At 38.2% G+C, this 72,089-nt stretch overlaps 1 protein-coding gene across 4 annotated transcripts; it reads left to right on the top strand.

Moving 5' to 3' along the window:
• Positions 1-16,681: 16,681 nt before the first annotated feature.
• On the top strand, positions 16,682-54,181 carry TANK (TRAF family member associated NFKB activator). Of its 4 annotated transcripts, none has more exons than XM_070956982.1 (10): positions 16,682-17,115; positions 29,153-29,311; positions 32,557-32,656; positions 36,699-36,829; positions 37,820-37,885; positions 41,913-42,092; positions 43,331-43,404; positions 44,768-44,886; positions 47,429-47,736; positions 53,814-54,181. In XM_070956982.1, the coding sequence occupies exons 2-10, from the start codon at positions 29,213-29,215 to the stop codon at positions 53,988-53,990; spliced, it is 1,254 nt and encodes a 417-aa protein (XP_070813083.1). In that variant the 5' UTR covers positions 16,682-17,115; positions 29,153-29,212; the 3' UTR covers positions 53,991-54,181. The 4 variants fall into 4 exon arrangements, with proteins under 4 accessions (XP_070813083.1, XP_070813081.1, XP_070813084.1 ...); XM_070956980.1 differs by having other exon boundaries at positions 16,682-17,126; XM_070956981.1 differs by lacking the exon at positions 16,682-17,115 and adding an exon at positions 23,167-23,251.
• The last annotated feature ends 17,908 nt before the right edge of the window (positions 54,182-72,089 follow it).

Raw genomic sequence — 72,089 nt, 5'->3', positions numbered from 1 at the left:
ATATATGGTCAAACTCTTTTGTGTTTTAGAATAAACAGGCTTATTTTTCAGGAACATTCTTGATTCTGGATGTACCTCCATCTCACGATCCTGGAGACTCAATGACTATTGTGCTGGGAATCCTAATTCTGCATAGTTCTGGAATCCACTAAACTAAAAGAAGCTATATATGAATGCAAAAAATAGTAGCCCATCAAAGTTTGAGAAGCAACCTGAAACAATGGCTAATTCTTTAGAACCTAAAGTGACCTCTTTAGTTTGGGCTTAGTGCAACATACAAACCCAACTATTGTGGTCTCTGAGCTATGGTTTGTGGCTTAGCATGAAGCGTAAACTGGTCAATTGTGATTTATTCAAGAAATCAAAGTTAAAGAAAGGGGTTTTGGATAGGGATGAATGGATATTGTAGAGGCTACCTATCATCTCTAGACATGCATTGACCTATTGGAAGGATGAGTTGCCATTTTCTTGCCAAAAACACTGGCCAATTCTGAATTAGTGCTAAATGAAACTAATGGCCAGGTTTACATATTATGAGATAATGCAGTTTGTGAAGCAAGTGAATAGCTTAATGTGATGTAGAAATCCTGCCACTTAAGCAAAACATGTTGTAGGGCAATGTGTTAACCTAGTCAGCATCGATCTATTAATATGCAGTTGCTATAGGCCTTCCCGACTGCAAACAAAGACCACAATGTTTCAAAAAACGATAACCTGTATATGCAACAGTGCAAAAGGAAGTAGGATCAAAAGAAAGAAGACTCTCTTGGGTGAATAGATCTTCAATCAGGGCATCCTGTAAAAAGCTAGATTCCCAGTGCTGCCATCACTATTGTGCTGAATGCCTCTAGATCCTGGGTGGGCCTAGAAACATTTTGTAACAAATAGAGTACAGCTCATATCCTGCCAGCTGCTTGTATTACAGTTCAATTACAAATCATTCGTCTTTTAGCTTCTCCAATTTGCTCTTTTATGCAATGAGTACATTGCGAATGCTGCCCACCCCACTAGCAATTGGAGAAATGGACAACAATTACTCACAGCAGCCATTTGGGGACTCTTAACCATTAAAGCTCCCAAAAGATGCAAAAAGGTTGGAAACCTTAGAAACCCTTGTGTGTTATATTGCCTGAAGAAGAAATTTGGAAACGATAAAAGCTCGTTCACAGTTTAATCTCAATAGAGGTAGCTTTGATTTCCCCTCCCCCTTTATTATGGATGAAGATAGGTGAGTTTATTTTCAGATTTTAATTGCAAAGCATAAATTAACCCTCTAAGTTAAGGCCTAGTAAAGTTTATTCTGTGACGACTGGAAATGGCATTTTCTTTTCATTAATGATTTTCATACAATCCATAACAGGGGTCTCCAACCTTGGGAACTTTAAGCCTGGCGGATTTCAACTCCCAGAAATCCCCAGCCAGCAAAGCTGTAAGGTCAGCAAAGCTGGTTGGGGAATTCTGGGAGTTGAAGTCCATCAGGCTTAAAGTTGCCAAGGTTGGAGACCCCTGATCCATAACATGTCCTGCTATAAATCTCCTTCAAATCAAGCTTCACTGCTGATGAATTCATGGACATTTTGTTGGCAGCAGTAGAATGTTGTCACTCCTTTCGTTTTTTAATTTCTTATTTCCGAGTCAACTTCCAGCAGTAGGATTTCCTCCATTGAACTAAACCTGGCTTCACTTTTTGAGATCAGTAAGGTCAGCTGGTGGCTATCATTTAACTTTTATGGAAAGGTTACATAAAATTAACCATCCTTTCTTGTTAAGACAGGCCATGATAGGTAGCAGAAGACCCAATTCACTCCTTAAGCCTTATTTCCCATTTTTTTGCAAATTGTTTACAGAGCAATTGAATGGCCCCCATATGCCCCCATATGTTTGTAATGGTTCTTATCATTTTATTATAACATTAATAGGCTTTTTTTTAAAGAAAGGTTGTTTTGTTTTTCCAATATGCTGGGCTGTTTGACTGGCTGAAGTTTTATTTCTTCAGTTTATGAATAAATAAACTTCTCTCATCCAGTAATTTGAAAATGGTTGGCATTCTATTTGGTGTAATTGGTAGATGGAAGCAAAATAATTATGTTTTTGTAATATAACTGATACATTCAACATAAGGCTTATGATTTAATAGCCAACATGTTCTCTTTAAGTGGTTCCTTAAGGGAAGAAATTAATAAAGCAACAATAAGAGTAGCAACAATTATAATGATGATGATAATGAACCATAATAGCATCTTTCCTTTGTTATATAACTCACCTAGTATTTAAGTCTATTTCTTTGGAATTTACATGATTATGTCTACAGAAGACTAAAAACAGATAATGGTCTGATGGGGGCAGGGAATGAGAAGGAAGTTATTTTTGTTTACTGCATTTGTTGTAATTTGCAAATAAAGGTTAATTGAAATGGAGTTCAGGTAAGTATTTTATTATACTTTTAAATATTATATTTCAAGGACTGTGATAGTTGAGACTACTGTGAAATTATCCTTAATTAGTATTGCTGTCTCTTATTTTTGTGTTCTCTCTCTCTCTCTCTCTCTCTTTCTCTCTCTCTCTCTCTCTCTCTCTCTCTCTCTCTCTCTCTCTCTCTCTCTGAGAGAGAGAGAGAGAGAGAATATGATGTGTTTCAGTTTTAAAATGTACTGATATATGATGGAGGTGAAGAAGTGATCTGGTAACTGAATGACTTTCCTGGCAGAAGAGAATCTGACAGGATGGCATTTTACTAATTAAGAAGAGTGCTGGACTAACCAGATGGGAGAAATGCAGATTGGAACTTAAAAAAAAGATGGAAAGGAAAAACAAATAAATACATAAAATGAAAATATCAGAACAATGATTTCGTAGGCACTTGGGATATATTGGATGACGGTCAATACACCGCAAGCATAATTAAAAGCTCTCCTAAGAGCTAGACAGAGAAGACACAGAATTTGGAGGCTAGTAAGACGAGGAGAAGAGTTTACAACCTAACTGGATCATTAATCTGCAGAAAATTGCAAGTATTAGGTCCCAGAGCCACTTATAGGCTAAAATGCCACCTGCAGAAGGCTTTGCATAGGTAAAGCCTTTCATCCCTCCCTCCATCAAGCCACATGCCACAAAATATAATCCAGGTTAGTTCGGTCCCGTGACCTGACACATATTAAGGAAGTGACTCAATCCAACTCTTCCTAACCAATGTTATTGTAAATAAAGTCCCTCTTCTGAACGTTGATACTCTTCCCTTTCTCAAACATTATAAGGAACATCCCTTTTAACAGAGACAAAGAATTACAGCCCCATACCTCTATCCTCCCACATACTTTTCTTCTTGTATGCGGGAGTCCCTGGCTTCACAGCATTGTGATATCTCACACTTTGGGGTGGGTACCCTTTTCCCCAATTTTAGTGGCAAAATTCTAGGAAACTGAACACTGAGCGAATTGGGGATAAATATTGTGGCTACCAGAGAGCAGCTTCTCCTTTCTAACACAGATACAATCAGGTGCTTGTATCACCCTTAAGAAGTGGTGCTGCCAAATGGAGCTATACAAAGTTATACAAAGACAGGGTGGGTGGGTGTTTTTATGTCATCCTGCTGAAAATCATGCAAAAGAAAAAAAGAAAAGATGGTATTGTCTTGCCCCCTTTGCCACCTGAAGAGACAGCCAGGAGCAATACAAGCCGGCACCCCAGCAATGATGCCAGGCAGAACGGTCAAAACAACAGTTTTACCCTGAAGAAGGGCAATTATTCTTGGGTCCTGTCTGAGCAAATGGCCAATGAACATTGGATGAAATTATTTATTCAATTTCTATATATTTATAGTTATTACTGCTGGGTCACCCACTATTGGGGTTATAATATGAGTGACTTAAGGTATTTTTTTTAAATCTCATAAACCACCTTGAGGGCAAGAGCCATGATTAGGATGACTGGAAAAGGATGCAAAGAATTGTAAAGTGTACTGTATCTACTAAGATGTTTTGGATAGGAATTTGGTTTTCCTCCCGTTTCCATTCAAATCATTATTTTTAAGAAACACACATCCAAAGCACTCTCTACATGATTGTGTCTTCTCTCATTGTTTGGTGTTCCGTGTCATCTAACTCAGTCACTCACACTCTCTCTCCCCTCTCTCTCCACCCCCCCTCTCCCCTCTCCCTCCTTCTCCCTCCCTCCCTCCCTCCCTCCCTCTCTCTCTTTCTGTATACACGGAAGTATGTAAGTGGTGCTTTAACATGTGCTCTATGAGTGGCGATTCTATTACCCGTTGCCCTGCTTATGCTCTTAAAGGTTTTCTTTAAGAATATGTCTATAATTTCAACTGCCAATAGAATTTGTTTATGTAAGTCAGTATGAATAATGCTAAGTTTACTTTCATATAGAAGAGTGTCATCTGATTATCCCAGTTTTTATTTGGAAGTATGTCTTATGAGTGGAAAAAGTACTTACCTTCAGGTATATGCTTAAGATTACACCATCAGCAAAACAACTACCAATTGGGGGTGGGAGGGAACAGTTTTTCAATTCCTTAATTTACATTGCACCTTCAAGCAGGTATTCCCGAGAATTCTTATTTACTTTCAGATTGGGCCTGCAGACTAAACTGTACAAGCTAAAGTTATACCTTTCTTACTCCCCCCCCCCCCGCTGCATACCGCTCACAAATTTTCAACACAAAGCTCTTTTAAATGGTAACAAATTCAGAATTGTCAGACAATCCTCTTATAAAAATGATCTTGGATTTCTTATGAGCAGGCAGCCAACAGAAAATGGGTACAGTGTTAGAAGAACAGGTGTGTTTTCATTTGAAAGAAGCCGCAAGATATATGAAAATGACTTAGCAGCTGGTGAATAAAAGAAATTGAACTTGTGCCAAGCAAACTGGTGTGTGTGTGAGAAAGAGAGAGAGAGCGTGCACACACGTTTTTCATTTACTAAGGGCTTGTCCAGATGGCATCTTCCCCTATGGCTGGTTTAAACCGGAAATAGTAGTGGAAAAAGTATTGCAATTAATCCGTAGCAATTAGCCTCTTGATTTGGACCTCATTCACTCTTTGGGATTTTTTTTTCATCTGTACCAAACTTTAATCTCATCTATTATTTGGACTAGCAGAGATAAGGACAACACACTTTACAAGGAACAGGTGCAACAGCGGACTTATTCACCACCAAGAAATGAAAGGATAATTAATGCAAAAGTCAATCACACATCATCAAATTTTAATTAAAAATACTAGAAATACAAAATGATTGGGTCATCGGAAATTATGTAATAGAACAGTAATTCTTTTATGTAGGAATGGATACCTTTACCTGACCATAGGAATGTATCAAATTTCAAATGCATATGCAAATGCATTTATGTTAATATTGAACACACCTTTATATAAAGTATATTTTCACATACAGAAAGACTTTCTAAACATACTTCATCAAAATCTATATATCTCTAAATCAATTTTTTAATAAATTGTGGCTTTTAGGGGATATTTCTGTAAAATTCAGAAAAGAATGAAACCCAAAAGATCATACATTTCATTTTGCCCATTAGTCCAATAGCTATGAATTGAGTCAGGACAGGAAAATAATTGTAACCTTCCCACTTTCTTATTTCTATTTTTACTTATTTGATTTATATTCTGTGTGTCATTCAGAAGGTATCATAAATGAAACTCACTCTTATTTCCCCCTTCCCCCCCCCAACTTCCCTGTCAAATAATTTGGGCTGACCAAGATTGCCTGTTGCAAAGTCACACAGTGACTGAGGCTGAGAGCAGACTGAAACCTGGGTTTCCTTGCTCTTAGTCCAACAGTCCTCAACCTCTGCATCCCACTGGGTCTCATTTATGTCCCATGTTGGTTTTATTTGGGATTCTTGCACTCAGAAGCAACACTGCAGTAAAACTCCCCTTAACTTTTATAGCCCTGTTCCACACATTTTTTTTTATTTGATTTATATGCCGCCCTTCTCCGGAGACTCAGGGTGGCTTACAGTGCGTTAAGAAATAGCCTTCATACTTTTGTATATTTTATACAAAGTCAGCTTATTGCCCCCACAAACTGGGTCCTCAATTTACCTACCTTAGAAAGGATGGAAGGCTGAGTCAACCTTGAGCCTGGCAAGATTCGGACTTACTTTAATTGCAGACAGCTGGTGTTAAATTGCAGTGCTTAGTCTGCAGAGCTATCCAGGCTCCATTAAATGCCATCCAGGAAAAGACCTGTCCCCTGATTGCTATCATCATCACCTATACCAAGGGTGGACAACTATAGCGACTTTACAACTTGTGGACTTCAACTTCCAGAATTCCTGAACCAGCATTGCTGGCTCAGGAATTCTGGGAGTTGAAGTCCACAGGTCATAAAGCTGCCACAGCTCTTTATTCTGATCTATACGAAAGCTGAAGTTAATTAGCCTGCACTTTATTCCTATAATAAAGGTAAAGGTTCCCCTCGCACATATGTGCTAGTCATTCCTGACTCTAGGGGGCGGTGCTCATCTCCTTTTCAAAGCCGAAGAGCCAGCGCTGTCCGAACACGTCTCCGTGGTCATGTGGCCGACATGACTAAATGCCAAAGATGCACAGAACACTGTTACCTTCCCACCAAAGGTGGTCCCTATTTTTTCTATTTGCATTTTTTACGTGCTTTCGAACTGCTAGTTTGGCAGAAGCTGGGACAAGTAACGGGAGCTCACCCCGTTACGTGACACTAGGGATTCGAACCACTGAACTGCCAAACTTTCGATCAACAAGCTCAGCATCTTAGCCACTTCCTACAATACCTCTGTGCAACAGATTGGGCTAAGAGAGGGGGGTGGACCCAAAGCCACCCCACGAGTTTCTTGGTTGCCATGACAGACCTTTAAAGCACATCAACACCTTGAACTGTGCTCAGAAACCAGTAAATCTCTTTAAATACTGAACTGTCTCTCCACAGACCTCCAATAATCTGACTCTACTGTCCAGGTTGCCATGGCATAATTAGGATTCTGATGGGTGGGGCCAGTGAACAGCCAAGCAGCTGAATGGAGATGGAGTTTGCCAGTTTTGTTTTGATTTGGCTTGGCATATTTCAGGAATGGTAAAAGATGGCACATCCCCATCCCAATAAGCCACCTTTGCATAGCCTCCTCACAGTTGCAGTGACACAAATCATAACTGTTTTCCTAGTCTTGGCTCTGTAAAATTGCAGCTGGTATGATGGGGAATTTCAAAGCTGCAATGGCCCTGCTGTGCAGTGAACATAAGGTGGACATTCCCAACACCTGCTGTCCAGAATCACCTAATTCTAGAAAAGGCCCATTCTCTTTTTAGTTTATCTAAGAGTTAAATGTGCAAATTACATTATGTTTCTTCACAAAATTTAGCTGAAATGCTTCAGATATTTTTCTTTCTTTCCAACCGTTATAACAACAACTGAAAAAACCATGCACTAGTGACATTTCATTTGCAAAGAAATTCTTTTAAAGTTATTCTGTGGTTCAGCCTGACTACATCCCCTGCAAAGACACGTTCCAAATCAAAAGAGAAATTTGCTCGAGAAATACAAGTTGAGGCTTATACAATAAGCTGCTTCCATTGCAGCTCTTATGCAAATATGCTCAAAGCAATCATTCATGACAATATGAGGCTGTTGTTTGTGTTTTTCTGTGAGATCACAATGTGACTAAGAAAGCCAGAAGCCTTTATAATGGGTTTAAGTCTGTAAATTATGTTTTGATTGGTTTGTTTTCAATTTACCATAGATTTGGTGATGGCATTAGATGTTTGTTTGTGTGTTGTTAGCAATCTTGTAAATGTTTGGTATAGCTGTAAAGCAGATGTTTTAATAAACAATAATAAACATAATTGGGCTCTGCTTTCATTTTAGATTAGTTTCCTTCATGTTGCCATCCCTTCCACATATTCTAAAAATATTTCTCTCCACAATTGTGATATTAAAGGTGTCTGGTGTACTTGTCTATTGTGCCAAAGAGACTGTGAAAGGCGGCCATTTTGACATTTAGTATAGGCAGTCCTCGATTTACAACAGTTCACTTAGTAACCGTTCAAAGCTACAACGGCACCGAAAAAAGTGACTCATGACCATTTTACACCCTTGACTCTTGCAGCATCCCCATGGTCATGTGATTTACATTCGGATGCTTGACAACTGGTTCATATTTATAATGGTTGCAGTGTCCCAGGGTCATGTGACAATCAAAGTCAATGGGGAAGCCAGATTCACCTAAGAACCATGTTACTAATTTAACCACTGCAGTAATTCACTTAACAAATGTGGCAAGAAAAGTCGGAAAATGGGGCAAAACTTACTTAACTAATTTCTTACTTAGCAACATACATCCTGGGCTCAATTGTGGGCGTAAGTCAAGGACTACCTGTACACATTCTAGACAATGCAGATCTTATCTTGAGCTCCATCTCAAAGAAATGAAAACAATAATCTTCCTTTAAAAAGCTCTTAAAGAAGTACAGAAATACTTTGGATCAGCCTACTAAGTCACCTCTTGAAGGTGTTACCGTCAGCTTTTTCAGAGATGGAAGCCAGGTATGGGGAAGACAGTGTCCATCTCTAATGCCACTCTTCAGATGTGACCTTGGAAAGTATCACTGCTACTACATCTGATTGTGTAGATCATAAATCAGGATCTCTCTGTGGCCTAAACAGTTTTGCATCTGTAGCGCTCCTTTGAAAGTTTACATTCTTGTCATTGTTGCAAAAGCACATTCTCTTGCAGAATTATCAAAGGCAGGGGGGGGAAATGTCTTTATTCTGGAGACCTATCACTAAAGAGCCAAATATTGCTATTTTCTAGACCCTAAATCCTCACAAGAACTGCAACATTGGGCTGCCTGCCAACTTAAACAATTGCCAGTAAGCCCGATGATCCGGTTGCAATCAAATAGACAGAAAAAAGCAGTAACCACTCAAAAATTTTGAAGAAACAGATTTTTCATGTTTAAACAATTTCAAAAGAGGGCTTGTTCTACACCCATCAATATAAGGAGCAGGAGTAATGTATTACTTTGAAACATCACCAACAATGTTAAATAAATCCAAGAACTGTTATCTGATAGGAGTTGCTTTCAGGTGCTTTTGTAGAACAATGCTGATTTCTTCCCATTCCCTTTGGGTTTTATTTTTTATCAACAAAGGGACAGATAGAGAGAGGAAGACTGCCCTTTTAAAGCTTTAATTTAAAATTTATCACCCCCACCCATGCATGTTGAAAGAGATACCTCTTCCAGTGTGGTATGATGTTATATTCATAGTCTTCCCTTCTATGCCAAAACTCAAAGTATAGTAGTGAAAGAACCAGTATAAATCTAAATACACAACAGGGGTGAAATCCAGCAGGTTCTGACAGGTGCTGGAGAACTGGTAATGGAAATTTTGAGCAGTTCGGAGAACCGTAGCGGAAATTTTGAGTAGTTTGGAGAACCGGCAAATACCACCTCTGGCTGCCCCCAGAGTGGAGTGGGAATAGAGATTTTGCAATATCCTTCCCCCAGGAGTGGGGAGGGAATGGGATTTTGCAGTGTCCTTCCCCTGGAGTGGGGTGGGGATGGAGTTTTTGCAGTATACTTCCCTGCCACGCCCACCAAGCCACACCCACAGAACCGGTATTAAAAAAATTTCAATTTCACCACTGCCACACACAAAAAAAGCAGTGAATGAAAAAAAAGTCTGACTTCCTACTGGCTTCTCTATTGACTTTTCTTGTAGGAAGATGGCAGGGAACACTGGAAATAACAATCACACGACCGCTGCTGATTACGCTGAAGCGGCCACAACTCATCCAAATTACAGTTCCACGGGAGTCATGGGTTCCAGATTTTGACTGCATTGTGTAAGTTATCCCATTTGAGGTGCGTTGATTCAAAAACTGTTTAAATCCCACTATTTAAGGTGTTCCAGATATAAGTTGGTCTAATGCAGGGGTGTCAAACTTGATTTCATTGAGGGCCTCATCAGGATTGTGTTTGACCTCGGGGGGCCAGAGTGGGCGATGCTGGGGTGGCCAGCTTGATATCACTCATGTTGGGGGCATCTGCGGTGGCCCAAGCGCTCTACCAGAGAAAACGGGCTCCCAAGCTCCATTTTTGGCTATGACTGCCTCCTGCAACTGCCAGCAAAAATGGAGCTCGGGAGGGCCGCACACAAGCCTCCCGAGCTCTGTTTTCACTGGCAGAGGCACCATGGGCCAGTCCTTTACTGTTTCCAGAGCGGCTCCATGGGCCAGATCTAAGCACCCCTTGAGTTTGACACTCCTGGTCTAATGGTTGAGCTGGACGCAGAGGTGTCAAACTGGCGCCCCCAAGGGCCAGATGCGTCACACACAGGCAATGCCCACCCCAGCTCCATGAATGGGAAAAACATCGCGAAACGTCATGTGACGGCAACGTGACACAGTGAGTTTGACACCTATGAGCTAGAATGAGAAAGACTACAGCCATAGAAAGTATTTGAGTGATACTTTAGCCCTACTTAATGTTGTGAGCTAAAATGAAGGAAAATTCCCTTCTATGTTGCTCGCGTTCCTGAATAAAAGGTGGGAAACAAATCTGACATAGAAGTAAATATAAATCAATAAATTATGAACTGGCCTCAAGTACAAAGAAATCAAAAGATGTGCATTCATCCATGAATTTTACAATAAAGCCTAAACAAACATGCAAACCAAGAAATGTTGGAGTGGGGAATGTTTTGATTCAGTCCTTGCAAGGTAGCTTTTAACTATAAAATAAAATAATATAATTTATCCATTTCATTATATTCTCCCTATTATCAAAATGCTCAAAGCTTATTTTTCAGCCATAACAAAAGACACTGCTTTACCACAATGCCTGGAAGGAACAGGAGATTTGATTTGGGCTTGACATGCAGAAATCTCTTGCAGTGTTCATCCACTGAGATCAGTTCTAATTCGGCTGTAATGCCACAAGATTTAATTTCTCCACAAATTATTTGCAGGAAATTATTCATTGCATTTAAGTATTTAGTATTATGTTTTCTATGCAATATTCTGCTAATAACAATCCAGAAAGTCTGCAGAACAAAAAGTTTCATTAAGTAGGTTCAAAAACTCATGCACCAAAGTTAGGACTGATAGGACTACTATATACAGGTAGTCCTCAACTTACAACACTTCATTTAGTTAGTGACCGTTTAAAGTTACAACGGTACTGAAAAAAGTGAGCTATGACTGTTTTTCACAATTACAACTGTTGCAGCATCTCCGTGGTCATGTGACCAAAATTTAGATGCTTGGCAACTGGTTCACTTTAATGACCGTTGCTGTGTCCTGGGAGGGTCATGTTGTCCCCTTTTGCAACCTTCTGACAAGCAAAGTCAATGGGGAAGCCAGATTCACTTAACAACTGGGTTACTAACAGCAGTGACTAAATTAACAATTGTGGCAAGTAAGGTCATAAAATGGAGCAAAACTCACTTAACAAATCTCTCACTTAACAACAGAAATGTTGGGCTCAATTGTGGTTGTAAGTCGAGGATTACCTGTAATAGTTAAGCAATCTGATCCAATGTATGGTTCCATTAATTCATTCCACCAATATCTTCAAAAATCTTCTAGACTACAGAGGGCATTCCCCACCCCCAATTCCCCCAAGTCTGCTGTGGAGAGGCTGAAAATCAAATCCCTACAATTTTACATATATTTGCTATATGAACTTAAAACCTTATGTTTCCTGTTTGGTATAAAAACATGATAGTAATATTACAAATATAGCTGCCTATTCAACATTGTGCAAAAGGATTTCTGCTCACGCAATAGGATTTGTATTATCCTCCACACACTATATTCTTGCCCAAGTCCCCCAAATCATCAGTTAATTGGGAAAACAAAAAGAAGGATCTATTCCTATTTTACACTAGTAAATACCAAAGATCAAGGGTTTTTTTTTTTCACTCTCGGTGGCTTTTAAAATTGAAATTCTATTTCTGTGTCTCCTATATTTTTGTCTGGCACTCATCTTCAAGACTGTTTGACCAAACACTATCAGATCTGCTGATGACTTTAAATTTACTTTCTCTGAATGGTTCAACTTATAGACTGTATCATCGTTCCACATTTGGCTAAGTGTAGACAAACTTTTACAGCCATCTGTTTATGAATTATGTCTACCATGATGATGGATGATACAACTGATATAGTTGGTGCAGGCTGTGTATTTGTGGATCCCTGCCGTTAATAAACTTTCCCTGTAATCTTTAATTCTGTCCTTTGTTCTGGAAACTTGTACTAAGTTTCTTAAGTCATTCTAACTCATACAGGCGAAAAATCTTTTCCAGAAAATAACAGTTTTCTTATTGGCCAACATAATAAAAATACAAACAGTAGCGCCATTGTTTTAATTGCAGCTGCTCAAATTCACACAAAAAGCTATTCTTAAAATAGTTGTTGATTTGCTGGTTTGAGATTTTGCTTTAGGGTAATCTACTAGATTATCTGTTTATAATTTGATTTAACAGATATTTTAAATTTGTAACTGGATTTGTATTTTACATTCTAATGTTGTTCTGCAAAAGGGTACACATCAGTGTTATATATCGGCACTTTTACTCTGGAAAATTGCAAAGGCTTTTAACTAAACACTAACAACTATTCATTTGCTACCATACAACCAATTTAAAAGTTCATACAGAACTTTGCTACAGAAACTTCCAATTATCCAGAACATGCACCACCATTCAAATTTGCCACCTGATTTACAGCTACACAGTGGCTCAAATTCCACCACAAAAAGATGACTCAGAGTGTGCAACATCACTTTTTAAAATGCGAAAATGGCAACTCCTTTTCAGTGCAAAACTTTTATCAACAAAAATACACCTAACCTATATGTAGCCTCCCAAATCTGAACAAACTGTGCATCTTCCCCCAGAAAATATTTGTGATTATTTTTCATAATCTATTCGTCTGGTCAAAATAAGCCTTACAAAATACTCCTGAGTCTCTGCCAATTAAAAATCATTCAACACCTCCATCCTTTAATTCATATCCATACAGCAGAAGTTTTACTGTAGTACATGGCATTATTGACAGGATATTAAAGTTATATGGCTAGTTTATATTCTGTTTTCACTTTAAATTCTGATTTAGTGAGAGTACAAATTATAATGATCAGCTCTCTGTGGCTACATACAAGGAAGTATCATGTGGGGGATTTTTCAGTGGAAGTTCCCAGCTAACATCAGTCATTAGCTAAACAAGATAGTACTGTACTTCTAAGCTCCTGTTGAGAAAACTTTCTGATAGCAAAACAGGGATGGAAGCAGACTAAAAAGGTGTGTTGCCAGTGATTTGAATGTTCTGGAAAGCAAAGACTGCTGTTGCTAAGATAGAAGGTATGTACTCTGCATCAAATCCATGTATTAAAAAAGGGTGTGGATTTTATAATTCACTTTACATTTAGGGCCTACTTCCTCTACGTGCTTTGGTGTAAATAATTACAGTTGGGCTACCTGCGATTATTCTGTCCTTTCATAATTTTATAAGCAATAAAAATATTAACTCTGCAATTGGAATTACTGATAAAAACCTGGGACTGTTCTTTAATAATATCTCCCCCCCCAAATAAAAGCATCACGACTTGTTAAAACAAATCAGAATTCTAAAACGAATACGTTTTTTTAAACTGTATCTCTGTTCATGAGGATACCAATTCCTTCTCCTAGCTATCTTCCATCTGCAACAGAAATTTTCTCAACTTCTTCCTTTAAATCGAGGCAGCATTTACTAATCCAAAACACACTAATTAATTAATAGATTATTAATTTATGATTTGTCACAGAGTCAGCCAGATGTTCAAATTGGATTTGGCATTTTTGTCTACCTATTGAGTCCTTTCCAAGGACCTGGGATAGGCAAATGTGGATGTTTGATGGTGTTATAGATATCATTGCAGGATGTAAGCTGTTCCAAGGAAAGCTGCCTTGTTGTTGTTGTTGTTGTTGTTGTTGTTGTTGTTGTTCAGCTATTATCATGCTGGGCCCAACAAACTGTAAACATTTTATAATGGTGACTTAGTTTTATCTGTAAGGAAACTGTATTTCAATGTTGACAACATCAGTATAAATGCAGTAGTCTCAGCCCATTAGAAGTAGAAACATTTCTCATGCTACTCAAATTTGTTTCCTAGAAAACTTCCCAGTATTAAATTATACCCAAGTAAAGATTTAACTTAGTTGTCACCCCAAAAAAAACAACGTGTTTTGTTTTGCTACATGAAAAACAAGACAGAGTTAGAAAAAAATTAACCGGCATTCACCCCTAATCTTAACTTGGAAATTATGCTTCCCTGAACAGAGGAACCTACCTCTGAGTACCCCTAAAAACCTATGGTAACAAAAGTACCATTCACAAACAGGGAAGTTCTGTGAAAACAGGCAATCAACTTTTTAAAAATGTATTTTAAATATTGTTACCTTTTGTGCAATGATTCTTCTGGTACTGAAGAAAATCTTAAGAAACATGATTAAGCACATCAAAATAATGCAAGAATAATAAAACAATGGCTGTTAACTAGTTCAGCTATGCCATCATGAGCTCTCAAATGCTGGGGGTAAATAAACAGATTTTCATTTCACAGCAATTGCTATTCAACCATAGCAAAGTTGGCACGTGCTCAATTTCTAAAGCAGAGAGTGTTTCAAAGAAAGAATGATACAATAGAAAAGTTCTTTCATGCTGATACAAGTGAATGTCTAAAGCATGTGGAACAACCAGACTGGCTTTTAATTATTACTAGGGGAATAAGCAATATAACCATCTCTACAGAATGAGGTCTCCCACCCATTAATTTGAACAATATCACAAGATTCGCTAATACAATTTTGTGTTTAAGGGAGGGTAACGGTACAAGAAAAGGCTCATCTAGAAGTATCCGGTGTTGGTAAGGGATAAGAATAAATTCTGGCTTTGAAAGTTCTCTCTCTTCTCTAAGCCTAACAGTGTCTAAATTAAAAGTAGATATGCTATTCACATAATCTGCTGGTCGCTTTTTTCCAAAACGGACCTGTTACATAGAGTTCATACATTTTAAAAATTCTTTTTATTTTTCCAGGCTACACTTTAGTGCCTTTAACATTTGTACAATAGCTTGCAATAATATACATAATCATTATATCAATGCATAATTATGTATAATGTACCAGGCACCGCAGCTTTGTGATAACACACCAAAGTCTTTTCCTTTTTCCTTTTTTCTTTTTTTTTGCAAAATATACATCTACACAACTTTGATAGAGGATAAGAGTTTTTTCTGTGGTAAGATTCTCTTGTTAAAAATCTTTCCAAAATCTATATATGGTCTTGTTTGTTCTAATGGCATCAACTATAACCTCCTGTTTTCTTCAGTAAAACAGGAGTAATGGTTTTAGATCACAGAAGAGCAGAATTGTTCCACTTTAGGCCGCCATAAGATCTGCCAATCAAGACGGGCTTAATTTTCTCAGGATTCTGTTGCAGCAAGCAAGGTAGGCTGCAAACATATATGAAAGTTGAGCACAGTTTCCCTTATTTCCAACTAAATCTGTCTGTGATCCATCTGTTTCCCTCCTTCCTGCAAAGGCAGCATTACTAGCTTTTCTGGTTATCAGAGATACACTTATTTTTTTTTACATATCTGTTGCAGAAGCCAAATATTTAGCCATCAATATAATAAAATAAAGCTTTATACAAGGCAGTGTCCAAATGTTTAATCTTTATGTTGCAATTAAAGTATAACAAGTAAGTCACTATCAGCCACCAAACTAGTATTAATGGGAAATACTGAAAATGTCAATAGTCTTGACTGGTAAATGTTCGCCTATGATGTTCTACATCTGCAGAAATCACTAAATCATAGCCAGCTAAATCTTAACTCTAGTATGATGTACAACCCCTATCCCCGTAAGGTTCAGTATGTTTGATACCAATTTATAGTTCAATAGGAGGTCCAAACCCATAAAACTGAGACAAGGACAGTTGTGCTGGTTTCAAATATTCCAACAACTGTTCCAGGGTAGCAGAAATAACAGAAATCTCTAACCATGGCCTGCTATCTGGTGGTCATCCAGATTTTTGTAGGCCAGATATGATAGGTGGAACAAATAACTGTCAGGGTAAGCAACAACTTCTACATATGCAAGGTTCTAGATGTCCATTATGGTGGGCACTTCCCTGCAGCTTAATTTAGAAATTAGTAACTAGGGTACTGCTTGATTTGCACATTTGGATCACTGCCTCCTGCTATTCTCTGGATATGGAACAGGATTAAGCTGTGCTCTTCCCAACCACTCTATATTAGCTGGAAGATAAAAGTGGCCTCAGTTCAACTAAAATGCTGGACTTTTCTTGAATACAACAACCGATTGTATTGCACACAATAATGTCGTAATGCTGTGCTTTCTTACAGGGTGTTTTTCCGATTGTTTGATATTGCCTAGGGAAAGATTGGGAGGATTTCCGGGTGGTCCCCCGACCTTGTATTCCGAGAGGCCAAAGGGAGAATTACCCGTTTCTCTCACAGGGGAAACAGAGAAGGCAGCCGCAAGGAGGAGCGCAAGGCCGACGACCTTCCTGTTGTCGGCTTCAACCTCTCGCTAGGCGGTGGAGCGACCGGGGCGCAGCAGCAGTAGCAGCAACCCAATTCTCCCGGTGCGGGCGAGCAAGCGGGCAAACCACGGGCACAGGCTCTTCCTGCCACTTTTGTTTTTCCCTCGCTTCCCGCTTGGGAAACCAGCAGGCCCCCCGGCCGCCCCTTCCTCTCCCGGCGGGAAAAGTTCCCCCTGCACCGGGCTGCCCAGGCAGAGGCAAGAAGACGGGCGAGGGAAAGCTGCGAGAAAGAGCCCATTTTGCCCTCTTTCTCCGACTAGGACAGGCAGAGAAGAGCCCGTCGGGGAACCAAGGAAGCCCGCGGGGAGGGCGGCAAGGAAGGCCGAGATCCACGTCCCTGCCACCCCCGCCGAGCTAGCCCAGCTGCCGAGAGCTGGCAGGGCTTGTACGCGGCGGATCACATGGCGGCGGCTCAGCAGGAAGTTCGCTCTGTTCCTGGGTGGCGCGTCGGAGTTTCGGTCTTGCTCCGAGGCGCTCGGAGCGCGTAGCCGATCACGGTGGGGGCTTCGTAAGTTTCTTCTCGCCTTTTATAAGTCAGAGATCGCCCGCTTAAGCGGCCGAGCCCGCAACTTTTCGCCGACGCTTTTTTCACTGTATCGCTACGCTTTTTTTTCCTCCAAGCCACATTAACACCCAAGTTCTTTTCCTCTCGGTTCCCCCAAAGTTTCTTTCTCTTTTCCCCACCCCACTTCTTTATACTTCAGCTAGCAATTCTGCTTCCGTTTTTCTTTCCATTTTTAAGCCCTTCCCGGGACTTCTTAGCTTTTGATGGGCAATCTCTTCACACAGGAAAAAAAAACAACAAAAAAAACCCTTTACCTAGGTGCATTTCGAAAGCTGCCTTCGGACCTCTAACCGGGCGGTTGTAAACAAACAAGCTTTCTTTCTGGTCCGTCTCCCCTAATCCGGGTAGCGAGGAGCGCTCCCGATTTGGTGTGTTGGGCGAAGGAGATGCGGCTTAACCCGCGTCCTGTGTTTTCCTGCCCGGTTTTTGCCATTATTTGCCAGGGCCTTTTGGAGTCACAACACCAACAAGGGGTTGTGGATTTCCGCGCGTCCTGTCATTCATAAGATTTTTCTCACAAAGGCGGAAAAGTACCCGGAGGCTCAAGTGGGGGGGGGAGAGAGGCGGCTGGGGTGGCTGCTTTGTCTAAAACCAGTTATACCTGGAGCAAAGAAATCACCGGTTCGTTTCCTCTTATAAGTAACACACAAAACACATTTGGGTGTCTCGTAACCTCCGGGTGTTTACAACCCAATTGCGGAAGGGCCGAGGACCGGAGAAAACTTCCTGTTCCGGAAGCCTTGAACCCAGACCGTGGAAATTGTTTTTTGTTTTGGTTTTTAATTGGGAAACTACACCTCCGAGAAATTCCAAAGGGCGAGTATTTGGGAAACCAGTCTGCTCTTTCTCCCTAGAACTGGAATAGAAACCCTGAAGGCTGTGAAGTTCTTCCTTCCAGTTTCTCTTAATGAAAAGTTTCCATCTTTGTGGTGTCAAGAGAGGTGGAAATTACACTGCTGAAGTCTTTTCACGATCATCCAGTGAACACTTATTTCCTGAAAGTAACAGAACTAAGTCGAATTAATTGCTTGCTAAGAAGTTTAGTGTGGTGTGTGAATCCAGCCATACATTTTGTATCCTATTTATTATGTTCTCTGAGTGCAGTCAATTGTGAGTGGTTTTGGAGAAGCCACAGCTAAACAAACATCATGGTTCTGTTGAAATCAGTGGGAATTATTTTTTTTTTAAATCATATGCACCTTTATGAACCTTTAATCATAGGTTTTAACTAAAAGAGCTAGGTTCACATTTCTGTATTCATGTACATTAATTTAGAAGAAAACTCCTTTAAAGTGATGGGAATCCATTTTAGTTAGATTCATGCGAAGAACAGGGTAAAATATACTGATTGCTTTCTGAATATGATATGCAAGTGTAGCTTCCCCCCCACCCTTTGAATTCAAGAACATTAGTCTGCTCCTCAAGATGAAAATGCTATGCCTTTCCTTCTAAAATCTACAATCAACTGACTTTTTTTTTAATGTACGTATGGTGCCTTCCAGTCAGTAATGATTTCTAGCAACTGTCCTCTAGACAAATCCCCACAGTTTTCATGGCAAGATTTTGGAAGTGGTTTGCCCACCGCAATCAGATTGATCACATTTTGGGCGCTTGGCAACAGGCCCACATTTATGGCTGTTTGCAGCATCCCTTGGTCATGTGATCATGATTTATGACTTTTTTTTGCCAGAAGCAGGCATTTATTTGGTTTCCAACAAAAAAAAAAATCACAACAAACAATGGGTTTGCTTAAGGACCACCACATTCACTTAACAATCACTGCAAAAAAGGTAATGAAATCAAGTGCAGTTGTGTGGTGATCTAGTTAATGAGCAGCATGACCTACACCGATGTCCCTAATTCCAGGCTCAATTACAGTCGTAAATCAAGGATTACCTATAGAGCCTGACAACTTTAGAAGGTGGGTCTAAGAACAGAGCTGAGTCTGTACATACAAAAGCCACAGGTGGCAAGAAAAGATTGCAGCAGATTGTGTTGCAAACCACACCAGTTTATTCTACACATCATGATGTATATACTGACAAATCCTGAATTATGTTATTTGAAAAAAGTCCATTCCTCTCTCCAAATCTAGAATTAGAAAAAAGATAGGGCTGAAAGGTACTGACAGAACTCAACTATCATTCTCAGCCATAATCAAGGTTGCTTAGTTTCAGCTTAGTATATTATGTGCTTGTTCAGCCACCATTTTTAAGCAAACTAAGCTTTGGGTGATTTTGAACCCCGCCCAATTCAATATCTCGCCTCTGAAAAATGGTCATTGAAAGTATCTGTTTAAACCGTTAAATGACTTAAGCATTTGTCATAATAATGCAGATGCTGAAAACTCCGTAGAGGAGTTAAAAATTTCTGTGAGATTTTTATTCTATCACTTTAACTACTACACTGATGAGTAAAGCGTGTATGAGTGTAAAAACCTGCTTGTATTCTGATGCTAGGATTAAATTCTATCAAAACATGTCAGAATTACTTTCAGCAATGAACAAAAGAGAAGAGCTGTATCTCCTAATTATAATAATTAATTTTATGCAAAATTAAAGAATTTCAGTTAAGTATGATCATCTTAGATATTTTTAAAAGGAAAGTTATCATACACATATATGCATGGTAGAAAATAACATCTTTTTAAGCAAGGTTTCTATTTCATAATTCCTGCAAAGAAGATGGAATATAGTATATGGATGTAGAATAAGCTTCAAACTAATTAATACAATCATTGCTCCAATTTCCTTTGGGTACTAGGTAGCCTTTATGATTGTTCCCTTGTATCCCCACAACTGTCTTAGGAACGTCTTCTTCTGAACCTGGCTTTAAAATGGCAGACTTGGCAGTCACAATTGCAAAAAATGATAGATAGAATGAAGACTAACTCTGATTTCATTCTCATGCATTTCAATGTCCTTGTCATCCTCCAGTCTCTCAATTAACAATTTCATCCTTCAGTCATACAATTTGATAGTTGTTGAGGTTATGTGGCAGTTACATGTTAGGTTTTAGAGGTTTTAGAAGAATAACACAATTCAGGAGGTTTGAGCTCTCTGAGCTAAGAGATTCTGACTTGCTCAGAATCAACTGTGAATTTCATGACTAAATAGAGAATCGGAATCAAGCTCCATGTCCAACAGTTGTAGACTGCTTACATGTATATTGACTAGACTGTTCTTAACTGTGATGTTCAGTTTGTTTGCTTTTCCTACACTGCCATTCTTCTTTCCATACTTCTTTGCATTGGTGTAGGTTTTTTTTTTCTTCTGTCTGGTTTTGCATCTCAATGAGCTACTTGGATATTCAGGTATTATCTTTTCCTCTGGTTCAATGAGCTGGTGAATCCAGTGAAATATTTCTCTCTATTTTGTGTACTTCTCTTTGTTGGTGAGCTTTGGTATGGTACACATTCCTTATATTCTTTGTTATAAATAACAGTATTTGTATTTTTATGTTGTTGACTTGAACAAAAAAAAAAGCTACTCCTAAGTAGCTCGGGAGTAGAGATTCTGACAGGACAAATCTTCCATTTCTTTAAAGAAAGAGATAATTTTTTCTTTGCTGGCCAATGGGACAGGTTGTGGAGCTTTTCTTTAAAAGAATACTCATGTTTCAAGGGAAAAAAGGCTGACCCCAGAATGGCAACTCTGCATAGCACATTACAGAATATTCATTTCCTACCAAAAAAAAAAAAAAAAAGCTTCCAGAAACCCTAACAATTAAATTAAAAACATTTTCTAAACATTCTAAACATTTCTCAAGTGAGAATGCTGAAATTTCATTCAATTTCTTTTAGAGTTTTAGAAGTCTTGCTTAATAAAATCATGCAGCATTTAGTGAACTTGCAAGATTTGGGGCAATTTTCTGGGAATGAGATGATCTGTTGATGCTTACAGTCCAAACATGTTCGAAAGCTATGGCAGTATGGAAAAATCCTTCTCCATATTTCTTTTCCAGATGATTGACTCTCTAGTTTATGTTGACTTTGATTTTTGTTGCAAGCAATGTACCTTTCTTGGAATAGTGTATCTCAAAAACGATGATTTTTTAAAAAAGAGTATCCTTAAGGATGCTCATAAAACTGTCCTATGATATTAGACAATGTGCTAAAAATGAAATAATGAAAAGCATTATTTTGTAATGCACCCATTACTTTTCTGTATGGGTCTTATCTGTCCCTTATAACTGAGACTGGAGGGGTGGTAAGAATTGCTTCTTTTTATTTCTTCAAGACAACTTGCAATAATTTGCTAAGCAGTGCATAGGTATTTTTAAGATAATTATGAGGCAGCTTCAAAACAGCATTGCATGCATCAATGCACATTAAATAACATACTTTAAGTGGACAGATGTGACCCCAAATAATATTCATTTCATGGCATATGAAATATATGCCATATAAAAATCAGCCACTTTTGTTTCTGTTTAAATTACTATTCATACTTTTGAAAGGAATGGGGAAAATGAGGTTAAAAATGAGAAATGTTTCACCAGGATCTCACTAAGTCTAATTTGGATTATTATTTTGGAGAACTGTCTTCCACTTCTATTTCTGATGGTCTTACCTATTTAAAAAGCTGCATTGGCACAGTTGTCTAGCATTTTTTTAAAGGAAGCTCCGTGAAACAATAAATTTAGAAAAGAATCCAGTCTTTCAAGAAAGTTTTCCAATCATTCAAGTTAATGCAGTGTAGCTACAATATTTCTATTATTCCCATTATCTGAATACTGTATAGTAATAATTCTTCAGGGGTCAAACAATTACTGATTAAGAGAAGTGAGTTTTTGGATCTGGTACAGAAGGCAGCTTCCTTTTCAGTTTTTAATTGTGTTGGATAACTGTTTTGACTCTGCTTCTGATTTTCCTGCATAATGATTTAACTTTAGATGTCTGGAAGTTGAGCAACTGGACTTCTTTGCTTTGTTGCTTATTCGAGTAGCTTCTTCAGTCTTGGGTTAGATAAAACTTGAATAAACAGTGAATTGTTTCAAACCAAAAAGAAGTCCAATTGCCACGACTCAACTTCTAGACAACTCTACCTGGATGATTGAGAATCTTCATTGACTTAGTTTTAGATGGTTTTCAAAGCAACCTTTCTCAACTGGGTACCCTCCAGAGGGATGGGACTTTGATTTCTGCCATTTATAGCTAACATCATCTTTTGCTGATGCCAGATGAGAATTATGGAAATTGAACTCCAACACAACCAGAAATCCTGTTTCGAAAAACTGTTTTAAAGACTTCCACTGCCATCTCACATCTGTTTACTAATCTCTGAGGTCAATGGGGTTAAGTCCCAGATAACTTTTTCCCCATTTGATTCATTTGTATTGAATTGCAACTGATATGGCATCTAAACCCACCTCCAGCAAAGTTTTAATCCATTACATCATCTCTTGAATGAGAAAGAAACGTGTTCAGCGAAAAACAAAGGAAATCCAGTTGCCTCTTGAAAAAGCACTTTTGGGATGCTTTTACAACAGGGATTTTCAAACTTTTACAGGCTATGGAACCAGTTAGTTAAGAAAAAAGAATCGCTGATTAAGAGACAAAGCTCTAATGCCATAAAATTGAGAATAAAATTATGTTCACTATAACTTATTTATGCAACTTTATGTATTTCATGAAGTTGGATGCACCAATTACTGTCCCAGAAAGTCTATCCATTCTTAAGTCAATGTTCCTCAATCTTGGCAATTTTAAAATGAGTGACTTAAGCATGCTGGCTGGAGAATTCTGGGAGTTAAAGGCCACACATCTTAAAGTTGCCACGGTTGAGAAACTCTGTTATTTTAAATGGGAAATTAAAGATTTCAGCATACAAAAATTAAAACTAGAATTACACAATTCTAGTTACACAATAGGAGGCTGATGTTTCAACCAAGCAAATCAAAGTTCAGTGATTGGGATATGATTGTTATTCTTGAGAAATAACTTTTGGTTTGTCTTTAAACTCTCACAGAATCTCATCAAGTTCTTGCAGATTCCATGGAAAAGTTTCCAAACCCACTTGGGCATTCTGTGAGCAAGGCTTGGACATTATTTTCAAGGGGATAGGGAGGTGAGCAGATACAAGCCTGCACCTTCAGCTTCTTTTCATATAGTATAAATGTAACCCATCACACACATATTGCTTTGAGATTTGTATTTTCTAGACAGGTGTGTAGTTTATTTCCTATGCATATATAATTCATATTGGGGAGCTGCCTGTCCTATCAATAGTTCTTGGTCCTTGATCTCTGCGTTGGGATCAGTTATTTCCCTCAAAAGGATGGGAAGGCAACTTGGAAGCTATGGCCTCCTGTTGTGATCTTCAAGGCCCCCTAAATCCTCCCCCTCCTTTACCTCCAATGTTGATTCCTGGGACAAAATATAAGTTTGGATGCTTTCAAGAAGAAACAATGCCCACAGATTGTGTACAGGTAGTCCTCGACTTACAACCACAACTGAGCACAAAGTTTCTGTTGCTAAGCGAGACAGTTCTTAAATGAATTTTGCCCCATTATACGACCTTTCTTGCCTCAGTTGTTAAGTGAATCACTGCAGTTATTCAGTTAGTAACACAGTTGTTCAGTGAACCTGGCTTCCCCATTGACTTTGCTTGTCAGAAGGTCACAAAAGGGGATCACATGACCCCGGGACACTTGCCAAATGTCTGAATTTTGATCACGTGACCCTGGGGATGCTGTGATGGTTGTAAGTGTGCATAAAGGTTGTAAGTCACTTTTTTTTCAATGCCACTGTAACTTCGAACGATCACTAAATGGTCACTAAATAAACTGTTGCAAGTCAAGGATTACCTGTACTATATTTGCACATTCTTTTTTTAAAAAATCTATTTTTCTCCCAAGGAGTATATTTTATGCTTCCTTGTTTATTTCAAAATTTTTTTAAAAAGAAGTACTGATACCTAACATGGAAGCCCTGCGAAGCAACTGCCATAATCAAGGCCAAGCATCCATTTCTCTCCCTAGCTCTAGTCCTGCCTGGCTGAGTGACCTGATGCATTAATTATTAAGAAGATGCTCTCATTCCCATTTTGAAGACACAACATTTGGCAGAACAACGCAAATGTCTTTATAGTCGTCCCCCGTCCCCCCATTATGGTGTGAATGCCAATTTGTGACATTTATCAAACTCTGACACATTTGGCTACTGTTGGGTTGGAAAGCTCAGCAGTTGTAGAAATATAACACCATGGCAACAGTTGTCATAAATATAGAATTAATAGTTCCCTAGGGCTCTAATCCTGTACCTTTTTCTCAAGGGATTCAATGGGGTTCACTTTTGAATTAACATGAGCATTGCTGGACCATGAAAGAGTATAGAAACAGGAGACGTCGGCAGTAAGGTCAATATGTCTTCTCAGTCTTACAAGAGGGAAGAGTTCATTTTAGCCCAATCAAGTGAAGCACTTGATTAGTCCTCTGCAACAAAAATACTGAGTAATTTTTGGCCTTTCATTCAGATCTCACTCCTTCAGGATGGTTGCACAATGGATGGAGTCGACTGGAATTAACTCTTTGGCCTTTTGTGAGTTCTATCAAGCGATTCAAATAAGCGATTAAAAGCTGGAAACTCAAATCTCTTAAGCAACCACCTTGAGCCTACAAATTGCAGTAGATTCCTTAAGTTTGGTGACGCTTATGAGTTAACTGGCTTGGGAATGCACTATTAGAAATTTATAAACCATTATGTTTCAGCTAAAATGAATGCAAAGGATCTGAGCAGGAGTGAGTAAGGGCTCCTTAAAAAAATAGTTTTCCCTCAATGATAAATAGGGAAGCAAAAGAATGCTGGTGCCAAAGTTGACTCTGTTTAAATTAGAAATTTGTCACATTTAATTAATTATGTTCTGGAAGCTGTTCTTGTTTGTTTGGTATGAAATCTGAGGAAAGATAATTGGTTTTGGTTTTTCAACTAGCATTAAAAATGTGGTTAAAGAGAACAGTGCAACATTTTGATCTACACAGGGAATAAGGAATGTTCCAGTCCATAGTAACCTTCATTACTGGTATTGCATTAGATGGTCTAATATTTTAAAAGAATTATAGTGGCAACTTGAGTATTTTCCTTACATATTCACACTACATCTTGTATTTGTGTTGTCACATGGTAGCGTGCTGCAAACAGGCTTAGCTAATAGATAAATATCCTAAGTGCTTTGTCCACTGATCATTTAGGTTTAAAATAACACTTTTCGATTTTTAACAATTTTTATTCCAATATAAGTTTTACTGTAATAGGGTAATATTTAATGGGAAATTATATTTGACTGCTTTTAGTTAGCAAGTTAAATTGTCTCAAAATTCAGTAATTCAAAAGACAGCCCATTGTAATAGCAAAGGATTTTGTAAATTGCAAATTACAGATGGCTTCTTGGATAGCCCAGTTTCAATATTTATCAGTCTGTTTATAAGGTACCCTCATTGTAACTTTTAAGGCATATGTGACTTGGATTAAATTAACTTGAAACACTGCTTTTTCATCTCATGAATTTATCTAGATGTTTAAGGTTTTTTGAGAAAACATTTTTTTTCCTCCACTGACGTTTTAAAGTCACACTTAGTGGGAAAATTAAGAAAGGCCTTTTGAATGGTTTTTCCCAAGTCTTGAAATGTGTCTCCAAGATTGGTCTATTTCTTTCTCTGTTAATAGAGATGTTTCTATTAATTTAAGTGTTTATTGGATTGTTGAAGAGAGTTTTAATCAGGTCATTCTCTTTTTTATGATTTTTTAATACTCTTTTAATTTAATTAAACTGTATAATTACATTAGTCACTGAGTACCATTTTCAAAAGAAAAATAACTTTTTAATAAATAAACAATCTATATATAGATTGCTAGATCTAAACATTAAAGACTGTGGCAAAGGGTAGTGTGCCTATGACAATTTGATGTTGGGTTTTTCCTTTGTTTATAACTTTTCAAGTGTCAACTCTTACTAATCACCATTAGAAAACAAATTGCTGGGCTCGATGAACCTTTTGATTAAAGAAAAGGATCTTCCAACTGTTTCCTTTGGAATAAATTCTCTCCTTTTTACTTTTTCTTGCTCTCTTCCTATAAGCTTTCTAGCAGTAACTAATGCTTTTTTTCCTTATTACTTCAGCTTTTTAAAAGAAAGATACAGTGGTGTCTTAGGATCTGAATGCATATCAAGCTTTTTCATTTTTGTTTTCCAGAAAAGGGCAACATGTTGCAAATCATGCACATTCTGGATTCAAACTCTTGCAAATCTTGCATCTTTCTGACCTGGTTCATAAGCCAGGGTTTGCTTAATTATGATTTCTTAAATAAACCACAAATGGCTGTATTCACACAAGCTAATATGCCCAAACTACACACTTACCTTTATGGCTTAAACCAGCAATCCCCAGGCTGCAGACTGATACCAGTTCAAAACCTATTAGGAACCAGGCCACGCAAGCAGCAGGTGAATGAGCAAAGCTTCATCTGTGCATGCTCAGGATCTATGTTGCACGAGAAACCACCACTACCCTGGTCTGAGGAAAAATTGTTTACCATGAAACCGGTTCCTGGTGCCACAAAGTTGGGGACCACTGGCTTAAGCAATAAATCAGCCCTACTGATCTTCCAGAAAAATAGATGATGACTTCAGCCTTAAATATTTGTGGTGGTTCCCAAAATGTGGGCCATGGACTCCTTGGGGGGCTGTGGAGTTATTAAAGGGCATTCATTTATACATCGAACATGCAAAACAAAATGAAAAGCATTCACAAAGATCTTCTATAAATATTGCTTGGGGTGAAATAAGACAGAAATACTGGCTGGTCTAAGAGGGAGATTTGAGAGGAATAGCACTAGGCTATTTAGCCTGATCCTTCCTTCCTCCTCACTAGTGGCAGTATTTCTGTCCCTCCCAGGATACGCAATGTATGCATGGCTGCCCACCATGATAACATTCCTGGGATTATTTCTGGCTGCCATGCCTGTAAACTGCCCATGGATATTTCCGTCAGCTAACAACCTGTCCGGTCCTGTGAAGATGGCAAGCTCAGGAAAAAGAACCTGAAAATAACTTTATTTAGGAGCCTTGGTAGTACAGTGGTTTAATGCACCCTGTTATTAACACAGCTGCCTGCAATTTCTGCAGGTTCGAATCTTACCAGGCTCAAGGTTGACTCAGCCTTCCATCCTTTCTAAGGTAGGTTAAATGAGGACCCAGTTTGTGGGGACAATAAAGCTGACTTTGTATAAATATACAAAAGTATGAAGGCTATTGCTTAACACATTGTAAGCCACCCTGAGTCTCCGGAGAAGGGCGGCATATAAATCAAATTAAAAAAAAAAAATTGGTTGTAGGATAATGTAACAAAATCATAAAAGCCTGCCAAAGAAATTCTCCAACTCAGTTTATACTTAGCATAATTAAGATGGAGTCACCTTCTTTCTCATGCTATCCCCTCCGCTGGACTCAAGTAATCTCTTCGGTTATAGCCCATAATTCCCTCCCTCATGAACCTGCCCAAGCTCTTCACTCATTCCATTCCATGGCCCCATAATGAGTTTTCAATTGTGCAGTATTTTGCTGTTCTTAGCTACTCTACCAGAGCTTCCCACACATCCCTTCCATTCCAACCTCCTCTTACTTTTTCTTTCTCCCATCACCATGGGATGTCTCAGCTCTCAGCAATGTACTAGCAGCTTCTTCTAGCCCCCTTTCTCACTGGGGGATGAGAGGCCAAAGACATACGGCAAAAGCAGAGGAGTTGCCACAGCTCCACCCACCTGATCCCACACTACCAGGATCTCCCCTTCACCCATCTGGAAACTCCCATGATGCATGCAAGATGATGTTCACCTGAGTGGCCAGTCTCACCTGCATACACACATCCACCATTTCCTGCTAACTCCTAGCAGCAGAACAGGGAGACCACTATTGCTTCAGTGAGCATGCACAAAGAGCATCCTCACACAATAAAGAAATACAGGTTAACAAACAATATAGATGGCTTGTTTGTAGCTTTTTTATTTCTTTCTGGAGGAAGCAGGGATGATTGGACAAGGGGAGCCGTTACTGCCTTTTGGACTGTTTTAGTGGATTGCCAGAAAGCTTGCTTAGCAATAGAACTTACTTATATACCATTTCACAGTGCTTTACAGCCCTCTCTAAGCGGTTTAGAGAGTCAGCATATTTCCCCCAACAATCTGGGTCCTCATTTTACCGACCTCGAAAGGATGGAAGGCTGAGTCAACCTTGAGCCGCTCAGAATTGAACTCTTAGAGTGAGCTAGCTTGGATAAATACTTGCATCTACATGGAACATGCATCTATAATTTATGTAATCCAAATTCATTTAAAGCATTATCTGTGGTTACTGAATTCATAGTAGCTGTGTGTTTCTTTCATGCATTACAGGTAGACCTTGACTTAGTAACCGTTCAAAGTTCCAATGGCACTGAAAAAAGCAATTTATGACCCTTTTCCACACTTATGACCGTTTCAGCATCCCCACGGTCACGTGGTTTACATTCTGCTGCTTGACAACTGACTCACATTTATGACGGTTGCAGCATCCTGGGGTCATGTAATCCCCTTTTGCGACCTTCTGACAAGCAGTCAAAGGGGAAGCCAGATTCACTTAACAACCGTGTGGCTCACTTAACAACTGCAGTGATTCACTTAACAACTGTGGCAAGAAAGGTCGTAAAATGGAGCAAAATTCACTTAAAACTGTTTCACTTAGCAAAAGAAATTTTGGGCTCAATTGTGGTCGTAAGTCGAGGACTACTTGTACCTGGAATATCAATGTATCAATGTTAACAAGAGATCCTCAAATTAAAAGTGAAGGGGGGAGCAACCCCCCTAGGAAAAAAAAATCCAAATAGTGTCGAATGGGGTTTCACCACATTGCTCCATTAGTTGCTTTTTTCTTTGGACAAGCAGCAAAAATAATCTAGTACAATAACCAATATTTTTCCTTTTTTTTTTTCTAAAGTAATTTAACCAGATCTGCTGCATTCATAATCTCATCAGTGATGAAATATTGCTGGGAAGTATGGATAAAAATATTGCAGAGCAGCTTAATAAGGCATACGAAGCATTTCGACAGGCGTGTATGGAGAGAGATTTTGCTAGAAAAGAACTAAAGCAAAAGGTACGTTTATGTTTTTAGTATCTAACCTTACAAGTTAAGATTTCCTTTAGGATTGCTTCTGAAAAAAAGTGGCCTCTAGGATTGCCTTTGTCAAAGGATGCTGTGCTTGCAAGGAGACAGATAGTCAGGAGCTTGATAGTAGGAAAAGAAGTCTCCCACATTCGCATGAGGAAACAGCATGTGAAATGTTTTGGTTTTTTGGTTTTTTTTGCTGGTAGCTTTGTATTACAGAAGGTAAAGATGAAATGAACTATAAAGTAGTGTTAAATTTAAAAATATAGTCTAGTGCAGTGTTTCTCAACCTATTTCAATCCATGGCGCAATATTGAATATAGAGCAATAGTTCTGTGGCACACCACAAAATTATTAATCTTATATATGTATTTTTAAATAGTATGTAACACATGGTTTGAAGGAAAGTTATATAATTTTTAAAAAATATCTGCACTGTATTAAATATATGGAAGAGAGAGAGAGAGAAATAGAGATAGATAGATAGATAGATAGATAGATAGAGAGAGAGAGACAGACAGACAGACAGACAGACAGACAGACAGACAGACAGAGCACACCCATATGCTGTAGCACACTAGCTGAGAACCACTGGTCTAGGAACATTATAGGGAGATGAATTCTTAAGAGGGATGAGAGGAATATACTATAGCTCAGTGGTTTTGCATGTAAAAGGCTCCTTATTCAATCATTGGCATCTTTATATAAAAACCATCAAACAAAATCCAATAATAAGTCTTAGGAAAGCTAATACTAAACATTTAGGATTGGAATGATGGAATATAGGGAAAATATTTGAAATTATATTATATCGTGAAAAGGGAGTAATGGGAGAATATTTGAATAAGATAATTTAGAGTGGGGTTGATTTCAATTCAAAGGGTTTCAAATTCAAAAAAGTAAAGAGAGGAGTGGAAAAAGAAAAATTGATTAAGATTAGAGATCAGGGCGAATGGTAATATTGTTTATATATTGGAAGAAATAGAAGGAAAATAAAACAAAAAATTAGAGGGAAAGAATGTTATGGTGAAAAGTGAAATATATATATGGTGTTCGAGAAACTAAAAGTGGTACAAATTTTGACTCGGCCAATACTCTGTTCAGAAAAAATGTGTTTGTTTGTTTGTATGTGTGTTTGAAAAAAAATAAAAAAACTTTTATTAAAAAAAAAGAGTAAGTCCTGGAAAGCTGAAGTAAGATCATAAACACAGATGTAGTTTCACTTAGCAATGACTTCACTTAATGACTGAGTTGTCAGTCGCAATTTTATTTATTTATTTATAATTAAATTTATATTGTAGTCACTAAACAAGGATTATCTGTATACTGTCCTTTACTGGGTTGGCTGTAGATTAGTCTCATCTATAGTTCTGCAGCTATGCAGGAAGCCTTTGTGCTGTTGCTCATACCCTTCTGGATTTTCACTTTTCATTTCAATTCACCACAGAACTGGGGTTTGTCTTCCTTCTATTTGAGATCTTAGATCTCAAGCAGTATTCAAGCAGTGGTCTACCCATTGCTTATTAATGTCATTTGATAACTTTTAAATTTATTTCTGGCTGTTTTGATTATTTGTAAATGTTTTCCAGGGAAAGTTTTTGCCTAGAGAAGTTTGTTTACTGAACAGTCAAGTGGATCTTTTTCTTAGTATGAATGAAGGGCCTCTAAATCAGGGGTCTCCAACCTTGGCAACTTTAAGCCTGACGGACTTCAACTCCCAGAATTCCCCGGCCAGCTTTGCTTTGCAAAGCAAAGCTGGCCGGGGAATTCTGGGAGTTGAAGTCCGTCAGGCTTAAAGTTGCCAAGGTTGGAGACCCCTGCTTTAAATGGTACAATAAACAATTTAGCAGATCTCAGCTTAGTGGTCCCACCGATGCAGAGGACAAAATCTGTCCCTACGCTATATGCTTCTACGCCTCTGTGATACCCTGATTACCATTTAATACATTAACAAAATTAGTAGATTGTGTGTATCTGGGTGTCAAATGCCATTTGGATTCCCCCTTTCTTTAATTAGTTCATCAGTTTGAAGTTTTCTCTCCTTAAATTCCAAAGGGCAAAGTATAAAGCAGTTGCTTAAAGTTTGTCAACTTAGGAGTGTCTCCTATTTAACTTGGGGCGACTAAAAAGAAGAGGCTTTTGTTCCCGTGACCCTCTTCCTTTTTACTCTATGGTCTCAGGGATTGGTTGGAGCATCTGTCAGTTTATGGCTGATGGTGGATTCTGATTGGCCACTTGTTTTGCTAGACTCTGCAGATCAAAGCTGTGTCAAATGCATAGAAGCCGGAGTCATCACGGCCAGATGGTACTCAATACAGATGGATATTTGGTTGTCAAGTATATCTTGTAGTTACTAACTTGTTGCTGCCATCTGACTCTAAAAGAATCACTTGTGCACGCTGGCTGTCAAAAGCATCTTTTCTTCTGTCTGTTTTAGCTGTCATGAGTGTGCTCTGTACAGAAGTGTTGACAAGACATTGCTGTTGTACATTTTCAATTTGGGTCTTAATGACTTTTTCTTTTCCTTCTGCTTCCTGAGGTCATCCAGGCTGCTCAAATATATTGACCTCTTTGCCTTTTAATGGGCTTATGATGCAGCTATTGCTATATGCTGAGCTCTTACTGTGCTTTGAGATAGTTGCACCCTTTCCGTTGCCTGCTTGAAGCTAAGGTTTTCAGGAGTGGAAGAATGAAAAAAATGGAAATTGTGGCACTGCTATTGTTCAACTCATCTGTCTGTGCCAGAAAGCTAATTGTTTTCTTGCCCATAATTGTCTTGTTAAAAGTGGAAAAAATCCAGAACTTCTATTAAAATGGCAGTTCAGCACAGGATACTAGATAAACTTGAGTACAGCCATGGATATGATATTGGTACTTTTGACAAGTCACTGTTTTGCAGCCACACCTGCCTTTATCAGATTATTGTGAAATAAATTTGGTGTGTGTGTGTGTGTGTGTGTGTGTGTGTGTGTGTGTGTGTGTAAACAAAGCCTTATATTCCACCCTGGTTCCTCAGAACAACAAGCAAATGAGAATATAATAAATAAACAGAAGGGAAACAAGCTATGTAGGCATTTCTAGCTCCTTGAGTATAAAATCAAGCTAGGGTATTTAGAGTTTGAGGCAGAAAATCTAAGCACTAATGCCATGGCATAGCCATTCTTTGTGCCTGTCTGAGGTAAAACCTATTCATCAACATAAAATGATTGCTTCCAATTACACTATCGTTACAGACAGACAGCTATGAGAAGCAGATACATGAACAGCAGGAAAAAAATGAATTTCTAATGAGCATTGTTGCAAAACTCAAATCACAGTTGGCTGCCAACAGAGGTAGGTAGTTTTCAACCTGCTTTTTACTGACTATCTCCCTGTTTGTGTCTCTTGCCATCCTTAGTATCTGTGTTTGTGTGTCTGTCTTGTGTGTATGATGTTATTGGACTCTTCTTATTTTCACATGATCCTATTGGAAATATCCACATTAAAAACTTTTTAAAAAACCAGGCAGTCTCTTACAAACTGATTTGCCTCCATTCAGAATTGTATTACAGAAACAATTTCTAGTCACCATTTTATAGCATAAAAGGTTGATGTATGAATATTGAACAAGAAATTGGGATGGGTAAAAATCAAGGACTGATTTTAACTGGGCGAAATCGTCCGCCAAAGGGCAAAACTTTTTCAACCAAGATACTTCAAATATCACTTACAGAATATGTCCAAACTCCAGGACCCATAACTCCCATGGAATTAAAATTTGGCAAATTTTATAAAACATGACGTAAACATTTAGGACAACCATGACCTGGATGACTGAGAATCTCCATAGACATGGTGCGGGAGTATGAATAAATTTCCATAAGAATTATAGACTACATGAACCATTTGTGCTTCAGTTTGAGATGCAAACAACACAGACTCGTCCCCAATAGCCTGCACCTGTGTTCAACAGTGAAGGGACACAGGGCAGAAAACATCCTGTAGAAAGCGCAGCTCCACAACACAGTTCTTTCAGCAGTTCCAAGAAGGCACCACACCCATTTTCACTACTCAGGTCACCTTGAGGACACAGAAAAAAAACTCCCAGGTGGCCTCAAGGACTCTAAAAGAATGCAAATGACCATCTGTCTGAAAAGAATATAAATCCTTCCATTCCACATCATCCAGTCAGAGCTGAAGAAGCTTCTTGGATGAGAAGCAAAACGTCTTCAAAGAAAAACAAGAAACACCAGTTGCCTCTTGAAAAAGCACCTTTGGGATTTCCCGTGCTGGTGTTTGATTATGCTATACTATTCAGTGTCAGCTATTTTCAAGGCAGGTATGTCTCTGAATGTATTCCAAATCGTCCAGTGAAGTCAGCAAATTGTTGAAGGCATTGAGGAATCCGGTAAGGAAATAATATCTGAAAGGGTGACCCAAGGAGTCATGGGTTATCTAGTGAAATCCTAGAAGTGGAGAAGAAAACTGTGTGAGTGGATCAACAATATTTTTGGCAGTCCATTCTGGACTTTATTTCCACTTCCTCCACTTGGCACCTTCCATCCAGTCTTGAAAGTATTAGCTTTTCAGTCTGATCACTTGACCACTTTTTGGATCTTCTTGCTCTTTAAAATTGCTAATAATATGCTACTGAACATTGGGGGGAAAATTGAACTTACATTCTCTGTGTTATTTCATAACTAATGGAAAGCATTTTAAAAATTTTAAATAACTGTGGAAGCCACGGATAACAGCTAAAGCAATAGGATTCATATTTAAGTAGTCTGTAGGACGTGTCTGTCCCAGATTCACTAAGTCCTTAGGTGGTTTCTTTGATTTTTTTATTTTGACACAGAGTTGTGTAAGAGCTTATCCTTGTGTTTTAGTGTAATGTGGACATGGAGCCAATCCTGGTTGGCTATGACTTAATATGGGTTTTTTAAACATGTATATTTTACACTTGAGATAATCTGAATAGTATTTATGAAACAGAATTGACATCTGAATATCCTCATCCAATGTCTTTTTGACCACTTTCTTCTATAAAGCCAGATGTGTTACCTGGGATAGAGCTGTTGACATATTGGCAATAAATGCCTGTAGTTTGTCTGGGCCAGCTCTACCTTTAGCTAAAGGGGAGCCACCACTCAAGGTGGCAAACTGAGACAGTGGACAATAAGGTCATCCCTGATACTCCCCATGCCTGAAATGCTGATTTCATTGTGCTATACAAGGAGCAACATCTCCTGTCTCAAGTAGCTGGCCTTCTTGAACTGTCTTCTAACAATAGCACTTAGACTTATATACCACTCCATAACAATTTACAGCACACTCTGAGTGGTTTACGTATGTCAGCATATTGCTCCCAGTAATCTGGCCACTTATTTTACTGACCTCGGAAGGATGGAAGGCTGAGTCAACCTTGAGCCTGTCAGGACCAAACTCTTGGCTGTGGACAGAGTACTGCATTCTAACCACTGGGCCACCATGGCTCTTCTGGTGATGATAGATAGAACAGGTTTACTCCTTGAAATGCCATCCCTTTATATCTATAGTACTGTATTTGAGAACATGTTCTGAAAAATCCTATTGTTTGGTTCTCCTTGGAGATGCTACAAAGGGGTTGGGAGACAGAATGGGACACAGAGTGAAAGGGGAAGTGAAAAAGCCTAAAAAACAAAGCTTAGAAAAAATAAGGAAATAATTTGTTTTAATGAGAAAATCATGAGGAAAAATAAAATACTTTGGGTATTTTAATAGGGAAACAGAAAAGTGATTTCTCTTGCAAAAGAAGTAGGCTATTAATATTACCTGCAAGAAGGTGCAGACTCATGCTCTATTAAAAGGGAAGGCAGGCCAAGGATCAGTGAGCTGAAATTTTTTTAAAAAAAACATTATAAGGCAGGGGTATCAAACTGGCAGGCCACAGGCTGGATGCATCACATGCAGGCCATGCCCACCCCCGCTCCGTGAAGGGAAAAAACGTCGCGAAACATCATGTGACGGCAGTGTGCCACCATGAGTTTGACACCCGTGTTATAAAGAATGTCCTGACAGTAAGCCATGGAAGTATCTAGAACAGTATTTATTTATTTATTATTTATTTATTAGTTTGATTTCTATGCCACCCTTCTCCGGAGACTCAGGGCGGCTTACAATGCTTTTAAGCAATAGCCTTCATACTTTTGTATATACCTGCTTAGTAGGGCTTTTTGCCCCACCCCCAAGCGGTGTTCTATTTTATACAAAGTTAGCTTATTGCCCCCACAAACCAGGTCCTCATTTTACCTACCTCGGAAGGATGGAAGGGCTGAGTCAACCTTGAGCCTGGTGAGAATTGAACTTGCAGTAATTGCAGGCAGCTGGCAGTAAATACTACTTTAAGAGTAGTTTAGTCCACTGCGCCACCAGTAGTAGATTCTCAGTGGAGATTTTCAAATAGAGCAGGAGTAATAGATTTTCAAATAGAGCAGGCTTCTTGTAATGAACAGTGGGTTGAACTAGATGTTCGAGAAAGGCCTTCCAGTGCAATGCTCAGTCATATGGCATTGTTCTGTTCCTAGATTACCTCATTTAATTATGCAACAATCAAATGTCCTATTTAGAGGGAGCAGGTGAACATACACATGCATTTTGTGTGCATGTCTTGCTATGCACACTGAGATGGATTTAAAAAGATTATATGACAGTTAAAAAAATATAGATGTATGTGTTTTATGGTATAGAGATATAAGTTAGGTACAAGCATTCTGAGACATTCCAGTAGGTTGTAAACTTGACTTTAAGGGATGCTGTTTCCCAAATATTCACTCGAAAGAGCAGCTGAAATTTAGATAAGCCAGTATTTAAAGTAAGAACTCTGTCTGACACCTCCAGCATTTGTGAAGCAGCAAATGATTAAGGCAAAGTTTTGGGGGAAAGTTAGCAAGCTCTCTACTTATTCAGAAAGAACCCTTCAGTTTAGTCACTAACTCCTCTTTGTGAACCCCAATATTTAGGATTAAGTATATTCCTAAAGAAATAAGCCAGAAATGAGTAACTGTTTAAGTTGCATTGTATTACTTATTGTTTAGTGGAGTATCTGTTTTAACTGTTTTAAATAATTTGATTTAATTAACAGATTTTGTATTGTTTTGCAGTATCATTAAATAGCAATAAAACGCTATTTAAAAATTTATACAATCTTTTTATGGTTTTCTTTTGGATATCTATGAAAAAGGGTTTTATTTAGAACGTGTATATTATTTTATCTGGGTGATGGTGGAATAAGAAATTTTATGTATTGTATTTTTTAATTCAAATTGGGATTTATCTGTGAAACAAAACCCTATTGTATTCTACGGTTTTTTCACACCCACCTAAATATTTTAATTCAAAATAATACTTTCTTTTATAGTCAACACACAAAGTCAAGTTCCAGTCCATGAAGACAATGAAATGAGAAGAAATGGTACCTTGTTGAACTCAGATTTTGATCAGCTCCAAGAAAAGCTGAAATTGGCAATGCAAAGGGAAAAGCTTTTGAAGGTAGGACGCTTTCTTTAAGATATATAGTGGCTCTAAAAGTTTGAAAGAGAAAAAGATAACTTATAAGGGTATATTACTGTTAGGAAAAGCCCATTTAATGGGAATGAACTTGAAGACATCATCACTCCTACTGTCCCTCAGCGGAGATAATTCACCTGTTTTTGATCCATTGCAGTGTGTTGTTCCTTGTCAAAGTTGTCAAAATGTAGATAAGCTACACCGACAAGCCTGTTTGGAATCATTTGACACTCTTCAACTAGCCACAATTAAGAGTCACCATAATATAGGGTCCAATTAAAAATGGAAAGCTTTGATTCTCTCCTTTATGACCGTATTGGTCACAGTAAACTAGTGACAAGGAATTTTCTGGTGCTCCTGAATTATTATTCCCAGCAACCTTAGCCAGCATGTCAAATGACAATGGATGCTAAGAATTGTAGTTGAGCAGGTAGCTGGAGGCCTGCAGGTTGTCTCAAGTATTATTTACAGCTCTTTTGCTTTTTGTCTTCCTAGAGGTTATACATGATTATGAAGCATAGAAGGTCCCCCAAGTCTGTTTGTGTTAAGCAATAGATAGGATCTTACCTCAATGAAATAGTATGTGGTTTATATGTAGTGCTAGCTTGGGATTTTGGCCAGTTTCTACCATCCCTAGCTGACATAAGAGAATTAATAGGTAATGGGAAAAACTCAGTCTGGAATCTTGGAGAACTCAAAAAGATTAGTACTTAGCTAAATGAATCTTCTGATGTGGATTAAGGCAGCTTTTCTCAATTCCTAATATCAAACTCTTTTATGAAAGCTTATTTTTTTAGCTTGCAGATAATGAGCTAGGGACTTGTATTTCTGTCAACTAAGCATATTTTAATCATATGTGTTAATTTGTTAATAAAGAATACCTATTTTGTCAAATTAGTGACACTTGATAATTATGTTGGAGAAATCTAATTTCAGAATCTCTCATTCTCTCTTTTCTCCTTTCTCTTTAAGCAAGCTTTGCAATTTCTGCTTCAGAAATTTGGAATTGGAAGCAAAAAGAAAAATTACATTCCTCTGGTAACAACATAGTATCTATATTTACACACTGCAGATATGGATATAGCAATCATCATTGCCCCTACAAAAATATCCTCAGTATATTTGCTTATTTGTGTTTAAGCAGCGTTTGCATTGTGACAACATGCAGATGTCCAACTAATATTGTGTTTACAAAGTAACCTTAATCCAGCCTCCTTTCCTCTGCTTCAGTCCTCTACCTGTGGTAACACTAACCTAATTTAGAAGAGGGTCACACAAATTGGAAAAATAAAAGATGGCAAGCGCTTTGAAATTCAAATGTTATATGAAGAAGTACAAATATCATTGTTTTTAAAATGATGTACTATTATTTTCAGTATATAACAAAAGGAGAGGGGGTTTGTCATACTTGAAAGTCAGGAGGGAAGAAGTATTTCCTGTTTTATCTAAACACAAGTGAGAAGAAAAAGAATATCTCAGTAAAACAGGTAGCAACATGCTTATTAAAAAAATTGTACTAGGAGGACACTCCTTGGAGTGTTCAGGTCACCTCCAGATCAGAAAAAGAATAGATTTATTGGGAAACATAGAGGAAGAGCAGGATGGAAGTCAGAAAAAAATAGGGGTTTTCCCTAATACACACCTAAACCATAAATTGTGAAAGCAACTGCCAAGGCCTTAGTCCCACTCATCAGATGGTAATAGTGAGGATTCCTATTGAGCATGCACATAGTTTTGTTAGTGCGGCTATGTAATCTGAATTGAGCTCTTCATACATGTGAAATTTAAGGCTACAAGCCAATAATAGGAAAATAATTATTCCTATTTTTACTTCTTTTTCTCCATTGCTACATTCATGTTTGATTCTCCCGTGTTCTCTTGAATAAGTGTGATGCTGTTGTTTGTTTACATAAAACATTAAATCTCCTTCAAATCACACTCTTCTCATTCTAACTCCAGGGAGGTATAGCTGTGTAAACAACACTACAGAAGTAATTTGTCATTGGAGGTTCCAAGGGTTTTTTTTGGGGGGGGGCATGGGATTGTTTATTTAAGTTCCCAATAGAGCCTACAGCTGGAAATTTCCTGGTGTCCCCTCAACTATTTCAAACTCATGTAATGAAAAGACTTCAGTCTAAAATTTAATACTACAGAAGCAACAAAGGAGAGAGGAAAAAATGACCTAGGATTACTTTTACTTCCAAGGATTCACCCCACTTCCTGGGCGATGTCCAAAGGTTTGAAGGAGATAGGAAGATAACATAGCCCAACACAGATATTCTATAAAGCAGTTCCAAATTTAAGAAAGAGCAAGGAAAGGAGAATCTAGAATGATGGAGTTCCATGAGGCAAGGAACAAGTTAACTGAATAAATGTTAACCTTGTTTTGTAACTTTTATAATTGTTTTTATTCTTCCAGCATTCTTTTCATTTTGAAAATCAAAGATTTACGACCCTCCAGAGGTTCATAAATGAGCTTCAGGGACAAGACTTAGAGACAAAATAATATTGGGAGTTATAGACTGTCAATCTCTGCTTTAAGCATTTTTAATGTGTTGTTTAGTTGCGTTTTAGGATTTATTTTTAGCAATAAGAAGTGGGTTCAAATATTCTCAGTCTCATAAATAGATGTAGTTATGCACCTTCTCCAGGTCCATTCTAACTTCCTTCAGTTTATCATGTGAAGTTTGGGATTAGAAAGCCCTCATTCCATTGTATTGCTTTCTGTTAAATTTTAAATGTTTTTTTCTTTTTTAAAAAATCGTATATTCCTTAGAAAGGTCAGCTTGCTTGTTGCTGTTTTTAGAAACCTGTCACTGTCTCAGTACTTTTCACATCTTTCATTTGTTTCTTCTTCTGTTGTTTCTCTCCTATTATTTATTACCATCTTCCTTGGCTCCTCTCTGAGCAAAATGTGGTGCTAATAGCTTTTCCCACCCATCCAGAAATAGAAAAATAGATTTCATCCTTCTAAAACCTTTCTATCAAACACATCCGCAAATTTATTTTATTATTTACATTTACGCAGGCAGCTAATAGCACCAAATGTTCTCTAGGTGGTTTACAAAAAGAAAAGAAATACAGAACTCAGAGAATGACTGAGCAGTATTTTTAATAGTGGTTAAAGTACGGGTGGTATCCACCTTATTTTCTTATTTCCTTTTTTATTTTATTTATTTATTTATTAAATTTGTTTGCCACCTATCTCGCTTCAAGGCAACTCTGAGCGGTTTACTATATCAAAATAAAACCATAAATATGTATATATTTATACAGTCACACATAAATAAAATCTTTGAAATTTCAATTGGGGAATTAAAAATGTATTTACATAGGTGAGCTTTCATCACTGCAGCAGTTTGCCCTCTTTTCAGTTTGAGAAAATACTTAACTTCATAATAGCATTTTGCAACCCAATATCTATCCAGAAGTAAATCTTATGGATGAGCCACTAAGAAGATAATATGACTGCACTTTTCTTCTTTCCCATTCAAAATGTGAACAAAAGCAAATGTATTCCGGTCGTTTTGCTTGTCATTAGTTAAACAGATTGACCAGATGGAACCAACTAAGGCTTTAACTACTCATCATTTTCACCATGTTCCTACTACTGATACTGTTTTGCAGTTTTGACTCTGGACTGCCATTTCTCAAAACACACGCATGCAACATGTAATATGATTACATTGAATTACTGTTCTTCATAGTAAATTGACAAATGCCACACATCCATCACAGCTGGAGATTTTGATCTTCAGGAAAACACAATGTTGTTGCCACTGCTGGTGGTGGTGGTATAGCTTCATGTTTTTTTAATTTTTTTTCTTGCTGAGGTCTTCCCCTTTTCGGTGTAGAGTGTCATTATATGCAGAGAATTAATAGATTATATCCTAATGATGCAGGAGAAAAGTAGACCATTTAAAAGTAGACTATTAAGCTTATTTTTGAAGCGTAATATCTTGAGTCTTGCAAAATCCTAAGTGCTAAATAGCTACATTTTAACTGTTCCAGAAATTAAGAGCCTTGAAGACTATTGTCACTTTCTTTAAATATATTTTATCTTGATTCTAGCACATGCTGAAACTAATTAAATATTAGTGAACAGGCTATATAAATGGAATAAGACAACATTTCTTGCATTTCTAAGCACTAATATGCATAGTGGTGGTGTGACTCCTTTTATGTATGTGTTCAAAATAAAGCACAATTGTTTTGAATAATTGTCCACAAGAAAATTAACTGCATGGTGTAAGTAAATGAATTATAATTATTTCATCTTAACCTAATGGTACTTACTCAAGTCTGATTTCATATAGGAGCACAAAAGGAGTCCTGATCAGATTGAAGGCCTATCTGGTCCCTTAATCACATGACTTTTGAGAAGCCCACAACTAGTTTTGAGGACAATAGGACTTCCCACTCAGTTGCTAAGCAGGTGCCATTGAAAAGAGCCATAGTATCTTGGACCTAGGGTGCCATATTTAGCTATCTTAGTAATCACTTTTCCCTACCAACATCCTTGATGGATTTTCCTGATATGGTCAGCCATTGTTCAATGGTGAATGTCATACACATCCCATCTTTCAGTTCCATTGGATAATTCCAATGAGTGAAGGAGAAACTTATTTATACATTACCCCCTTACATTGTGGCATATTATATACTCTTATGCTGTACCTCTCTTAACTTACGATTTCTATTTTCTTCATAGAAAAATTGCACCATTTCCTTGATCATTTTAATTGCTCCTTTTCTACCTCTTTTCCAGCTCCATCACATAATATTTTTTTTTAAAATACAGCTACTAAAACTGTGTGCCATATTCCAAGTGTGGTCACACCATAGATTTGTATAAAGGCATGATGATATTGTCAGTTTTATTTTTCAATCTTTTTCCTAATGATCTCTAACATGGAATTCGCCTTTTCACAGCTTTTTCACAGATTGCTAAGACTTAATTTAGCCTATAACAATCTATTCTATAATGACATTCCTCAGAGCTTGAAAATTAACCAACTGTGCTCTCTCTTTCTCTGTGTGTGTATGTGGTTTTTTTTTTTTAAAGGAACAATTGGAAAGTGAGAGTGTAAAATTAAAAAAAACTGAAGAAGATAGTAATTTAAAGGAAAAGAAATTTGAATCTATTATCACTGCCAAAGAAGATGAAATAAAGAATCTAAAAAAGCAGCTGAAAGAAATAAATGAAGCACAAAATTGCGTACAGGTATCAAGATACGAAAAAGAGGTAAGAAAATTCAGAGATACTGCAGAGATCTGAAGACATTGAGATACTGTAGGACTGAAACTAATTTCATAAGCCAAAAACTAAATGCAGTGTAGTCTTCTGTAAATAAAATACTCAGAATACTGGTCTATCTATTAAAAAAAATAATCAGATTAATTTCCTCTGCCTTTTGGAGTGAAAAGCAGATATACAATCTGTCATTCCTTTGTATACCTAATTTTACTTTAAAGACCATACTATACTGGCTTCATTTACCCAGGAAGACCTTTTCTAAACTCTGAAAGCTATATAAAAGATGGATTAGCAGCATGTGGCAACCCCTGGCCAACTTTAATGGGGCTCTAAAGATAAGCAAGGTGGGTCCAGTTAGGGCATGCGTGAATGCACTGGAAAAAATTGGGCTGTAGGGTAAATTGATTTAAAACAACAACAACAGTGGAATACCACTTTTTTACAACTATCAAGAAAGCTTCAAGGATATGTCCATGAAGTTCCCATAAGTCAAACTGCCCTCGAAGAAGACTATCTTAGTTAATAGGCTTTGAAATAAAACGCCCATGTAATACAGGCGTAATCCACAAGGTGGTAGTAAAATATAATAACTTCTCTCCTTACTTGAAAAAAACATGTTATATTAGCCCTGGATCAGCTTTAATAAAAAGCAAAAGTGGAGTTCTTCCTGATAGTTTTATGATGCATGTTAATGTACAAAGGCTGATGCATAAATATGTATGGATTTAGTAATCCCTGCCCAGTTTCATTATGTGGAGAGAATTCTAGGTGGAAGAATATTTGTATAAATTCTTTTTGTATGGAAATGACTGAATTATGGGAAAGCCTTTAATAAAAAAAAAAAAAGAATGAAATGCAAGTCAGCATTCAGTGTGTCCCTCTTATTTAGCTAAATTGATTATTTCTGAGGTATAAGTGCGAAACCAGGGTGAACAGCACTTCTTGGTTAACTCAGCTACCCAAAATACTCAGGGCGTATTCTAGTACCTAAAAATAATATGATCCATAATAGATTTCCAGCATACATATTTCTAAACAATGATTGATGGATTTTATTCTTATTATTTTTTTTGCATAAAAAGTAAGGCAAGATGCCATTAACAAATGGATATTATATTAGTACTTTGTGGTTCTGTTAATTTATAAGAGTACTTCTTGTAACAATGTTATAATTCAACTATTTTCTTTTCTTTCTTTTTTTTCCTACTTTTGATCATCTTCAAAAGGCAAGGAGTGAAAAACATCCTTCGTCTAGACAGGAATTATCATCAGGGGTCTCTTCTACGTCTGTCTGTGAAAGGTATGGAATTGGGGTCCCCCCCCACCTCCTATAATAATGCTTTGTTTTGTCCTTGCTTTCTAGTTTTAAAAGGTATTTTCCCCTTACTTCTTGCCTTCTCCCGTCCCACTTCTAAGATAGATGTCTAGAACTTCTTTTAGGCTGGGTTGACACATCACAACTAATGAGATTTGCTTAGTTTTGGCTTTTGCTTTGTAATTTATGATTTAGGACTTAGGCAATATAAGTAGAGAGGCAACTGCAAATAAACCAGGCTTATCCATTAAGTCGTGATTAATAAAATCACGGTTTAGGATGATGTGTGCTTTAAACTGAACAATTAATAACATAAAAGCTGCACTGGACACCTGGTGCCTTAATTAACAGAAAGGAAAGGCTCGGTCCAAGCAGAAGAGCAAATGGGTATGCCTATGCATTAAAACCTTCACTTGCTGGATTTCACATGGTTCGATTTAAATGATACTTGAAGCCTGGTTCGTTTTTCAAAAATTCTGGATCTGGATTGGAAAAAGAATCAGGCTGGTACAGACTGTCTCCAAAGTCAGAATTATGATCTCCAAGAAGAGAAAAGAACAAAGTGATTGTTTCACCTTTCACTGTGCTCACTGTTTTGCATCTTTTAGGACATATTCCTCTCTCCAAACAGCTCTAGGTCCTCAGTCAATCTCTTCTGATTCCAAGCTCCTCCAAGAGAACCCTCACTATCCGAATATGCTTAAATACTGCAAATGGGGAGACATTTTATCCATGGATGGTATCAGTAAAGGCTGTTTTCTACATACCATTCAAGGATAAATGACAGGAATATGCTCAGATTTAATTTGCTTTCATCCTGAATACCAAAAATAAAGGTATTATATGGGTTCATGCTGGATCTCTCTACTTTAAAAAAATAACATATGTAGCAAAGAAAAACACTGGTATCTTTATGCCGTAAGTTACTTCAGTTACTTTAATTTCTCACACTTTCCCCCTGAATAACCCCCTCATGCTCCAATATTAATATTTGTTGGAGACCAGAAAGACAAATACAAAATCCCTATAGTATGCTTGTTGTATTCTCTAGCGGAGGCTGTAATAAGTAAGAATCATTTAGTTTGTGGGGAGGTTTAATCACATCTCTGTGTGGTATTGTTTCAGCCCAGTTTGAGAATCTCTTCTTCCCATCAGCTACCTTATGAAGTTACCGTTTTATCAAAATTTCTTAAAATTTTGGATCATGGATCCCTTCCCATAATTTCTGGCCCCGAGTCTGGGTTGCAAACACAGATGGTGCTGGTGTTTTTAACGATATGCTTGTTGGGCTAAAGGAAACAGAAAAAGCACAGGATAATACTTTATATCTGAAATCATTCATCTTTAGGGATGAACTGGAAAGTGTTTTCTGGGGCATGAAGGAAGAATTCAGCCGAATACGTGCACTGGCAAGAGCACAGACGGACCAGCTGAATAAATGTAACCTAAGGAGAGAACCTACAACTGGTATCATTTTATTGCAGTACTTTCTTCTGAAAACTATGCTTTACTGCCTTCTAACTCTTTGCATCGACTGTGTAGAGATTCAGTTTAAGATTACCCATACCTTTTTGTTATGCAGAATGCCACATAATACAGTGCATTTATTTGATATGGCAATAACCCTTGGGTTTTGGGGGAAATACCAGGGCATATTCATTTATGGCATGTGATTTGACAGCTCACTTTGCTGTGAGTGCACGAATTCCATTTTGCAGTGGTTGTCTTGATGGGTTTACTGGCAAAATAAAGACTTTTGGTCACTCCAAAAATAGACTAGGTAGAAGGAGAAAGGCAACAGTATCTGCGTTACCTCACTCCTTCCTAACCACCATATATTGCTAGCAAAAGCCTACTATGACCTCAGTTGGCATAAAGCCACTTAGATTTGGGAATTTGGTCAATTAGGTTTACAACCACATTCTAATGAATACATTTACATCTTTGCAGCAGACATGTTCACTGACTGTGGGAACTCTAAATTAAGATGTTTGGGCTAGAAAGTGAGGCCCTTAATCCCCTTTGATGCAATACTGTATCAGTATTTGTTTGTTTGTTTGTTTGTTTGTCTGTTTCAATACGCATTATAGTGAGATAATCTCAGTGCAACACAAGCCTCATGTGAGATTGTTCTGGTTATTTAAGCAGATATGAATTTGCATGTTGTTGCATGGTATATGGAAAGAAAGCATACTATACAGATTTGCTTTAATATATGTTTTATATACACATCTATCAATCTAGCTATCACTTGTCATATCCAGAAGTATAATGTGATGGATGTAATCTACAGTCTAAGATACCTGATTTCTTTTTTAAAAAAATGAGTGGCACAAGAGGATTTATCTATAATTCACGTGTATTTCTAGGGATCGGGCTGCTGGTAACATTTTGAGCAGACTGAAAAAGCAGCAAACTATGACTTAATTTTCTTCTAGCGATAAGTCATTTAATGTAATGTGAATGTCTAAAAGCTACTGATATGCAAAGCATTTCAGGTTTGAGCAGATAAATACTCTATTTCAAGTTGAAAGCTATTTTGCAATTGAAACGGACTAATTTTGGAAGTATTTTGCATTCTGATAAGTCCGTTTTCGAGTTCAAAACACACTGTTTCAAGCTCAGAGCACTTCCGAGTGATTGAAAGAGCCTTTTTTAAAATGCAAACTTGTTTCAGGTTTTGAATTTAAAACAGTTGAAATTTGAAACATTTGCACACCCCCTACTGAAAGCCCTTTCCTCACCTCAGTTGTAAAAACCATCTTTGCTAGATCAAACCAAAATCTGTCTAATCTATGACAGCCAACAGGGGCCGATCAGATGCTACTGCAAAGTATATGTGCTTATAACCCAATTTTCGACATTCTTTGTTCTCTAATAATAGCTGCATCTGATTGCTAGGCTTGACTGATTTATAGCCAACTTCCAGAGCTTGGGCAGCTTACGAATAGCTGATGTAAGTGCTTCACAGTATAACATGCATTGGAAGAAGTTAAGTCTGGACAGAGCCAGTCATTTCCGTGAATAACTATAGGGTAAGCTAATTCAGACATGGCTTTTAACCTGCCAGAATTGTCTGTATTTTACTGGAGACAAACATGGGCTTAACTTAATTTAGTCTCTAGTAAGTGCAGATATGTAGCTCTTTTAGCAAATTCTACAACATGGCTGAAATGATATGACCTGATGTGCTAAAAGGATGTCTTATAGTTTCTCGTTCAGTAGTATCTCTCTGAGCTAGGATTTAAAACCATGGAAGAAGGAATAGTTAGTGACCCTTTTCAATCCACTCTTCCTCCAAGGACTCCCCTCAAAGGGTCTCTGGAATGAAAGGGGGAAATGTTGAGCAAAAGGAGGAAGAAATGCCCCTTCTCTGTAGAGTGAAACAGCTGAAATCTGTGTTAGAGCACTGAAAGAAATGAGACTGGTTTGAATGAAACCAAGCTGAATTGAAAGAACAGAAGTAGTTAGAGATAGAAAGGTAATTTAATTTAATATAGAAAATAAAGATATTTATATGTAAGTAATGAGCCCTCAGAAAAAAAGACCTGATAACTCTGTCTAATTGCTAGGCTACTAATCAAGAAAGCTTTAAAACTTTGACACATAAAAGCAATTGTGTAATATTTTACTTTAGTTCCAAGCAAGATTTCTAACATGTTTATCCCTGAAGAAAGGAATTAATGGTTTGACATGGAGGAACACCAACATCGGCCTGCTGTGTCAAATGAGGCAATGAGGGGAATAATGCAGTTTCAAAAAAATATATGTTTAGAACCCAAAATCTACCATAGTGCATTAGGGGGAATGTTTTTATTTTATTTTGTATTAGAAAACATATATATATATATAAAAATTTAACATATATACATGTTAAATTTGGAGACTGCCCATCTCCCCCACAGAGTGACTCTGGGTGGTGGAATTTGTCAGGAATTTGTATAACTGAACGTTATATTTTAATCTGGGATATCTTTTAATCTTTTCCTTTGCGTCTTTTTTTTACTAGAAATTCCTTTCTCCAAGCCTATCCAGTGCACTGATGAACAAACGGATGACCTTTGTAATCCATGGGTTAAAAAGGATACCAACAGAGATGTACCTCATTTCTCAACTATTGCGTCAAGAGGAATGGGACCAGACGAGGAAGAAAACTCTGTGGAATCCCTTTCTAAGCTTAATGTCAAGTTCCCACCTACAGATAGTGATACTGAATTCTTGGAGAGCTCCCCAGAGACTACTCCAATTCTAAATGCTCTGATGACAGAAAATATGCTCCCAAATCAGCCATTTAACATGGACCATGGGGACCAGGAGGTGAGTTTCAATAAGATGAACTCTAACTGGAGGAGTACGAGCAAATGACTGTACTACTTCAGTGATGCAAAACAGGTCAAAGGTAAGTTTACCCAACCTTCAATTCACCCAAACATGTTCATCCAGACTCTTTTGAACAAACCTCCATGTTATATAAAAACATTTCTTTTTAACTCTGGAACTAAAGACTATAATAGATAGAATATCTCCGAATTTAATTTTCCCTCTTCATAAGCTAATGAGAAAATGTTGGGGGACCTCAGCTGGTATCAATCTTTTAAAATATATACTTTTATTTTTACTTATGATTGATCTGTAAGCTATAAAATTGAGTAGGGACTTCAGTTTCTTTCTGCTATATATTTCCAAGGCAAAACTTACTGCTTGCTGTTCTAATCAAAAATATCTGCATTAGTCCAGCAAAATAGGGTCTGTAGGCACCAACAAGCTCTGAAACATCTGCCTTGGTATCTGTCAAGCACTCTATCCACCTGATTTATTTTTACATTTGAAAAAAATGAAACCAGAAATTGGCATGCCTCCAAGTACCATCCTTTACCAATTTTTATTTATGCAAGTATTGTTGGGTCCACCAAGATCCCAATGAAGTAGTAAGACATTGCCTGCCTGGAGCTGATTTGCTTTCTGATAATGCATATTTTGTGCCTGGACCTGGCTAATTTACTGTGTAGGCAAGTCTCCCATAGCAGCCTTTTCAGGATCACATGCTCACAATGTACTCCCAATCTCCAAAAATTTGCCTGCGCTTTTACTCAGTGTATAATAGCATGATATATTAGTATTCTAATGGTATTTAAAATTTTGCTATGAAACAAGAGCTAGTGTTCTCCACTCTAGTATTTATTTATTTAACTTATTTATTCAATTACTATAGCTGCCCATCTCAATCTTTTAACTCTTGCTGGCTTACAATCTATTACAATTAAAAATAGTAAAAATATTTTAAAATAGTAAAAACACTAAAAAAATCACACGATGATAATGCATGTTTTTAAATTAAAATGGATGTTAATTTTAGGAAAGTTTACCCATGATGCGTAAATGATTGCAAATAAGTGATTTCTTATTTGTTCTTAGTTTACTTAAGGGCCTCATGTTGCATGCATTCAGATGATTCAAATTTCTTTTTCTTGACCTGTTCAAGCAACTCTCTGGATATAGTCATGATGTATGCATGGAGTTGCTTTAAAACAGGCAGCAATAAGAAAACCTCATTTATTTTTTATTAATGTTTTATTCTTCATTCATTCCTAGGACAGTCTTCCTCTACTTTATGTATTCAGATGTATAGGACTTCAGAGATGGCTCAGTGAAGCCCTATACATCTGGAAGTCTGATCACAGGAAGTCTGCTTTCGGAACTTAGTATGATATCCTTGGTTTCCTCTCTTTCTCCCTATTTTTATCCTTCTATAGCCCAGTAGTAGAGGGCAATGTTGCTTACAGATAGCCTGGTTTCAATCCTTGCAATCCCTAAAGGTAGATGCTAGAAAGTAATTTCTTTACAATGCACAGAAGATTTACACTTTACTTCTGAAGTGACTCGAGATATTTAAACCTTTCAGATAACATCACAATGAGTCTTGATTCTCTATCCACTGGGTCAGATCTGATTGGTTTTCCCATGCTGCTCCACTTCTTTTCTGTCTCTGCACTGTCTTAGCGTACTGCTGTGCCATATTGTTGCTGCCCTGTTTCTATATACTGGTAGCAGATTGGGCTTCTATTAAGCTGCAAACCTAAACACGCCCCATAAAGAAATAGATCCTGTTGAATTTAATGCAGCTGCCATCTGAGTAAATTCACACCAGATTGTACTGTGCAGGGGTTCAGACACAATTTAAATATAATCACCACTTTTATGAACAGTAGCTTCTCATCTTTAAATTGTTAAAGATTACATACATACACCTTTACCTATTAGAGAATTTTACAACGTTAACATTCCTAAAGTGTTTGAATTTTTCATACAATAAGATGAAATGTTTACAATGCACGTTTATTTTATGGAGAATAAAAGCTGATGTAAGCATTTATCAGCTACATTCTAGACAAGACATATTAATGTCATGTAAATACATGCAGTATAGATTTTTGAAGACTCCTTCAAGTTCTGGAATGTTTGTTCTAATATTGAGAGATGACTCCAATTTGTATAATTGACAGAGAATGGGTGTCCACGCAGTCTTGTAGAATTTATTTTCTTCAATCATAAAAGCACGTAATAACCATGTCTACTCTCCTCTTACCAGTTTTCAAATGAGTATCAAAAGAAAACATCTAAAAGACAATGTCTTCCAGAACAAAACTCTCATGAAAATGAGAGTATTTTATCATACATAATTTATATACACACACATACATATACCAAACTGTTTGTTTCCTTCACTAGGTTTTAGTTTTTCACTTGCATTATTTGACAACTAATCAGTTTTTGCTTTTCATTGCATCAAATCCTGAGCTGAGTTGGTATAAAACAAATTAAACTATTTTTTTCTATTACTATGAAGATTCCTGTGGCGTTACAAAGCATCCGTTCTATTACTTCTTACTTTCCCTTTTCTCCAATATGTCTCCTGCTTGTTCTTTTAACTAGTTAGACTGTGTATTCATTTCTCAATAGATGGCACCCTGCATTGTATAGTAAAGCATGTGAAACAGCTGGTATGGGATTCTAAGTTGATAGAGAATTATGCAGTTTAAAGCAGACAGGCGAATAAAAGCTAAAGTGTCATAATTTTAAAGATATTAGGCTATTTTTTTTGTTTTTGAAAAATAAGCACATGCATTTTTAAATTCTGAATAGCCGGTACCGTACTATAATTCAGTGATAGCCAGGATGTCTTGATATCTTAAGTGTTTACATTTGGAAAGACAACTGGCGACAGAAAATAGTTCCAATATTTGTTAGTTGTATCCAGGAAGGAATGTAGAACATAAGGCCTTTGATTAAAATTATGTATCTTATCCAGAAACGTAGGCATAAGAAGCCAATGCTACTTTAGACTTCATTAAAGATACAGACACATATATTTGCTTAAGTATTCTGTTACTTTTCTTATCCTTAAATTCTTGCATTCCTTTCAAATATAAATTTGTTTTTATAATTTATTTTTAACTGATCAAAATTACCGCTCAATTATAGGCAGGAAAAGAAACTTAAATGCACGGCCCTTTTTAGCAACAGGAGGAAATGTAAAAGTTCAGTTTTGCTAAAAATAATAATGGCCCCAATTCCTTTAGCATGCTAACATGGTTCTAGCAAGCTGGCATTAAAGTGAAGGCAGGGTCCTTCACTTTAAAGACAAATAAAGTTGGCCTGATTTGAGATGCATTCAGTGAGACTGTGAGACTGTCCTCTCCTGATAAAAGTAGGTAGATTCACTCCCTGAGTCAGCTGAAGATAGCTTGAGGCACCTCATTATCTTGCCTGCAGAGTAAATGTAGACAGTATGAAAATGCATTTAAAATGTTTGGATCCTTGTATACAGGATTAACCTTGCTGACATCCTAATATTGCTGATTTACACACTTGATTCCCCCATCCTTTTTTTTTCCTTCAGCAGACAAGAATTTCTGTCATGTATTTAGTACATGTGTTAACAAGTAAAGATGAGGAGGGGAAACTTAAATGCAGCGTAATTGGCAACCATAAGTCGTTAGAACTGTGGCTCTCAGTTGATGTAATAAATTTAGCTCTTCCTTGCAGACTAAATATAAAAACTTGAGTCTGCTTTCTTGGTGTATTGCAGTTTCTTAAACACCTGGATTGAAAACTGTAATAATGAAAACAAGAATGTAGACTGAATTGAACAGTTAGGGATGTTGTGCATCTCTGTACTGTGGCTCATTTAGGGGTTTTTAGTTCAGAATGGATTGCTCCTTATTTTGAGGAAAGCAAATATAAAGGGCAAGCCACACCTCTTAAATAAAGTACTTTAGCATATGCTTAGATGTATACCATTTAGAAGTATATACCCCAATACTTAAACAAATACATGGTGTTTAACCATCTGTATGAGCCACTCAGGCGGCCACTCAATTTCTCTAACTAAAAGCTACGTTAGCAAGGAGCATGCATAAAGTAGGATACAGCAATTAAAATGCTAATTCGTTTGTTTTAACCAATGGGCTGCAAGTTAAGGGCACCTTTGTTTATCGTTAATTCTCTTTGGATTCTTGTTTGCAACTGAAATAAACACATTAAAGTTTTTCCTTTTAACAAGAAGTGGTACCTAGTAGTTACTGAATTTTAATTGTCTTTTTTTAGTATTTCAAACATGTATGCATGTTGAAATTATGGAAATGAAAAAATGTATTTCATTAATCACTTAAAAGGCAACTAATTAATTGCAACATTAAAATTATTGCAAACATTCATAACAACATAACATAAAAAGGACATCAGCAGCAGCAATCCAAAATAAAACCTACTCAGCTATCTTAATTTCTTCTACAGTGCAAATTTAATCCAAAGAAATCATTTCTTCGGCAATGTTATTTTCATTAGATCATGGGTGTCAAATTCTATTGTGTCACGTGACATATTGTGACGTATCAAGATGTTTTTTGCCTTTGCAGAGTAGGGGTGGGCGTGGCCTGTGCAGGACACATCCGGCCTGCGCGCCACCAGTTTGACAGGCCTGCATTAGATGTTAAGTGAAGTTGTTAAGGGGAGATTTTAAGAGAATTCTAGATGTCTAGTCAAAAGTAAGTTTGATTGTATTCAATGAAACCTATTCCTAAATAAATATAACTGCATATTAAATCAAGTTGCAACACAAAACTCAATTGAAGGTTAAACACAGCTTGTTTTTCATTATGGTTTGTTAAACAAACAACAGTGTTCTACTCTGTACAGAATACTAAGACATCATGGGTGAATTCACACATCATACTTACCCAAAAACCAAACAAATCACATTATGGCTTAGTGTCAAGTGTTAACCAGGCCAGTAAATAAAAATTCTCAAGAGAAGAGTTGGTGTGTATATGATCAAATATTACCAAAAAAGCATGAAATGCTTCCTGTTACAGTTATTAAAACTGCCAGTTTAAATGAAGGTGGAGTTGCAAATAAGTAATTAAAAGCACACTTCCATAGTGATACTTAAAACACGCATCAATGCTTAGACAGGTTTCCAAAGCAATTTACACCAACAAAAAAGTAGTGTTTGTTAGAACTTGATGTAATTATACCTAATTAGCCTAGAAGGATTGATGACTGACCACAGTACAAGATGTACAAGATAAATCTGCAAAGGCCCTGTGACAAATCTTAAATATTGTTTAGACAAAGCATTAACTCCTAAGAGAAACAGTAGCCGCTTCTCTGTTCTCCATCCCTTTTAAATTAACTACTTTATTTCAAAATTCACACATCAATAACATAGTTAGTAGATATATACATATTTGTGTATATTGTGTTTAAATATCAAAGAAAACATGTAGATTCAAATGGCATGTTCTTACGTAATAACACAAAGAACTTCTAGAAATATATCCTGGGTTTTGTGCCCTTGTCATTTTGTTATTGCATAGTCACATTTTCAAAATACATATTATCTTTAAAAAGAACCCCCGTCTTGAAACACCAAATGAATATTTGCTTACCAAAATTATTCTGGCTCGTGTGCCATAATCAATGAACTCCTTAGTTAAGACTTGAATATTCATGTATTTCAGTTGTTTTAAAAGTATGAAGTGCTGATGATCAAAATTCTTACATAATGTGAATACCAGTACCTTAGCATTATAGTTACAGAAGTAAAATATGCCTATATTTATCATGCTAGAACTGCTGACCAAATGTGCTAGTTAATGGTAATCAGTTCTAAAATTAAAAAGAAATAAAATATTTTATATGCTTCAGGCTTTAGATCAGTGTTTCTCAACTATAGCATTTAAAATATGTGGATTGCTTTAGAGAAAATCAAAGCTTATTATTTAGTAAAATGCTACATATTTAAGGAAACTAACCAGCACTAAACCACTGTCAGTGAGAACCAACACTGATTATACAGAAAGCATTCACTCCTTTTTCCCCGTTTCTTACAGCCTCCGTGGAACTCTTACTGCACTCAAGGCACTGACTTACTGGCACTTGCTTCTGAAGACTCGGAACTCAGTCAGTCAGGAATATGTGAATTCTGTCAGAAAGTGTTCCCACCATCTCTTACATCCAGGGAGGATTTTCTGAGGCATCTGAATTCACATTTCAACTTGAAGTCTTAGCATCACTGGAGAACAGACAAGTTTTATTTAATTTAATTGTAGATGCTGTCTTTGATCTTGGTCCCAATAGATATACAAATTTCAGAATATAAGGTGGCATTTATAACAATCTGTCAAGTTCATGCCCCACATTAATATAATTAAAATCAGATACAAAGCCCTACAATAAATATATTGAAACTCCTTTTGAATCAACATGTCTTGAGTTCAAACTGTAATTGCAGAGGGATGCTGAATATTATGATCCAGTCCAATATGTAACAAATGAAAATTGGGATCGTGTTTTGTATATAGAACTGATAAGGGTGTATCATCGTTTGTATTTCTAAATAACATTTATTTATTAGTATTTTTTTTAACATTTGGCATACCAGTTAAGAAGTACATGAAAATAAGTGCTATGCATTTTAGTGCTTGCAAGTACACACTGACCCTTATATTAGGCATTTACTTATGAACAATTTATTAAAGTGAACTTCTTGCTTATGTTGCCCCTTTTGTAATAAACCAATGACCCACATGTTTCACCTACTTATAAGTGGTATATTAATGTCAAAATAAACCATAAATGCATTTACATATAAGTATGCATGGAACATGTATGCAGGTATGAGTGCTTTATTCTGTGACCCTATATCTATTTATTTTATTCCTAGTCCAAAAAAAAAAAGTTATTTGGAACAGAACTTTGTAATGCTGTTGACTTGGTAACAGAAAGTGACAATCAGCTACTATTTAAATACAGCAAATACTCTTACCTCTACTACAGTAAGACTAGAAGTAGGACTTTCCATACTTTAAAGAAAAAACCCTGCTATTCAAAGTCAGTGTGGCATGATAAATTTGGGTTGAGATTTAGTGTTTAGCTTCCTATATCTAACCTTGAACAGAATCATGGACTTCCATGAAGAAGGAAGGTGGCAATGGCTATGTTGCAACAGCCTTATCCTACAATGAATGTCCTGCTATGTGCTTAACTAAAGCCACTGAAGGCAAAGGATTCTGTCATCGGCAATTCAGTCTGTTGCATACAAGAATTTATAACCAATGCACAATGACATTTTCCTGATTGGACTGTCCTCCATAAAAAATATTTAATAAATATCCAGCTGACTTTGTTCAGACCGAAAGGTGAGGCAAAGCAGGGTTAAGTCTGGTTTGTACTTGGGTAGGGGACGTGCAGCCATATCTGAAATTACTAGGAATCCAGCTCAACTCTACAGGCTTTTTCCTTTTTTTTTTTATCTAAATGGCACTCAGATATTAAATATACAGGAAAAACTTTAGTTCCTTGGTAGGTGAAGTCCAGGTTTTGCACACAGTATCACTGAGATTCAGTCCCCATCATTACCAGAGCTGGAGACATGGAGAATCATTACAGACAATGCAGATAATATTGAGCAAAAGGGTAGTCCTCAATTTACGACCACAATTGAGCCCAACATTTATGTTGCTAAGCGAGACATTTGTTCAATGAATTTTGCCCGTTTTACTACTTTTCTTGTTATAGTTAAGTGAATCACTGGTTAAATTAGTAAAATGGTTGCTAAGTGAATATGTCTTCCCCCATTGACTTTGCTTATCAGAAGGTTGCAAAAGGTGATCACATGACCCTGGGACACCACAACCATCATGAGTCACTTGCCAAGCATCTAATTTTGATCACATGACCATGGGGACGTTGCAACAATCGCAAGGGTGAAAAATGATCATAGGTCACTTTTTTCGTGCCATTGTAACTTTGAACAGAATTGTTGTAAGCCAAGGACTACCTGTATCCGATTCTGTATAAGACCCCTTATATATAAGCACATAAATATAGTCAATTGTTCAAGTTTAGGAGAGGTGAACCAAAATTCCTTTCTCCTCTAATTGATTCCTCTTGCTACATTGTTCATAATGAAAGTTCCTAATAGTCTAGTCTAGTGGGGGGTTTTTTAATCTCAGCAACTTCAAAAAAGTATTATTTGGGGTATTCTGGGAGTTAAAGTCCACATCTTAAACTTACTAGTGTTGAGAAACACTGGTCTAGTCAGCCCTCAGTTACAAGTTTTCTTGTAAACTGAGGACTGACTAGGCCAGTGATTCCAGCCTAGGTTATTTTCATCTTTCTCTAAACTGACTGGTATTATGACTAATTTTAAAACTGGAAACAAGAAAAAAAAGGAAAGAATTAAATTAAGGCCTAGTCTAACAATTGTGGGATATGATAGATGAAGTTTGAAACTTCTAGATCAGCGGCCTCCAACCTTTTGGGCCCCAGGGACCAGTTCCGTGGAGAAAGTGTTTTCCGCAGACTGGAGAGGACATGGTTTTGCATGCTGCCTGCGTCCCGCAGATGGGGCTTCACTTGTTTGCGCAGACTGGTTGCTGGCATGCTGCGGACCAGTGCCACTCCACGGACCAGGGGTTGGGGGTCCTGCTCTAGATCTTGAACTACAACTTCCAAAAGTTTCAGGCCAGCGTGACCAACAGTGAAGAATCCAATTATGGATCAGCAACATCTGAGATTCCCTACTTCTGAATTAAGAGGAAACTGTACTTTAGTAGTAGACTCACAAAGGCCTAAAGTCAAGTCCACAATCTCCAGTTTAAAACAAGATTAGTCATTTATACAGTGTTAGTCATTTATTACAGTAATCCAGTAATTCCAGTATTTTTCAGGAAGCTTTACAAAATGGATAAATGCAGCCTATTGAATTTTTATTGCAGATGTAAAAATTTATAGTGATCAGTTTTAATAAAGTGTCAATATAGTAGAACCTCTGGTCACAATCATAATTCGTTCCATAATTTTGGTCACAACCCAATTTGGTCGTGACCTGAACCTAATTTTGTAAATTTGGTGCTTACAAAAAAAATGGCACGGAAGGGGAAATTGGCAGCAGGGAAAAAAAATTGTGAATTTTTTGGTCGGAACCCAATTTGGTCGTGGTCAGAAGTGTTCATGACCAGATATTCTACTTATATGCAATTAAAGGATTTTTTTTTTACTTTAAATGTCTCGTGCAATAGAAATGTGACCATGTCCAGGTTATAACTTGGCTGGGGGAGTGATGCCTTGCACAATTTGTTACTCATTTGGTCATGCAAACATCTTTTACAATTTTGGTTACAACCTCTAGGATATCCTTGACAAGCTGTTAACTACCTTTGTGCTAAAATAAATATTCTACAAATTTTACTTGTAGTGTGCTCCAGAATATTTTTGGTTTTTCAAACTTTTTACAAATGTATATATGACAGGAACAGAGAGACCTCTTCAGGCCTGCCTGCTTATGCTGCTTTGGAGGATGTATTTGGGAAAGAAAAGTCATGGCATGGCTTGAAAATAACATCTGATCCTAAAGTTATGAATATATAATAGGAATATACATGTTTAATGTATGTTATGTAATCCTTCAATCTACAGAATTCTTCTGCATTAACAAAAACAATCAAACTGGACAACTGAAAAATGAGAGGGAGCTGCTAGTTTGTTGAAAGGGACTTCTAGAATATAAATTGAGAGCAAATCCCATTCCCTACTTGCACTGATGATGTTACCTAGTTTGGGTAATGAAACCTCTGCAAGAAAACAACCAAGTCTAGAGAGCACCAAAGACCCGTCATTTCAACCCTGAGCTATATTGTCCTTTATTAAAAGGGACCTCTAGTTTGCACAAGTAAACACAAGGTCTCAATATGCACCCATTGCATCTGATTTTGGGAATTACAGAAAGATAAACAAATCATTTACATTACAACCTCACTAATATACTTTAAGAATAATTCACCTGTCTAGAAATAACTGCTTATTCAATCCATCAGATTTTATTTGTATGTTGCCCTAAATTTGTTTGACACTAACTTTGTTCCTTAAAGGGTAAAGAAATCCTGTTCTGGAATTCTAGGGTAGAATATAGTTTATAGATAAGGCAATCATCAATGATTTTCAGCCTGTGGAGGACCACAGATGCAAAGTCAGAGAGTATATTGTATATTAACCTCTCGGTATCTCCCATGTTAAGTGGAGGCCATTGTCTTGAAAGCAAAATTCTGCCAAGGCATGCCTAACAGGATGTCACTGTATACCCTGATTTGCCCATTGCAGAAAGCAACTACTTGTAAGCAAAAAACCCACATCGGGACTTGGGGAGTATATGGCATTCTGCCCTCCCGGATTACGCTATAATATTTAGCTAGGGTGGGTAGGAAACAATGAATAAACGTGTTCCTCCCGGAGCTTTGGGGGAGGGCGAAGCAGCCATCCCCGTCTGTTACCAAAGGAACCTCAGGCGGTAAAATGGAATAAACGCGGCCTTAGCTCAGCAGAAATGAGTGGATTCAACAAGAGGCCCGGCTTGTTTTTAACGCGCAGTAATGGAAGGAAGCAGAAGTTGAGGAAAAATGAGAAGTCCCTCCTATATTACCCCACCTCGGATAAGGCGCTATTGCCATTCTCTCCCTCCCCGTACTGCATAAATAATCTACGGAAGGGCTTGTTTTCCACGCTCCGGCAGGCGAGCTTGGGGAGGGGAGGGTGGCGGGGAGCAAGTTCCAACAAAACTCAGCAACCGGAGAAAGGCACCGAGGGGCGAGGAAGCTCGTCCGGGGGAGCCACGTGCGGCTTTTGCCTTGGATTCCTGTCCTCCGCGCTCGTCGCCTACGCACCGCCGCGCACCTTTCTTCCCTGGCTCTCTCCCGGCTACCTCGCCAGCTGCTTCTTGCAATGCCGTTCCCGTAATTAGGCTGTCACCGCTCGTTAGAGGCGAGCGGGAAAACGCTCTTGTGACAGATTCCACTAGTTCATCGAGGGGGTGCGATTTTTCGAAGGGAAATTTAGTATATTAATTTGAGGTCTCAGCTCTGTCCTTTTCTGGAGGTTCCCTCCGTAGTTTGTTTATCGCCACACTCAGCTAGACTTTCTTTCCCTTCGCCTTCCAGCCCGCCAAGAAGCGCCAGATCTGAGCCAATCCACCATTGCAGCTTGGCCGGAGCCGCGGGGCCTCCCTTGCAATGATCTGCCGTCAGCTGAAGGGGGCGTGCTAGAACTGCCACCCACACTGGCCCGGGAATGGTCGCCAGGGGAAGCCGGCGACCGACTTGAAGCGCTTTCTTTCGCCCGCGGCGGAGCTCAGGCGTTCTCTCCTCTGCCGCCCCCACCCCCACTTACTAACCCACCTATTTGTCGGAACCTTTAGTAGGCTCGCATTTCCTCCCCCCCCCCGTCTTCCTCCCTTTGCAATTCATGCAAGGTTAACTCAACAGAGAAGACTCAATCCAAATGGCAACTGGCATTGCATTTATTAAAAAAGAAAAGAAAAGAAAAAAAAATCTGAAGGAAAAGAGGGAGCGTGGGGTGGGGTGGGGAGGGAGATCAGAAACGGAGAAAGAAAAGAGAAAAAGCAGCAGGCTGATTACGAGGTGTCAAAACTGCCAGGAGCAAGAAGGTGATAGCAATCAGGGGTGAGAAGAGTGCGCCATTCGTGCGGGGCAGCTAATTATCCGTCTCATTTGAGGCAGCAGCGTTCGAAGCAGCAGCGTTCGCCTGCTGAACGGTGACAGATTGGCGCGGAGGAGAGGGGAGGTGTTAAAACAATGGAGCCGGGCTCGGGAGCGCTGCTGCATGCTAATCAGCCGGGCCTCCTTCCTTCCTTCCTTCCTTTTCGCTGGGCTCGATGCGATCCCGCCTTCCCTACTACTCCTGCGCCGGAGAGTGAAGCTCATCGCCGACGCTTCCGCGCTCAGGCGCGTCCCTCACATATGCCCACGCTCGCTTCCACGAATCGGGGGGACACGGTCCTCGCTTCTCCAAAACCCATTTGGGGGGGATCCCCCGTTGCCTTTAACCCAGCCGTCGTTACCAGCGTCCCTAATTACGTGAGGGGGAAAGGGGGGCAAGAAGGCCCCCGGAGGGGGGGAGCGAGCGTTTAATGGCTTGGGTGATCATCCACAGACCAATTAGGCCGACTTTCAACCGGCTGGCGCCCCGTTATTTACTGAGCACGTTATTTAACTAGGGAAAGAAGCAAGCCTGGTTTGACGTCCTTGCGTGCGGCCGAGTCAAGAATTCCTGCTTGCTGAACCTTTTTTTTTTTTTTTTGATGGGGCGATTGCGACCTGGACTGGCTAAAATTAACAGCTGGGGCTATTGGGTGGGAACTTGGCCCCAAGGGCAAGATGCACCTTTTGATGCAAGCAGTTTTGGACGAATTGGTGTATAAGATGTTAATATCTGCCTTTGAACTTCATTTGGGATGGAGTCCTTTACCCTCTGTTCCACAGAAAACCTGGCTTTGAAGAGCAACCTGTGTATTTTTAAAACAAGTAAAACTCAACTTGGCTCACTTCCAAATAAAACATTCATAGGATTGATTTTACTAATGAATTATTTGTTTCTGTCCTGGTTTGCACTCAGCAGGTCCCTGGCGTTTCTCAAAATGTCTTAAATAATCCATTTTGGAGTAAAATAAAAAACACAACTGGCCAATTTAAATCAATTCAAAATCCAAGAAACCACTACTGTTTCCCACACCAAATATAAGACTCGTTTTCCTCCATTATAACTAACAGTACAAATCCTATTCAATTGGATTTGCTTCTGAATAAATTGCCTAAACTAGTACTGTAAGTATGAACCTTTGCTCCAGGCCATGGCAGAAATGCCTTTGTGAAAATGAAATTAGCAGATAGCATCACTTTCTTTTCTTGTGAATGTTTGGGAACAAATTCTTCGGGAACCAATTCTTGATGTAGATGTTTCTCTTCAAATTATTGATTACTGGTTACAATACATTAACCCTATGATTGAGTTAAGACAGCCCTAAAGTATCCATATTTTGGCCTATACCGTTATATGAATCCAACTATAAGATGATGGAATACATCGGTTTTAACTTTTCCCCATTAGCATTATTGCTTATAACATTATTAGCATTTGTACATGCTGTCCCTACTGTATCTTATTTCAGCTTTAGAAACTATTTCTACTGTTTTGAGTTTGACAACAAAAGCCAGTGGCTTAAAAAAAACAATCAACCCTTGTGCCAATAAAACAAGCTGCTACAATAGAATTCACCAGATTGTACCTTCTATTTTGTGTTGATACAAGTAGCCCTTACAACCATTCATTTAGTGACCATTTGAAGTTACCACAGCACTGAAAAAGTGACTTATGACCATTCTTCACATGACCACTGCAGCATCCCCATGGTCATGTGATCAAATTTGGATGCTTGGCAACTGGCTTGTATTTATAAGAGTTGCAGTGCCCCAGGGTCATGTGATCACCTTTTGCAACCTTCTGATGAGCAAAATCAATGGGGAAACCAGATTCACTTAACTGTCTTACTAACGTAACTGCAGTGATTCACTTAACAACTGTGGCAAGAAAGATCATAAAATGGGTCAAAACTCACTTAACGACAGTCTTGCTTAATAATGGAAATTATAGGCTCAATTGTGGTCATAAGTTGAGGACTACCTGTTGTAGCTAGTTATTCAAATCCACAATTGTCATGCTCTCTGAAGTTCTAACTTTTTTAGGCCAGTGACATGAGTAAAGCATTCTCCCTGTCACATAGGGGAGAAGCTGACCACACCTTTCCAAATGACTTCCCTTTCCTAAAAAGACTAGTGAAGCTCTATGGAATGATGTACACTGTGTTGTGTGGAAGGACCTTGTTAAGTTAAGCAGGAATAACTAGTTGCTTTCTAGAGAATAAGACTGTCCACATTCTGACACAGATCAGCATTATATCATCAAATGAAAACATTGGAAGTGCTAGCATATTCTGGTGCTGATGGAAAACTATAGGAAAGGTTGCCTTATGCAATCTGTAGACCACAGACTGGTTTTGACAACATTCTGAATTAAATTGACTGTGACCATTTTGTGGTTGAGTGTGTTGCACAAACTCAACAAAAGGATTATGTCTGTGGCAGTGGTAAGTAGAATTTCTCTCCATTGAGAACTACAAGGCCCACTGCTACTTTCATTATAGTTTGGAACTTCAGACCACACATAATTGCCCATATCACTTAACAGAAGTGTAAAGAGTGTTTTGCATACTGAAAGTGCAGCATTCCCAGAAGCATCTGGCAGTAAAAAGTAAAAAAAAAATCTAGTCAGAACTATTTGGTTGACTATGTACACAGAATAATAGTTATTTGAACAACAGCTAAGTAGGGTTACATATGGTTAATACCTCATTAGGAAATCAATAAGACCTGCCATGATTCTGAATTAAACTGAGAAGTTAAAAATGTTGGATTTGCTAAGAGTACACAAATACAAATTGGAAAATTAAATTATAGAAGGATATGGCAGACCACTTTATATTAGTTCTAGGAAAAATGGAATGAAGATGCTCAGGTTATCATTCCAGTTCCAGGGAAATATTATGTTTAAATCAGTAATAGCATTTTCAGCTGCTATGCAAGTTTACAGGTCATATTGGAAGAAAGACTAGCTTAAACAGAAGTGTCTCCAAACAAAGGGCAATGAGCTCACACAATACAATATGGTAAGCTAAAATATGGTTGGTTACTTCATGGTTCAATGGCTGTGTTCTTACTACAAACTGAGCCACCAACTGGTAACTTACACTTTAAACCTAGCAAAGTGTGCATTGCTGAAACTCAGAAAAAAAGGAAAAATGAATATTCCTAGAAAATGCAGTGAGGCTTATTAAGAAAACTTCCAGAACATGGAGAACACTGTATTAAGTTAACAAGGATAAACATGTAATATATCAAGTATGTGAATTCTACCTATCATTTATGGCTCAATGGTTCCTCCAAATCCAGGCAGTTAAGACTAATTCAGTCAAATATGTTTCAACTGAATTATACAGTATGAAAACAGCTGTAGCATGAGGATGTCACTCCACCATCTCAAATGCCTGGTTCCAAATGTCAGAAAAGGGCAACAAACAGTTATATGATCTGTCATTATTCAGTTTTAACAGCTAAAGAAAGAAAAGGCTTGTAAAATTTTCTGCCAAAATAATTTGATAGGTTTTGGCTCCTGTACCTTGGATTAGGTTGGGGTGGGGGTTTGCAGTTCCTCCAGAACAAGCACCAAAATGTCTTCCACTGATAAATTCCACAATTCAGAATAGATCTCTAATCCCCGGGCTCAGAATTGCAGCCTAATATGACAGAAGATTTAGATAAATCCGCAATACAGTGAAAACACAACAAGGTGGGAATCTAGCTGAGAATCAAATCTTGTGGGAATGGTACAGTTACCATGCTTGCACTAGCACCCCACTTCTCCAAAGCAGCCCGAGTTCCTCTTTCAACCCCTGGTCTCACCTTCAAGGATTGGACTTTATCCCTGCATACCACCTCTTCCTGATGTTTCAGCTTAAAAAAAAAAGCCATATCCTTCCTCCATGGCAACTGGAAGCACCCGGTGCCTTTTACTTATCTTGCGAGGCAGAGGAATGAGCGTTGGATTGTTTACTGTCAAATCCTTCTCAGCTTCCATTCCATCCTGCCCCTAAAGATTTTGATTACTATACACTTCTCTTTTAACATTAAAATATTATTTATTACAGATTTACACAAACGGCACGGCTGCTTTTAATGTGACGAGAGCAACATATTGAGGCATGCTGGAGAAGGATCCCCAGTAATAGTCAGGGAGCGAAGCGCTTGAGAGCCACGCGTTCCCCGGGATAATTCAAAAGGGAAGCCCGCCAAGCCAACGCCCTTGGGGAAGCGAAGCGAAGCGGCTAGGCTCGGCCCGGCCTGCCAGCATTTATGCAACCGGCGAATCCCCTTCAAAACAAGACCCACGAGAGATTGGGGAAGACCGTGGGCATTTCCTTCCCTTTAAAAAAAAAAAATCGCACACCTCCCTTGGTTTGAGTTCTACCCTGGGCCCCACAAGCCTTAAAAACTGAAAGGATCCGGTTGCATTAGTATAGTCGGTGGATTATTTTTCCTGGAGATCCTCAGTCTTTTTACTTGTGGAAAAATACTTGCAGAGAGGCGTTCAAGCCTTTTGCAAGAAGGCGGCCAGGGATCCAGAAGGCTGCAAAAAAAAAACTGGGGTGGAGAGAAAGCTACGGAAGCGGTTGATTCTTGGACGCTCTGTCGAAAAGAGCGAGGTCGTCGAGCATTTTTCCAGAGTCGCTCGCTCCTGGTTCTGCTTGGCGGACAGAAGGGGGACTTAACGCATTTTACTCTGGTGCGGTTCCCCGACCAGATGGCTCTGGATATCACCGTAGTTGGTGCCTCTGGATCGTCTGTCCACGGCTTTCCTGAGATCCCACCAGATTATGCTCCGGGGAACACACACACAGAGAGAGAGAAATAACTGAACGGAGACAGATCCGCAGCCGCCTGCCTGGGACGTCACTTCGTTTCCTCGCGTAGAGTAGTTAGGCATGGTGAAGGGCGCGGAAAAACAGCGCGTTTAAACTGCGGTGCAATTAACCTCGAAACTAAGTGATTTGAGACGCCTCCGAACGTGTTTCCAGACGGGGTCCGGGCAGGGAATTCTATCAAACACTTTCTATATGTGTCCAAAAGTGATGTCACTCAGGAGAGCTGGTGAAGTGGACTATACAGTCCACCAAATCTAATGCTGAGAAGTAAGTTTCAGATGCTGAAAGTCCTCGCGGGCTCTTTGGGGATATTTTCATTAAGCCTAGGTCATTTGCTTCTCTTATGAAGCGGGAAAGAGGCGGAATAAGAACCTTCCATTTATTAATTGGACAATGAAAAATGGAGGTGATTTTCCCCCCTCCCAAATAAGTTTATCAGCTCTATTGTTCCTTTCTGATTTTACTTGCAGTCCCAGGTGCTAAAGTGAAGGACTGAGGAGATGGTTTTCCTCCATAGTGGGCTGAAGGTAATGTCAGGGATAGAGGCCAAGAAGGCAAGCAAATATTGTAAAATGTTTATAGGGCTCACCTAGGTCAAGCAAAAAAATTATCCAGCACTGTGGAATTTTGGTGAGCCTGTTGGCTTGGCATTTTTTGCACACTCTTGCTTCAAACCCCATTTTTTGTAAGCTCAAAAGACTCCTGAAATGTGCAAGCTTAAAGACACTGGGAGTAAACGAGTAAACTCAGTGGGATTTACTTCTGCATCAAGCTATATACAATGACATTGCAAGACTACAGTAAAAGAAACCCAAGCATGCCACACCTATTTCACACAAAATGAGTACTTTTTGCTGAAGAAACAGTTGTATTTAGGTAGAAGTAAGCTGCATTGGATTTGTTGTTTGCAGGAATCACCAAATCCTTTGATACAGGTCCAGGCTGCATAGTCCACTGATTTTAGCAGCAAAGAACAAACTTTATTTTAAGAACAGTTTGCTCACAAATACCCCTCACTAGTTCTATATGGCTTTCTCCCAAATCCTTGTATGTAGATTTTCAGACTTCTTAATTCTTGAAATTTAAGGACTTTCAAAATTCTATTAGTCTTGATGGTACTCATAACTTTTAAAAACATCCCAAAAAAGGCTTTTTTCATCCCTTTCATGCTTCACCTGACAGCCTTCCAAGGCAGAAAACCTATTGATTGTGGGTTGTTGTAAATTTACTCAGAAGCAAAATACAGTTTTGGGCTGTTGTCAACCAGAAGTGAAAGAGAGACATTTTGGGGGGAAATCATAACCGCTGGGTGGTAGATGGAAGGTTTTACTTTATTCCAAGTCCTGCTTTCCTGTTAGAAAGCAGGACTTGGAATTAAGTAAAGCCTTAGAAAGCAGGACTTGGAATTAAGTAAAGCCCTTCCATCTACCACCCAGCAAAAATGTTTCTTTCACTTCTGGTTGACACAGCCCAAAACTGTATTTTGCTTCTGAGTAAGTTTAACATGTTCATAATGATCTTTGCTTCAATTCAAGATATAAACTTGTCTTCCCAGCAAAATTACTATTAACAGTCTGACAAATAGGAGCCCAATTGATGAAACTTTTCCCATAGAATGCATGGCACACACAGTACACAATCTGGTCCTTGACCAATTGTAAATTGCCTAAAAATTACTACTGTGTTTAGATGCAATCCAGTCTCAGTGGCAATTTGGGTCCCTTTTTAAACTTAAATTCTGCCAACTGAGTTAATGAGATACACAATATTCAAAGAGAGATATTGTGCAACTTGAGTGGCATCCAATGTCATCAAATTGCATCCGCCATATCTGAAAATGTTTGAAATTAGTATTTTTTTCCAATAACATACATAAAATTTAATTATTGCCACTATATATTTAAATGTTGCACAAATGTAGCAGTGCCTCTTTATTAAATCGCATCCTTAAAATGCAGTAGAGTTTTGTTTTTTTTTAAGTTTGGGTGTTCAAAGAATACATACCAGCATAAAAGGCAAGCCTATAGTTGCCCTGAATGGAACATTATTCCCATTTCACAGATAGGAAAAAAGTCATTTGTCCACAAAGCACAATTAGTACTAACTTAATGACACTGAATAGAGAACTAGAAGGGAAACCCCCCCCAACATTTTGTGGATTACGATTCTGGCTAGTTTTAAGTGGATAGCAAGGAGCAGTGTTTGGGGAGTGTCAAATACTTAACCTTTGAGTTGGAAACTGCCTTTTAGTTGTTGTCTAATTGATAAACGCCTCAGGTGTCACTGGTGGACTTAGCTCCAACTAAAAACAATAACTGCTAATTAAGGACAAGACTGGAGGAGAAAACACTCATAGTCCTATGGAGAGGCTGTCCTCTGCCGATAGCTATGTGGAAGAACTGCCTATCCCTCTTGTCCAAAGTAGCTCTATCCATCCAGGAGAAAACCAGTGGACCCATTGTGGAGTTTCCTCCCACCTGATGAGCTGTTCATGGGTGGCACCACCTATCTTTCACTGAGACAGCAATGTAATCTACCTTCCCCCCTACCCCATTCCAAAGTCTCCAAATCCACAAGAAAGGGCTAAAACTGAGAAGGCGTGGTTCTACACAAGCCAAAGTCAATTGTCTCATTTTCTATTATAATGCGGACTTCAGAGCAGGTGGTGTGTCCGGATTGCTTAGTAAACAGTGAGCCTGTCTTTTCATCTCGCTGATTAAACTACTGGGGAAGGTAGCTTCACACCCCTTTTGATTTTGAAAAGATCACTCAATTCATACGTTGTCTTGGGGACCCTTAAACTCGACCCATCTCCATGGATAATATTATCATGTGACACATTCCTGAATCGCAATGAACTCTCCTGAATTGGTACAAACATCCTGAAGTAATGATTTGGCCTGTTTTACCCAAGAGCTTCCTGCACATCCAGTCTTTGAAAACACATAGGTGAGAAAACTACTTGTCATTCAATGCAGGATATTTTAAAAGGGTATTTAAGGATATTTGAATGAAATATGAAGGATTTCATATCAAAGGATATGGAGGATATTTAAAAAGCCAAGCACCCCTTTTGGATGTTATATTAAAATTAAGCAACAGAGGGACTCCAAGGAGCCTAAGAGATAAACTTGTTGTGCTCTTAAACAATAAGTGTAGGTATTTCTGTGGGGTATGTCTGTTAAAGAAAAGGGAAGCCCCTGGAGATCAGTCTTAATGGTGAAGTTCTAGGGAGGGAGGGCACACCAGAACACTGCAGCTCTTTTGCCCAAGAGAGTATATTGGCGCTTCTGGACAGTAACCTCTGTATTAAAGGGCAAGGACAATAAAAAGGGCAGTCTTCCATTAGATGTGAGGCCTGCTTGGACACAGCAGCTAGGCGTTTTCCGAAGGAGGCCACTTGAAGCCACGTGGCCTCACCATTGTTGGCATGCGAAAATGGGCCACTGAGTTGAGTCACTTGTTCTCCAGCTGGGAGGAGGAGCCACCAGCCTGGGTTTTTTTTGTTTTTTGGCTTCACTTAAGCATCCCACACATGAATCCCCAGCTGCTGTGAAACTCTTCCAGTCATTTTGCAAGTGAAGGGCTGCCCAATATTTTACTTTTCATTTCTTTGCAACCAGAAATACAAATCGGGGCTCTGGTTACAACACCTAGTTTTTTTCTGAGTAACCAAGGAGTACTGAATAATAAAGCCACAATGGGCTTGGATATACAACTGACCAATCAAAACAAACACCTCTATTGTTTAGTGTGATGACTACATGCAAGGCAGCAGCTGTGGGACACAACGTTTGTATGTCTTTCCCTTCCTGTCTCTTCTAGGATTGAGTTTACACAATTTACAAACCCATAACCCAAACCACAAAGGTGATTTGCCTATTGGTTCCTGATATTTTTTTAATCTGCCACTAGTGTCCAAATAGTTTGCCTGCCAGAGACATAATAGATTGGTATATCCTTATTACAGTATGAATACATAAATTTGCAGATACAATTATTAACTATTGATCAATTATTCTAACCCATTTGGTGGGAAAGCTTGGGACAGTTGAAATAAGTGAACATGAAGAGCAAAACTAGCTGTGGGCAAAAAAAAAAAAAAAAAAAAAAAAAAGAAGCTTGTTGGGGCTTGGCCTATTCTCTGAACCCAGACAATAATATGTTTGGCTGAATGCGTTGGGTGAGCAAAGCTTGTTATAACCATTCCTCTTTAGTTGATACCTCATTTAGGAATTGTTTGCAAATATGCAATAATATATCTTTAAGTATCATTTTCTGACCAATGCTTGCACTTACAACCACATTTCTGCACCTGACAATAACATCTGAGGCAGGGGTGAAATGTAAAATTTGTTACTACCGGTTCTGTGGGTGTGGCTTGGTGGGGGGTGTGACTGGGTGGGCGTGGCCAACTTTTTTTTTTTTTTTAACTTTTCAAAGCATTTTTTCTAATGCTTTGGAAAGCCTCTCTGACGATCAGCCAACTCAACTGGGATCGTCAGAGAGACTTTTCAAAGCATTTTTTTTACCACCTCTTCGGCCAAGGTTGCAGAAAAAAATGCTTTGAAAAGCCTCTGAGGATCACAACTGAGCCGCGCGATCATCAGAGACTTTATTTTTTAAACTTTTAAAAGCATTTTTTCGTCGGAAGAGGTTGTAGAAAAAATGCTTTTAAAAGTAAAAAAAGAAAAAGCTTCTGATGATCGTGCGGCTCAGCTGGGCATGGTGGGGGGGGCAGGGATTTTTGCTACCGGTTCTCCGAATCACCCGCTGCCATCGCTACCGGATCAGGTGATCCGGTCTGAACCGGGAGCATTTCACCCCTGACCTGAGGGAGTGATGAGACTAACATTTGAGATTTTTCTCCTCCCCTTTCCATATAGATGGAGGAGGAAAACTCATATGCTTTTTCTTCCTTCTCCTACAAGCTAAACTCTGTAAAATCAAGCAAAATATATACTCTGGAAGGCAAAGATGTACCAGCTGCTAAGAAGAACCTGTATTGCCCTGCCCACCATGAGACCAGCTTTCACCATAAGATCTCACTTCCTTTTGAATTGTTTTAAGGATGTTATGGACCTTATTTTACCTTTTCCCCCTCACGATCAGCTGTGGAACTTGGAATTGGGGAATCAATCTCATTGGGTGTGATCCAAATCTTCATTTCCATAAATACTTAATTTTACTAGAAGCTTTTAGACTCGGACCCAGAAATCCTCCAATATAAGTAAAAGCAGAAGATAATCTGAGGGGAAACTATATATTGTTTACATGGAAGGGCTCCTAGCCCAAATTCAATGAACTGATTTAATTATTCCCATGATATATGTAAGCAGAAAGTCAGCCATGTTTCAGCTTAGCATGCTATGTCAACCAAGCCAGCCCCATGTGCTTGGTTATATTAACTCAAGAAACCATATTGTGTGTGTTGCAAGCTAGCTATGGGATATGACTGAACTGAACTGAACTGAAGGGTGGAATAGATTCAGGATCTAGGAAAGAGGCTATCTGTTTTCACAGTGATAGAGAACATTGGGGGATAAACTAGGAAAACTCTCCCACCCTATAGAAAGCAACATATCTTCATTCTCCCCCCTACCTTTCCCAGCACCTTTTTCCCCTCAATTGAAGCTTGTTTGACTGTTTTAAGATGGATCATTTCCCTTTCAGGCCATCTTGGAAAAACTCAATTGACTTACAAGGCAACAAGAGTTAATGCTGAGATTCTACTGAGTGAAGGTGTGGAAGGAAAACTCTGTGCTAAAAATCAGGAGTGGAGAAAGAAGGCAGGATTCTTTTCACAAGCTAGATTTTTATTGGATGCTACTTGACAAAGCTTAGTCTCTCTCAGGATGTGACTTCACTTTTATTGACTGAGACCACTAGCCACAATGACTAGGGAGTAGGTCCAGAGATGGGTCATGGAAGGGTAACATATTGGGTGTGTTCACAGGAAAGAAACTAGCCAGCCACATTTTAACCTAGAAAAGTTTGTCAGCAGTCTGATATCAGTTCATACTTTTGTGCATCCTGCAGAACCACAAAATAGGATTACAGAATAAAAGTGAATGTGTGAAGCCAATCCAGTCACATGCTTATTGCCATCTACTGACTGACTATGCTGGAATCTCTTTTGAAATTTAGTGATTAGAAGTAACCACAGTATTTTCAGTGGGCAATTTTATCCACAATTGTTAGACACTAAATTGATATGCTATATTCCATATATATTTGTCTAAACATTTAAGATTGCTGTGACATCAGTATTAAAACAGATTGAGAAACTTAATATTTGATTTAAGCAACCTGGACAACTACTAATTCAAAGATCCTTACTGCTGGCAACACTCAATCACAGTAGTATTTCAACATTATTGGGCAGGGAGGAATATAAAATACCCATTCATTTCCTCCACTTCTATCCGATACCTTACCAGCTTTTAGGCTAGGAGAGTATTAGTATATGTATAGTCCTCAACTTACAACATTTAGTGACTATCCAAACTTACAACAGCACTGAAAAAAAGTACTTATAACCATTTTTCACACTTATTTTTGCAGCATACCCATAGTCATGAGATCAAAATTCAGATGCTTGGCAAGTGACTCATTTATGACAATTGCAGTGTTCCAGGGTCATCTGATCCCCTTTTGTGACCTGACAAGCAAAGTCAATGGGAAAGCCAGATTCAACCATATTACTTAACTTAACTGCAGTGATTCATTTAACTGTGGCAAGAAAGATCATAAAATGGGGCAAAATTCACTTAACAAATGTCTCACTTAGCAACAGAAATTTTGGGTTCAACTGTGGTTGTTAAGTCAAGGACTACCTGTATTTGTTGTCCCTTTGCAATTGGCCAAATGCAAAACAGTGGGTGTGGCTTGAAACATTTGAAACTAATCAGTTTTTATTAGTTCTTTATTGCTAGGCCTGGGCATCAATTCATATACAGTACTGTGCAAAGATTTTAGGCAGTTGTGCAAAAATACTGTAAATTAAGAATGCTTTCAGAAATAGAGGTATTCATAGTTTATTTTTATCAATTAACAATATAGAAAATAAATCAAATCAAATCTGTGGATGTAGGCTACCTCAAATCTTTCTGTCTCTTCATATAATCCCAAACAGATTCAAAGATGTTGAGATCAGGGATCTGTGGGGCCAAACCATCACTTCCAGGACTTTTTGTTCTTCTTTACACTGAAGATAATTCTTAATGACATTGGCTGTATGTTTGGGGTCATTGTCCTGCTACAGAATAAATTTGGGACCTCCCTGATGGTATGGCATGAAAGGTAAGTATCTGCTTGTATTTCTCAGCATTAAGGACACTATTGATCCTGACCAAATCTCCAACTCCATTTGCAGAAATGCAGCCCCAAGCTTGCAAGGAACCTTCACCATGTTTCACTGTTGCCTGCACTCATTATTATATTATATCATTTCTTCAGCCCTTCAGCTAACAGCCTCCTGCTACAGCTAAATATTTCAAATTTTGATTCATCAGTCTAGAACACCTGTTTTAATTTTTCTGCATCCCAGTCCTATGTTTTCATGCATAGTTGAGTTGCTTAGTCTTGTTTCCACATTGGCAGTATGGCTTTTTGGCCACAATTCTTCCATGAAGACCACTTCTGGCCAGACTTCTCTAGATAGCAGATGGGCATACCTAGGTCCTGGTGATGGCACTGCTTGGACACCTTCTGATGTCAAAGGGAATTAAGCATGATGTGTCTTTCATATGCAGCATTAGGTTTCCGACTATCGTATTTT

The sequence above is a fragment of the Pituophis catenifer genome, unplaced genomic scaffold (assembly GCF_029215685.1).
Source record: "Pituophis catenifer annectens isolate HBS135680 unplaced genomic scaffold, rPitCat1.0.hap2 SCAF_1, whole genome shotgun sequence".
Lineage (NCBI taxonomy): Eukaryota > Metazoa > Chordata > Lepidosauria > Squamata > Colubridae > Pituophis > Pituophis catenifer.
The sequence above is the reverse complement of the archived record's forward strand: the minus strand, read 5'-3'. Positions and strand labels throughout refer to the sequence as shown.

Coding starts and splice junctions, on each gene's coding strand:
- TANK (XM_070956982.1), top strand. CDS start 29,213: ATGGATAAAAATATTGCAGAGCAGCTTAATAAGGCATACGAAGCATTT. Junction 43,405..44,767: donor TCTACGTCTGTCTGTGAAAG/GTATGGAATTGG, acceptor ATTCATCTTTAG/GGATGAACTGGAAAGTGTTT. Junction 47,737..53,813: donor TGGACCATGGGGACCAGGAG/GTGAGTTTCAAT, acceptor CGTTTCTTACAG/CCTCCGTGGAACTCTTACTG.